The sequence below is a fragment of the Sparus aurata genome, chromosome 16, assembly GCF_900880675.1.
Source record: "Sparus aurata chromosome 16, fSpaAur1.1, whole genome shotgun sequence".
In the NCBI taxonomy this organism is placed as follows: Eukaryota; Metazoa; Chordata; class Actinopteri; order Spariformes; family Sparidae; genus Sparus; species Sparus aurata.
In genome coordinates this window covers 12087479-12155715 of record NC_044202.1, presented here as the reverse complement: position 1 = coordinate 12155715, position 68237 = coordinate 12087479, and the positions used below count along the sequence as shown (strand labels likewise).

The 68237-nt window shown below is 42.0% G+C and overlaps 3 protein-coding genes across 12 annotated transcripts; 2 read left to right on the top strand and 1 right to left on the bottom strand.

The window, feature by feature from the left end:
- The first annotated feature begins 18067 nt into the window (after positions 1-18067).
- On the top strand, positions 18068-26774 carry grhl3 (grainyhead-like transcription factor 3). Of its 2 annotated transcripts, none has more exons than XM_030443090.1 (15): positions 18068-18217; positions 19642-19816; positions 19932-19993; positions 20633-20909; positions 21014-21253; positions 21877-21988; positions 22124-22218; positions 22750-22908; positions 23005-23074; positions 23163-23287; positions 24003-24028; positions 24144-24229; positions 24325-24410; positions 24538-24602; positions 25761-26774. In XM_030443090.1, exons 1-15 carry the CDS (start codon positions 18201-18203, stop codon positions 25876-25878), a joined length of 1713 nt encoding a protein of 570 aa, XP_030298950.1. In that variant the 5' UTR covers positions 18068-18200; the 3' UTR covers positions 25879-26774. The 2 variants fall into 2 exon arrangements, with proteins under 2 accessions (XP_030298950.1, XP_030298951.1); XM_030443091.1 differs by lacking the exon at positions 18068-18217 and adding an exon at positions 19501-19518.
- A 1132-nt stretch (positions 26775-27906) lies between these two features.
- On the top strand, positions 27907-33582 carry cldn23l (claudin 23-like). Of its 7 annotated transcripts, XM_030443038.1 has the most exons (4): positions 27907-28278; positions 28395-28707; positions 30536-30622; positions 30735-33582. In XM_030443038.1, exon 4 carries the CDS (start codon positions 30962-30964, stop codon positions 31697-31699), a length of 738 nt encoding a protein of 245 aa, XP_030298898.1. In that variant the 5' UTR covers positions 27907-28278; positions 28395-28707; positions 30536-30622; positions 30735-30961; the 3' UTR covers positions 31700-33582. The 7 variants fall into 7 exon arrangements, with proteins under 7 accessions (XP_030298898.1, XP_030298902.1, XP_030298899.1 ...); XM_030443042.1 differs by lacking the exon at positions 28395-28707 and having other exon boundaries at positions 30573-30622; positions 30740-33582; XM_030443039.1 differs by lacking the exon at positions 28395-28707 and having other exon boundaries at positions 30573-30622.
- Positions 33583-34353: 771 nt separating this feature from the next.
- cnksr1 (connector enhancer of kinase suppressor of Ras 1) lies at positions 34354-61807 on the bottom strand. Of its 3 annotated transcripts, none has more exons than XM_030392224.1 (21): positions 61615-61807; positions 59632-59789; positions 56751-56953; positions 56288-56372; positions 47578-47619; positions 47344-47463; positions 45242-45301; positions 43691-43759; positions 43384-43509; positions 41633-41751; positions 40566-40711; positions 39452-39627; positions 39308-39341; positions 38836-39011; positions 38558-38631; positions 38051-38122; positions 37663-37733; positions 36803-36864; positions 36605-36695; positions 36137-36315; positions 34354-35461 (listed from the first exon to the last, which is right to left on the bottom strand). In XM_030392224.1, exons 1-21 carry the CDS (start codon positions 61664-61666, stop codon positions 35018-35020), a joined length of 2559 nt encoding a protein of 852 aa, XP_030248084.1. In that variant the 5' UTR covers positions 61667-61807; the 3' UTR covers positions 34354-35017. The 3 variants fall into 3 exon arrangements, with proteins under 3 accessions (XP_030248084.1, XP_030248087.1, XP_030248086.1); XM_030392227.1 differs by having other exon boundaries at positions 39464-39627; XM_030392226.1 differs by having other exon boundaries at positions 41633-41748.
- Between the last annotated feature and the right edge of the window lie 6430 nt (positions 61808-68237).

Below are 68237 nucleotides of genomic sequence, written 5' to 3'. Positions count from 1 at the left end.
AATGTCTCTTCAGTATCATTTTTAATGTTAATTATCAATAAAAAAACAGCTTATGATGGATTTAATCTAATGCATGCAATGATTTATGCTTATACACATCAAAAACCTCTTTCACGTCTTTTTAATACAATTGACAGACAAACATCTTCATAAAAACCTCACGAAATTACATTTAATATGATTTTATCGTCATTGAATATGCAAATGCTCAAGAAAGCATCTATTCTGAGTAATTATCATAGCCCCACACTGTTTCCATAACACAATTATGGCTTCTTCGTTGCGGCCTGTGATAGCATTAGTTGAATATTTATATATTTTTAAGTTTCAGGAGTTATCATCGTCTTGAGATCCTGGTGGTTAAGTAAGTTAAGGTGTGGCCTTTCCTGAGGACATCCGGTCATAGTGGACAGACCTGTTCAGTGCTATCTGTGTGTGCATGTGTGGGTGTGTGTGTGTGTGTGTGTATGTCTTATCAATTAATCTGCTAATTCAAATACATGTGTTACTTTGATTCATAGTGAAATATGCCTTTTATAATATCTCAGAGCCCAGCCAACATCTTGAGTCTGGTATAATCGTACAATAAATGACAAAGAAAAGCAGCAAATCCTCATAGTTGTAAAGCTGGAACGTGTAAATCCTTTGGCCTTTTTTTATGGAAAATTGCTTGAACAATAAATTGGCTGTCAGACAGCGCTGGAATGTAACTAAGTACATTTATTCAAATGTTATAATAAAGTACAATTTTCAGTACTCTATTAAATTTTTTTTTCCTAATTTATACTTCTACTCCACTGCATTTTGGAGGTAGGTATTGGACTTTTTACTTCCCTACATTTATCTGAAAATATAAGCTACTAGTTACTTTGCAGATTTCAGTCTGCATTAGAGCACATTTTGAATTTTTTAAAAAATTTTATATTGACAATTGGATAAAAAAAACCAAAAAAAAAAACACTGATTATAATAATCTGAAAAATGCTATATATAATATATATATATATATGTTTATATATATATATATATATAATGATATATAAAGCTAATATCTCATCTGGTAATCACCTAGGGACCCAGAGTATGCAGTATAAACAGTACATATTACTTTTGATACTTAAGTATGTTTAATACCAGATACTTTGAGACTTTTACTCAAGTACTATTTTAGCAAAATCATATTTTGACACAATATGTTATTTTACTCGAGTATGACTTTTATGCAACACTTCTGTCAGAATAACAGCTGATTCCTTTTTGTCAACTAAGTTACTGAACAAAGAAATGTTCGAGCCTCACCAATGACATTTGTATGTGTTTTCAATTCATGTGCATTAAGTTTTCTGTATATAGACTAACCATTCAATCATCCAAGCTCCGAGGACAGAGGTCAAAGACTTGATCTGACGACCTGTCCAAGGTGTGCCCTGCCACTCGCCCAGTGTCAGCTGGCAGGTGGTCACAGAGCGTGAATTGATAAATTGATGTTTTGATTGCACTGAACTTCTAAACCTCTGGTGCCAAGTTGAAGGGCCTGTGCTACCCACTAATTCACGAGAGACAAGGGCCTTTCTCTGACAATGCATCCAGTTTTTATATCCTGCCACTTTAAACTCCTTTGGTTGACCCACAAAAGCCACCTTTTCCACACCCTGATACGTTTTCTAATTACTATCTGTTAACTATCAACACAGTACGTCTGGTTCTCTCTTCTTCTGTCAGTTACTTGTGATGCGTGGGCGCCATCCGCCATCTCTAGAGGAATGCGCAAACGTTGGCATCAACCGTGGCAGTGTGTATTTAATAACTGCCAGGCCTGTTTTAAAAAACCAAACAGACCAGCATCCATTTGTAATGACTGAGGAATGCTCGTACGTTAGATCGGAGCAGGGAATGAAGGGGACGTATTCATTGGCATATGGCACCATGCAACAGGAAGTCATTGCAGCCATGAGGTGATACTCCATCTTGTGCAGGAATGTTAACACGTTACGAAGCTGTGGTGGAAGAGCAGGCTTTTCCTAAATCCACAGCAAGTCCAGGCTTGCCGGGAACACTTCTAGCAATGAGTCCCAAGTGACAATGACAACACTAGAAATAAATGCTGAGGTGAATATATTGAGCACAGCTTGTGACTGTGGGTGTTAATAAGAAATCATCTTACCATTGTTCTTCTTGGGCATCCCTCCAGATCGCTGGTTTCGGTGACTCTGCATGCGCTTTTTCATCAGCCGAACAGGATGAAGAAATAACTGTGACAAAAAACACACTCAGAGTCCGCTTTAGTCATATTAATGCCTTTCATTTATTTGTGTTAATTCCTATTCCTGTTTGATGCCGTGAGTGTCTGGGCTGGAAAGGAAATACCTTTTATTTATTCTTTTAATTTTACCAGAGGACTCAGATCTTTTATGTCTGAGATATTACTTATGTCAGTGAAACCTTTGATGAGCATCTCCAACACAAATGTAAAATTCAGAGTGCTTTAATTTCCCCTTATGCTACATATACCTCATTAAATACTATATATGTATATGCAACAATGTAATATCTCTATACTTATAATTCCCGTGTGTAGTTCTAATGGAAACACTTTGCAGTTAATTGAACTTTAATCAATAGTCATTGTACTGTTAACAATTGATGAAATGCTTCAGGAACCATTTGTTATGTAATTGTAAAGGTTTATAAAAATGAGTTGCAGCTTTATAATGGCCACCCAGATAATGACTTTAGATGACTGTACCAGTTTATCTACCATTTACAAAGTATCATAAACAGTCAAATTATCAGTTGCAACTTTGCGATACACATTTGCTCAAAAAATGGTTTATGAAGCAATCAAATAACTTTTAACTGAAGTTGAATTAACTGTAAATTTACCATTTGTTAATGGTTTTTATCATTAAATGTTGCCTTTTATAATTTCATATTATAACTGTTATGACATTAGCATATATTTGGAGTTAGTGCCAATACCATATGTCTCAATAAATATTTAATAATGTACTGATATATTCTTTACATATTGACAAATATACCAATAATGGCTGTTTCCAACAACTTGTTAAGAATAATCCATTTACTACAAAAACTGGTGATAAATGCAATATATATATATATATATATATATATATATATATATGTATATATTGCATTTATCACCAGTTTTTACATGTATTATCAATGCCCTATCAAATATATATTCCCTGTGTTTTGCCGTATATTCCAGAAACAAAATGACAATATATTGTCAAGTGGACTCCTTCCATTATTATTATTACCTATCCTTTATTAAAATTTATTTTTAATATATTACATTCAGACTAGAGTATATGTAACGGGATTACATAATCAGGATACAAAAAGAGGTAACTGTATTCCAGTAAATAGAATGTATGTTATTAAAATGTAATTAAAGTCATCTTATTAAGTTATTTCCTCTCGTTTTTATCTGGATTTGCTTAGTATTTAGGTAAGTCATAAGTAAAACAGATTACTCAAGTTACACATACAAGTTAACAGGTGTCAGGTGTAGTAACTGTGTCAGAATCCTTTTTTATAATAACCCTCACAAACCTGGTTTAATTATTATATTTTTTTATTAAACGTGAATATTTGCTTGTTCCATATGAGTTTCATTTAATAATCCTCTTCTGTACCATCCAACTGCCTTTTACAAGAGAGCAATCAATTCCCATCTTTGTTCAAATCCACAGCAGTCATTAGAGAATTAGCCCAACCTCTTTCAAAAGTACAGATGCATTCCTATCGAGATAATAATCAAAACAACACAACTGTGTCCATCTTACCTCCAGGTGGCCTTGTACATACCGGGCTCATTCAGAGCTTTGTTGTTCTGTGTGCCATACCTGGCCATTATGTGTGAGAGGAGAATTACAGTCCGCTAATCTCTGTAATTATGGATTTCTTATGCGTGAACGCAGATGAGAGGCTTTTAAAGGCTGTAAGTGACATTTCGGCCTCAAGTCCATTGAAGACTTTAGACAGGTGGGCATGTCAGAGGGTCATGAGGCTTTATGGTGTCATTAAAATCATGGTAAATGAGGAAAATGTCATTACTGATTAATTTAGGTACCATTTGAGATTTGGTTTGTATTATTTCAATTATAACAGTATTGTCGCTGCTTTAAGTATTTAAGTATGATTTCAATTTCATCATTTTCTCTCCGTTGTTGTCCTCATTACTCTGCAAAACTCTATTTGTCGTTATGGGATGAAAATAGAGGCATACAATTGACTGACAAGCTTAATAGTCACATCATCTATCACATCATAAATCACAAATCATCTGACACTACAAAACTCTCAGGTTGTATGAAGTGATATGCACTTCCTTCATCCAACATTATTTAAGTATTTCTGACAAAGCAAGGATTTACAACGTACTTATGTAATGATACTTGATTATGACTCAGGGCCTCAGTACATGTCATGGTACTGACAGTCTCACACCAGAGTCATCGTGTTTCAGGACACAATGACAAACGATTGAGCAACATTTCAACTGACATTTTACCCTAGATTCTAGATTTGGGTTCAGCACAAACTGTTCCATGTGACACAATGAAAAAAAATGTTACACGACTACTGTTTTTAATTCACGGGGTTTCGGTGTTAATTTTTCACACAAGTGATCAAAACCCTGGATGCCAAACTCTGTTACAGCGACATGAAGACTGAGATGTTGTGAGAGCCCACATTCAACACTTCCCAGGGTTTGTGGCCTGTACTTTTTCTCACCCGCAGTTATGAGAGGAGTAAGGTAACACTTTGTCTCAACTATTGACCCCGACACACTGTATACGTTACACATTTCAGGGGTGTCGCAGTTAGTTCGGTGTGTATAAGATGGGGTGGTGATTTCCCTTTATTTCCTTGTTGGTTCTCAACTGTACAGTGTGAAATGATATGGAAGCTCATGGAGGCGAATAGGAAAAGTAATCTGGTGATCAGTTTTCTTCGTCTAATCTAAATTGATAATCTAAATCTCCCGTGTTTCTGATGTAAGAACAGGTGATACGCTGTTTTGTTGGGATAATCTGTTTGCGTTTTCACTTTTCACATAAAAAGGGATCCTGTAAAGGTCAATTTAAAAGATAAACTGTGATTATTATTGGATTAATAACATTTTCTTGACATTTTTTGCAAGTGACCTCTAATAAAGCTTTGTGGAGAGCCAACTTTGGCCCACAGACCCGACTTTGGTGAGACTGTTCTTATCTGTTTGTGTAGCCTGTTTTGCTTTATTAGATAGATGAAAATAGTGGAACAACATTAAAATGCTACTTCATATAATGCTCAGCCATAATTATCTTGTTATATGATAATATAGCGATCTGAAAAGGTTTTTCACTGAAATCAGAATGTTTTTTAATGTTTTTTTACCTAAAACAAAAATAAACCCCATTCAGGTCACTACACCATCAACACAATTAGGGCGGCCACTGACAATTATTTTATTTTGATTGTTTCTCAGCTACAACAAGGAACTCCCCTTTTTGTGTTGATTCTGGTGTGCTCTGTGGAAAAAGATGACAAAGGTGAAACAAAGTAAACTTTGGTTTTGGTGCCGTACTTTACAACCAGACTAAGAAGCAGCTCCTTTCCTCAGGCTGTGACACCTGTCAATTCATCCTCAACACTGGGCAGTGAATAATATTCTTGATTTTATGACTTATCCAACCTGTTTAAGTCAGAATATGACTGGGTGACAAGCAAACGGAATACACATATGAATAAAGCAATAGTAGTTTCCTTATGTAGGCTACATTGAGGCCTCAGTATTAATAACCAGTTAAAAGTTCCTTGTAAAGGATCTAAATAACTCTTCTGCCAGTAAGCGAGTTGTGCACTGTGTCTCACAGGTTCTGTAACTATCTTTGTGTCTTGACTAATGAGTGAGTACTGTGCAAATGCATGAGGAGTGTTCAGAGTTGGACTAAGGATGTGCAGTTTGCAGGATTTAATGTGACTTTTAAGGATGTGTGTAGGATTGCTTAATAAGTATGACCTTACAGATGCTGTCTGCATGCTTCTTGGTACTGCGGTGTGGCCTGAGACATTATGCACAACTACTATCTCGTCTGCCACATCTCTTCCCAGTTTATGTGTGTGCGTGTGTGTGTGTGTCACAGAGAGAGAGAGAGACAGCTCTTGTCTGAAACCTGAGGAGAGAGAGCAGAGAGCATAGCGAACAAAAGCCTGTGTTTAATTTTCTTTTTTTTTCCTCTGTTGTCTTTGGTGGTTCCTTCATATTTTCAGCACCCTGCAATCACAGCATCTTGTTAGCTTTGGATTCAGGTTAAACTTGTTGCAAGAGACGACAACTCCCTCCCTCCCTCCCTCCCTCCCTCCCTCCCTTTCCTCACATCTTCTCCAGGCTTCCATTCACACTTCTGCCTTGATTTGCGTTCTCTTTTAAACGGGTGACAAGTAACATTTGTCTTGAAGGCATGACTGTCTCTCCCTGCCTCCTCTATTCTTTCTGTCGTTCCCCTTTTCTCTCTCTCCTCCTCCCACCCCCCGTCGCCCTGGCAGGTGAATTTCTTTTCAGGGGAGACTAAAGTCACAAAATAGCAGGTGCACGTGTGCCGGATGTGACTCAAAAAGTCTGTTAGATGGACTGATAAAACTATTGATTAAATAGTCTGATTAAAACTGTATCACATTTAAGATCCTTATTCCTGCACACAATGTTCCCTTTTACTTGTGTCTTTGATGAATGCACGCCGAAACATTCAGTAATGTGAGGCTGTTAGAGTTTTAATTCTGTATTCAGATAATATGGGACGCTCACACAACTTTTCTTTCTGCATCTAAACTTTATTTTAGATAATCTTTCCAAGGCCTTATTGGATTTTCAACTGGATTCAAGCTATCCAGAAAAATTTTATTTATGTGGCAACTTCATATGCAAATATTGCCTCAAATGTTCGAAAAACGCAATTAGTTAATGTAAAATATGTCAGTTGCTGCTGCAAAAAATGTTTTTGGGCAGATCCTAATTTTGGGGATTATTTCGCCTTTGTTCATTCATCGTTTCTGTAGTATTTGACCCAAATTGTCCTCAGTTTCATTGTACTCTCCTGTACAATGACAATAAAGATTATTCTCTATTCTATTCTATTATAACGGTCATTTCCTTCTTTGAAAACATGACACCTATCAGGAAGTAGTTGACCTGGTTTGCGGAATTAATTGCACAACAATTTCAGCAGATGAATAACATAAATGTTGAAGTCAAACAGATGGGGGGCCGTTGAAGAGGCAACGTTATTTGATTATTTGTTTGGTTTCGTAAAATGTCAAATGTTAAATCTGAACAGTATTGATTCAGTTTACTGTCATATAGGAGGAAATAAACCAGAAAACATTCGCATCTAAGAAGTTGAAAATCCAAATTTTCAAGTTTTTAAAACTTTTTTTTCTTTTTTTTTTTACTAAAACAGATTGTTTGATTATAAAAATATTTGGTGATTCATATATTATAATCAATTAGCTGTGATAGCTCTAAAAACAATACTGGTTTTACTTTACCCCACTACCTAAAGGCAGAAATAAACCCATGACAATGGCTTGACCTGGTGTTAGTGTCATTTTCTATCTCATGTTTTATTGGGTCAAACTAAATTATGGTTTGTTTAGAACAACTTTTTAAAACTCAAATACTATTTGTTATGTTTAATTTTTGCAGTTTTTTTTTTTTTTTATCTCTTATGCACATCCTTTTGTAACACTAACAACACATCTGGGACAGTCCTAAGGCAAAAGCTTGAGCTTATTGCTTCTGACACTGAATCAAATGAACCATATTTTAACAGTACCACAAAAGATAATACCATCACTGGGGTCAAAACAACCCATTGGTACTGGCTAATGTGCCGGTGCTATATAGCGTGCTGATTTTTTTGTGTGCAACGACTCAATGATGCAAAATAAATCTAAACTCCTCTCCTTAAATCTTTTGCGGCTGCAGCTATTTGAGTTAGACATTTAGAAATGAAATAAGTACATTTAGAGGAATACATTGAAAAGAGTCAAAAGAAACAATTTAAGACTCAATCATTATGACATGAAAAGGAATTTTCTTTGATAAATCTCTGCATCTTCCTTATTGTGAAACAATTTCACTACATAAACTAAATCTAAAAACAAACAAAAAAACATTCAGAAGGATTATTTAAAAAGACTAGCAGAAGAAAAAACAAATTCTGACTCAAAGGATGTGAACTTTTGCCCTTCATAGAAGATTTCTGTAGCAAATCCTCGCAGGATTAAATATCAGACAAGGAGATAGTTTATTGCGGTGAAAAACTGAGTAACTTGTCTCTATGGTGACAGACTTGTGGGCCAAGCCTAGAGGTCACAGTGATTGTGCATCGATAAGTACGTCAGCCTTCCTTGTTCCTGGGCCCGTGATGGGACGCGCCCTGCTGCGGCCCTTGAGCATGGCACGTTGTGATTGTTCCAGGCGATTGAGGAGAAAAGGAGTGCGTGGTTCCTCTAAACTTCCGACGAGCCGAGACATGTAGACTGAAACTGGGCGCGAGGGGAAGAAAGGAAAAGGGAGGGAGAGAGAGAGAAATAGATTATGGGGAGGTATCGCAGGTGAACATGGAAATTTTTTTTCTACCCTCTAATCAGAGTTGGCAGGTTGGAAGTCTATAAACGTTTTCTCAAGTTTATTTAGATTTTTTTTTCTATTTTGAGATTTAAAAAAATCATATAGAGGAAAAACTATTCAAGCAATGTTGATATTTAGACCCATATATTTAGTTTGGGCTGTAAATCTAATGCAGTATCAGATGGTGAAAGGGGGATAAACCAAAATCAAAACATAAAAAGACGCAGATGCAGGATGGAAGTGGAGAATGATGCCAGAAAAAGAGGGACTGTGTTTACTGGGACGGCATACCTGCAAAAAAAAAAAAAAAAAAAAAAAAGAAGAAGCAGTTTCTGTCTGAGGGTTTCATCACTGAACCCGAGGTGAGGTGGTCTGAACATGTTCCCTGCTTTTATTTGGGACGATGAAGCAACACTCCCTGGAAAGCTCTCCTCCTCCACTATCCCACGGGAATATCACCACTCATCCATAGAAAAAGAGGGACAGAGAGGGATGATGGGTGGATGAAGAAAAAAGAAGGGAGGAGGAGGAGGAGGAGGTGGAGAAGATGTGAAGAGAGAGAGAGTGAGAGAGATGTTTATCGTTAGAAATGGGAGAGGATGTGTAGAGGAGTGATCGAACGGTTCCCACAGACATATTCCCACCGCTGCCCTCATCTTCTTCAGTTTCCACTTGACTCTGACCCGCAAGTGAACATCCATGCCTGTATACACACTGATACTGCAGTGTAACACAAACACACACACACACACACACACCCAAAAAAATAGAAATAAATCCGCACCCACATTTGACTCATACAAACTACTAAAACGCCGGGAGAACATTGTGTCTTTTAATTGCCACGCCGTCCCGTTCTGCTGAAGAGAAAGCGCAGACTGTTGCATTGTTGTCTCTCTCTGCAGAGAATATGAGCTGCACTGTATCTCCTGTGAACCCACGCCGCCTGCGCGTAGTGTTACCACCTGCAGGACATTTTGACCAAAATATCAGTCTCAGCTTTTCTCCAGGGTGTTTGAGGGCCCGAGGCTACGGGGACAGAGTGAGCTCACCTGGCAGAGATTCACAGAAAATGCAAACGGCGCGATGTTTGGTGCTCGACTCTTTCTCGGCTGCCAAATTCAATTTTCAGTCACACTTTAGTGTGGCACGGGCTGGCAGGGATACAGACCTATATTTTGTTTTTGCCCTTAAAGATGCATTAGGTGACATTTTTTGTTTAAAGGCATTAAGAATGAACAAACATTGATAACATTATGTCAAAGTTAGCATGTTATCCCGGCCTGTCCTGTCTTGTAAAGACTTCAATCTCGTAATATTACATTTGGACAAAGTGTTGGAGGAGGATCCCCGTTCATTGGTATGAAACTGCTCAGTGGTGTTGTGAGGCCAAAAAAGCCTGACATCCCGGATTTGACAGTACCCAGATCTCACGTGTTGTGCGGCCTCTAGAGGTGTTTACATTGCAGTCTGTCAGATTTGTGTCAGCACAATAGCATCACAGCCTCGCAAGATGCTCTCACAAACTTTCATAGGTATGTTGTTGAGATCAAAACGAACACAGAGTTCCAAGATAGGTGTGGTCCAAACTAAAATGACTGAGTCTCATGTAATAAACTAGTTCAGTCAGACAACTCACGTTTGAAATGTTTATTGCAAGCGGAACGTAGTTAGAGTTTGGCGTCTAGGCTCTGACCTCATCACTCCCCTCAGTACCAACATAAGATATTGGGGAGTGATGATTAAATATATTCCCCCCTAGACGGAGCCTGCAGGTGGATGCTGGGGTGGTGGTGGGCTGAAAGAGCAGGCGATGATGCTTGTGCGGGGCAACAGCAGCATTGACGAGCCAGAGGAAGAGAAGGGAAATTCATGCAGTTTAAATAGCCCGCTCAATAGAGAGGGTGCGTTTGTGAGATGGTCTGGAGAGTGAAGCATGTCACGTGTGTATGTGGCAGTGCAGCTCGAGCTGACTGCCATAACTAGCTCGCAGGCGTTGCTTCATTAATGACAATTGCACGGTCATCGGTTGGAATGTCAACGTGTTGGCGGGCAACGCGGCTTAAGTTGACCAGATGTGATTCATGAGATTTTTCTCTAGTTAGGAATGTTTTGACACTGGAAATACAGAGAGAGTTAGACAAGCTCAGCAACATTAAATCTGCGGCTACGGCCACCAGCCAGTTAGCTTAGCTGAGCATTAAGACACAAAGAAACAATGGGAAATAGCTAGCTTGGTTATGCATAAAGGCAATCAGCACCTCAAAAAGCTCAACTTTAGATTTGCTATCTCTCTTGCTAATCCAGGTGTTTTAGCTATACACTGTATACACTGTTCAGACACTTTGCAGAGCCAGCCAACTGTTTCCCATTGTTTCCAGACTTGACGCTAAGCTGCAGCCAGTTGGCCTCATATTTAGACTACAGACATGGGGGGCGAGGGGCATCCGTGTTCTCATCCAACTCACGACAACAATGTGGTTAAGCAAATTTTTCGAAAATTGAAAACTGTTAAATCTTTTAACGGACTATGACTTTCAAAACCTCTGTATAGCCTTTTTTATTAAAAGACCAATGAGCTGCCCTAAACAACACTACTAGAGAGACAGCAGGTGAGACTATACGTGTTTCCCCGTAAAGCATTCTGGGAATGTCAGAGGGCAATTAGCTACAATTCTCTCTAATTGTTACTTGCTGCAGATAGGAGAGTCCTCCTCCTCGCTATATGAAGTGAAGATGCGCCCACCTTCAGCCCGAGGGGTCCAGAATGAAACCTAATATGTAGATAGGCCCAATACCTGCTCTCCACGTGGGTGGGGCCACACTCAGTGGCCTAACACCATAAAAGTATCTCTGTTTGTGTTGGTGTGTGCGTGTGTGTGTGTCACCTTTTCCTCTTTAATAATTTAACTTTACGACATCCTAAACTTCGCTTTTTTCTTTCCAGTTTGTAGGTCCGTTCATATTTGTGCAGTGTGTGTGAGTTTTTCACTCCAAACCCTGACAATGGCTGTCGGATCTCTCACGTCAACCTGCAGCGGTCTTCATTAAACATGTGAACACACTCACACAGCTCTAAGATTTCCATTTACCCGGTTGCGATTACTAAATCGTTATTCTATAACAGGTAATGTTTCTTCACTTTTCAACACTCCTTGGGTTTCTTGCCGTTGCTTCATTAGTTTGTCTGGCAGTAGATATGACAGATGATGCAGAGATGTGGCTCGTCTGACAGACGACATTATCACCCGTCTAAATCTACCACTTCATGTTTATGTATAAGAGAGCATAATTGAAGATGTACGTGTGTGTGTTTGTGTGTGCGTATGCCTACAGCATTCATCTGTCATTCCACAGGTGTTGTCGTTACCAGCTCTTTCACTTGTGTTCATACCAATCCTCCAAAAACAAAAGCAGAGTCTGAGGAGAGAAATGAAAGAGGTGTGACTCTCAACAAACACACACGAGGCTGAACACCAACAGACTTAAACACGAGGCTCTTCTCAGTATGCCTGGACCAAACTTACAATAGAATAAACACCATGAAAGGATTAATGAAAACACCCCACGTGAGTCACTCTGTTGAACTTGAAGTCAAATATTTTCTCAGAAGCTACTTTTTCGAAACTAAAATTGCAAGCATTTTTCAGGCTGAAGATCAAGGGTAATGCAAACTGAATGCTTTTGCTCATCGTAGGAAAAAGGTGAAGCCAAGTTTATTTTGGAGAAGTGAACGCCATTTTAATTAAGTTGCGGTCATTCAAAATCCATCCAAATTTTAGGATGAGGAATGTTTTTTTATATTCATCTAGTTACAGGCAGATAACCGATAGTTTTATCCCTAACACCTTAAACACTACTTCATTTCTGTCTCGGACTCATACAGTAATTGTTTTTCCATTTATGCAATCCTTTTCAGGTCAAACAAGGCGCGCATTTGTGTTTTATGATGTTTTATGACCCAATAGCAGGAAGTCGGTTCCTTTTTGCGTTGCCTGTAAAAATCCCCTTGGAGCTGCTCTGTCAACACGTATGCCCCGGAGCAGACCTCCAAGAAATGTATGCATTGAGCAATGCAACCATCATTTTCTCCTCTGCAGCTTGTCCTTGCCCCAGGCAACGTGCTGTCCTAATTCTAAAATAATTCAAAGTGCTGAAACTTGAAGAGCTCCTGTCAGATCCCTAATTTTCTCCTCTCAATCTCTGCAAACATTACTGTCAGTCTTCTGCTTTTACATATCCTTCCCGCCACCTCCTCACCCCTCAATTTCACCTTTTCTCCCCATGTTCTAAACACCCAAATCCTCCCTTCTCTCCTCCCCCCTGGCCCTGATCCCTAACTCGGGGCAATGTGGAGTTTCTGGGAGTGGCTGCTGCTGCCTGGTTGGGGTGGGGGTGGGGGGGTATTAAAAAAGGAGTGAGGCTGAGGTGGTGGTGGGGGTGTTATGGAGTCTTTCCAGACTCTTGGAGCCTCTCCAAGTCCAGGCCAAACAAAGTGACAGCGGGATTCTGCTAAAGAGGTCTCACCATTCACCGAAGTATCACAGCCTCGAGGAGGTCAGAGCACCTGGCAGAGGTCAACGAATCGCGCAAACACACACACTGATGAACTAATCGCGCGCTGTGTCCTGAAAACCGTGACATGATAAAACTACATGCATTACGTACATATGTAATTGAATATTGAGCAGAAAATGGTGGGTAAGGGTGGGACATTAAAGCAGTTAGAGAAGAAGTGGAGTTAGAGGAAAAAGGGGGGAAATGTGCCGTAGCCTTCCGGTAACAGGTGCAATACTTGCTGGCTTTTCCAATGTGAGGAGCAGATAGAGAGCAACACGCCCCGGGCTCCTTATATCTCTGTCAACCCTCTGCACACATTCCTCCATGACAAACCGGGCTTAAGAGAAGATGAAGAGATACAGGCAGAGAAAGATTTGTAAGATGTGTAGGAGTTGATGAGAAAGATCAGACGCAGAACAGAAGAACTGCCTTCCTTTTCCATTTCGTTTCCTCACCTCGCATGACTTAATTACCACAGCTCGAGAACCTGCACGGCCTTTACGTTCAAGGGTGATGAAATTGCTCTTAAGTAGTAAGAGCAGGGTTTGGTGGTTCAATTGTAAGGGAGAGCAGCAGGAGGGCAAAGAAGGTGAAAGGAGGAGCAAGTGGAAGACAGGAAAAAGTGAAAAAGAGGGATATGGTGGAAGGAGAAGGGTGATGAGAGAGCCCCTTTCTCGGCGGCAGTCTTGCGGAGAGCCTGAACTGATATCTATTTGTGTGCCACCATGCATGGCTGCATGCTCACACGAACACACACACACAAAACAGGCACACATTCAACAGACCAAAGCACCAGGACACTTCAGGTCTTGGTATCTTACTCCGTGGGTGAGTTTCAAGGCATGAAAGGAAGTCGTTTGAACATCTTGTGACATCTATCCGTCTTCCGTTTGCCCAGTCATTCCCACCCTGAAGGATTGAGCCACAGGTCTCCATGGGGGCCGTTAAGACTTTTACACAACATGAAAATTCAAAACATAAAACGGTGTTTAGATAAGTTTGACAGAACTTTAGGCAGGCAAGTGTTAAGTTGTGTTTCTCAGGGTGACATTTAAGGTTTACATTTAAAAAAATTTTTTTTATCTTGGATTAGTACAAACACACTAACATTTTTTATACATTCTCATTTTTTATTGTAGATGCGGGTTTGTGTGTTTTGCAAGCTGTATTGTTATAAGTTCATAACTTTAAAGAATAAAGTCTAAAGTCTTCGGATCATTTACTCACAAGTTTCCTGTAAACAAGCAAGTATCTTGGTACCAGTTATAAGGAAAACCATACCTTCTTCATAAAAACCCAAATAAATTCTAATTTAATACTCATTTAATTAATTGAATGATAAATCACTTTTTTTGTTTGTTTGATGTTTTGCATGTTATCTATGTTAAAATAGTTATTGAAAATGGACTGATTGAATGCTATGTCTGATTTCCCTTAAATCAGAACCAAATTACAGAAATGATTTTTTAAATTCAAAGGAAACTTTTCAGTAATTATACCCTAATTTCTAATGTTTCAAATGCCCACTAGGTCATAGAATATCTCAGGCATGATTACATTTCTGTTTCTTATCTATCATAACTTCTTAGGGTTATTGCATAACTCGACATATATTTAGAACTTGCTGCTAGTATTAACAGTAAAATACCAAATTGCTTATAGTGCAATGTGCAATACATGTAGTTGTATTATGAGTTTTATTTACAGTGTGTGCTGCTTTGTTTTATGTTATTTTGCTATTGTCACCACTGTGGAGGCAGCTATATGTGCACAGGATGTGAGTCCAAGATTTCTCTACAGTTAAATGAAAGCACTGATGGTACAACCATGTTAAAAAAAAAACATGATCCTGAAAAAAAAAAGGATATATTTTTATATCGTATTATACGTGCACATTTTGTAAATCGCGGATCGTTCATCTCCATGGCCATCAGACTGTTTAACTCTAGCAGTACTTGAGCATTCACTTCCACTCACTCTGTTTTTTGTAAATCTCTTTTTTTTTTCAATTTATTTTCTATTTAACCTTATGCATATTTGTTTGACTTTTTTTTTCCTATACTTGTTGCGAATTTCCCCATTGTGGAATAAATAATGTCCATCTTATCTAATCGGATCAATTCTGTAGGAGTTTATTTTTTGATTTATGAAAGTTTCCCTCGTTGAAGCATTGATCCGTTTCAGAGGCTGCTCTTGTTTGGATGTGTGCGCCCGGGCCTTATGGGATTCTCCTGTACTTGAAGTGCAAGGAGAGAGAAACAGGGAGTGGGAATAAAAGAGTTTTGACACTTTGATGTGTTGTTTTCGCAGCACTAATGAGGGACAGATAGAGAAAATACAAGAAAGAACTAGTGTGAGAGAGAGAAAGAAACCCCAGACATGAGAGAGAGAGTGTTCACACCCTGAACGAGCTGACGAAAGTGATCCTTCCATCCTTCATTCACTTTTGCCTCTTTTACAACTATTGATTCTAGGGGTTTGTGTCTGAATCAGATGTTTGGTTTAACACAAAAGTACAAACTATTGTAAGTTTTCAGTCTAGCCACATTTGTAGTAGAGGGTGAAATTAAACTAGGATGGAGCGTCTACTGGAACTTCTTTAATTAATTTTAATTAACGTGCAACGCATATTGAAGGTGTGTCGTACACAGAAAAGTCTTCCTTATTTCTCTTTCTCTCCTGACTCTGTGCCAACTCACCCTTGGGCCTCTGTGTATATGTGTGTGTTTGTGTGTGTGTGTGTTATTGTACAAGGGTGTGTATGAGTGTGTGGGCAAGCTGCACAGCACGCACCCTTGTGTGTTACCACGCCAGATTCCCTCAGGTGTCAGCTGCAAGAGGTGCTCACACACGCACACGCACACACACACACGTATGAAGAGATACACAACCATATGTAATTATACTCAAGCACATCTGTGTGTGTGTGTGTGTGTGTGTGTGTGTGTTTGTGTGTGTGTGTGTGTTTGTGTAAGGGTACACCTCTGTGTGGGTGGAAGATGATATCCCTGACTGACACGAAGACTTTACGAGCCTCACTGCTTTTCGGTTCCTGGTAGCACGAGTTGTGAGTTTAGCTTTATTTGTCAGGAAGTGTGTGTGTGTGTGCGTGTGTGTGTTTTACCGTGAAGTCAATGTGAAAGTGAACATTTCATCCTATAGTGTAGTCTACACTAAAAACAGTCTGCGCTCCACCTTCCCAGGGTTTGTGTTCCACCTCTACATGAAAACTCATAAATGCATCACTGAATTACCCGTCAATCAGATCCAAGAAAAAAAAAAAAAAAAACAGTTCAAATGTCTTGGCAGAAACAGGTACATAATTTAGTTTGCCATGGGACGAGCAAATTTATTTTATTGTCATGTCATTATTAGGAAATTGCAATGGTGAAAGTAAGTTAAGTACAAACTCTCATGGAATGTATTTGGATAAATCTATTATTGTTTTGTTTAACTGCTATTTTTATCTACAGCTATCTTTTCAGACCAAACATCAGTTCTATAAAATCTGATTTTTTGTTGTGGATCAACATATGCAACATTATATTAAGTAAAGTGAATTCAATTTACACAGTTTGACTGGTTAAATAAGGCTGAGTAATAATTTGCACTAAAATATAACATGTTTCAATTATTACATTATTTATTTAAAATATATTTGTTTGTGCTCTTTTCTGTTTTGTGTATTAATCAGTGTTGTAAAAAGTACCTTAAAGTCATACTTGAGTAAAAGCACTGATACTGTGTTAAAATATCACTTTGGTAAAAGTGAAAGTCAACCATACAAATAATACTGGACTCAAAGTCATAAAGCATCTTACATCAAACATCCTTAAGTATCAAAAGTACAAATAAAAGTCAATGATACATATATTTAAATGTGTATGCTTTGAATCAACCGGTTATCAGCCTTTTACATCTGATTGTGATCAAATGTATTAATTAAAAAAATGCTCTATGGCTCCAGTGCAGCATGCATCCTGCAGAGTAACTAGTAACAAAAGTTATAAAATAAATATAGTGAAGTGAAAAGTACAATAATTGCCTCCAAAATAGTATTTAATAGTAGCTGAGTGGAAGTATAAAGTATCAAAAAATGGAAACAATCACCTAAAGTACACATTTTTTAAATTGTACTTCAGTAAATGTACTTAGTTACATTCCATCAGTGGTATTAAAACATTTATATTGGAATAAGAGATTAAAGTCTGTGTGTGTATGTTCAGAGTTCTGCTGCATTTTTGTGTGAATTCTAAAGTATTCACTAAAAAGCAAAACTTTACCAGACATTTGAATTTTGTTCTTAATCGAAGGCATACCTTCATATTGTTTCTTGTTTTCCTGTTTCTATCCTAAATATACACATGTTTAAAATCTCCTAACTTTTCCACTTTAATTTAAAACCTTAATTTGTACATGAGATTCCTTTAAGCCCACCTCCCCTCAGGAGTTTTGACCACAACACTAAAGCCCCCATGCTTCCATGTGTAATTCCCCAGAAAATAAAGAAACCAAAACCTGTGTATGACATTGGAGGCAGAGGTGGAAAATGATACTGAAGAACTATTAACATCTTAAAGCCCAGTTCCAGGTCATTACCAAACCTTTCACACCTCTGGCCCTCCGATCTCACCCTTTTATCCGGCACCATAATGAGATTCGAAACCCTCCTGCATGGGATTGTCTTGCAAAGTGTGCGCACACTCATACACATGCGAGCCAGTTTCTCTCCAGCCTGGGAAGGGTTAACAATTCTACACCTGTCCTATCAGACACCTGTCTCAGTCCTCTCAGCCAATCAGAGAAGAGAGGGAATCTTGGCTGCAATGAAATAAATCTGGGCCCCGTTCAAGAGAGAATCACAACACTTGACTCATCTGTGTGTCACTGCTCTCCCCTGCTCGACTGACACACACACACAGAAGGAAACACATACAAACAGGAGAAGAAGTTAACATTAAAGGAACTATTCCTGCTGACTTGGATTAGAGACATGACCAAAGAGACTGAGTAAGTTTGGGAACTTTGTTTTTTTCAATTTGGGCTTTGCATATGTGGATTTTTTTCCCCTCCAAAGTGTGCTTTTGTCCACAAGACACACACATTTTGGTTTAAACTTTGTGTGATTCGGTAAAAAGTTGATGTTAGATTCCAGTCTTGGGGACAGAAACCTCCCTTCTTCCTACTTGCAATGAGACCCCCATGTGAAATCTCCCTGTTTTAAGAAAGGGGTGTTTTGCAGAGGAAATTGATATGGATAGTTTTTACACACACACTCATTTTGGGTCTGTGGGTCTGTTTCGGCTTGTGTTGTCACTAACCTAGGGGGCCACCGAGCACAAAAGGAGACTGGGAAATGAGAATCTCCTCTTGAGGTGTTGGACAGGGACAGAGGGCAAAGACGGCATGTAATGTATTGAATTACATGATGGGGAAACCCTAGACACGAGCCCCCCCTTTGTGTTTGTGTAAAAAAAAAAACGTCTGCACCCGGCTGGTTTTAGGGGGGAGTTGGAGAGTAACTAATGGGTGGTGTTTGCTGAGGCTGCTGCGTATGACAGGCAGAGACAGGTGCATCTCTGAGCAGGTGTATAAGTTTGGTTTGAGTTTATTTAAGTTAGCTAAATGTCAAGTAAACAGGCTGTAATCTTGCGTCAAAATAAAAGTTAAAACTTACAGAACTCCATGCTCAAAAACAGCATATTATGGCTTTCCAGGCGCTGTGTGGGAATGCAATGTTCTCTCATTAATCCCTGCGAGAAATCACTTCATTTGGCCGTAAGCTTTGGTTCTGCTGTGGTTGTGAACACATGTGATCTTTCTCCTCCTGTCAGCACATTCAATTAGCTGTTTAACCACAGTAAACTGCCGCTATTTGTTCATTAGCCTTTCACGGACAAACTCCAAAGGGGGCTTATCCTGGTAGGCGGGATATTTACAGTCACTGCGAGTCTCTCCAAACAGATCCAATCCTCAGAATCCCCAGCTTTATTTCTTTTTTTCACAAGTGATACGGACACTGTTGACAGATGGTTGCGGGTTTTTCTTGTAATCTCTTCGGAGATCTGTACAAATAAGAGTTTATACAGCATTGAAGATGCCAGGGAAGTTGTGTTTGTGTGTGTGTGTGTGTGTTGGGGGGTGTATTAGTGGGTGGCCCTTGGCTTTTTAAACCTTTTTGACACTGCTGCTTCTGAGGGTTATTAGTCAGCTCTGTGGTTTTGCAATCGAAACCCTTCATGCTCTGGGGCAAGTATGTGCAGTGTCCCAAGGCTCAGGTACAGCTGTTAATCTCACTCTTGTTGAACCCGGTGCGTCAAAAAAGCGAGTTTACATTTTAGTTCACTTTTGGTCCACGGCACATTTTTTCCTTTTTAGTGTACGTTTTCATCTAATCTAATCAGTCACTGTCAACTCTTTGCTCCCTCCTGTAGGACTCTGGGACTGGTCTTTCAGAGCGAGAACTTCAACTATAACCGTTACACTAACCACATCATGGACTCTTGGTCCTACCTGGAGAGCAGCGTACCCGAGCAGAACCACTCCAAAGCCAGACTCCACCCAGGAGACGACCTGGCAGCCATAACCATGCTTTATGAGCAGTGCAAGGTAGATAACCGGCGATAAACAAGACACGAACTCCAGGATTAATTCTAACTTTCTCAATCTGACAACGATTTTTACAGTTTGTTTGAATTTTTTTTTTTTTTTTTTTTTTTTGCAGAATCAGAAAGAGCAGAAGATTTCTGCATGCAGCCGCGCGGGAATCATGTGCAAAACAGAGAGGTAAGCAGTCTCCTCGAAAGTGTCGAAATGAATTCCCGTTTGTATTAACAATTTTGAGGGGTTGCATGATTAAGACACTAAATACTGTGACAGAGAGAGTGTGAACACAAAAAGAGAAAGGCAGGGGTCATAAACAGGTGAGTGGGTAATCCTCAAGTCAAACATAGTCGGAGGGATTTATTGTCTACTCCTCCAGACCTTCCATCTATCTATCCTCTCTCCGTCATCATCTCTGCCTTGCTTAAAAAGTTTCCCAACAGGCAGAGACCTCACCCTCTGTCCTCGCTGGAGGTGAGAAATGGCCATTGTTGGGGCGCAGTTTGTCCCCTCAAACATTTTCAACAGAGAAACTCAAACACAGAGAAGAAAAAAAGCTGGATTAAGAGACAAATAGTTCCCGCCCACACTCAAACCGTGTCTTTCTGCGGGTTCACCTTGCGGTAGCTGTGTGTGCTTAGACACGAGAAGTGCTTTTGCTCGGTGTTTGCACAGGCTGCCTGCAGGCTTCTGTAGGACACAATACAGTTAGTCACTTAAAGCTTGTTTGTTTCCTGGATCTCTTTGTACCGAGTCATGCTGACCTGAAAGAAGTAGCTTTCCTGTTGTAATTAATCAGCTACTTCCTCCCTTCTCCTCAAGGAATCCAACTGGCACCAGTGACTTTGCGTCGCTGGAGACGTCCGCCAACGTCATGAAGATCCTCTCTGAGAGTGTTCCCTTGAACCATCCCCAAGACGTTTTGGGATCCAAGCACAACACCTCCCTGCCAATCTCTGTCCCCACCACCTCCGACACCTACGCCACCCTTACCAGCGTCGTAGCCGACACTTACGACAAGCAGGAGCTCAACATCATCTTTGACTCCCTGCTGCAGAAGTGGCCAGAGCCCGGCACTTTCCCCGATCCCAACACTGAGGTTGGTGTACCTGAAAGCTGAGCCGCGGCTCCTCATATATTTTACATGTCCGTCCTATACATCTTCCTTTATTGACAAATGTCCATTTGTGTTTTTCCTTTCAGACTCTCTCCTACAGCGATCACTTCCCCGAGGACCACTCCAGCCCGGTCTACTCCGGCTCCTACGCCAGCTCCCCGCCAGAGAGACTCAGGAACGAGTTCCAGTTCTCCCTGGGAGCTCCCCTGGCTTCTCCTTACAAGTCCAATGAGCTTCCCATGGTCTACCTGAACAAGGGACAGTTTTACCCCATCACTCTCCATGGAGTGGACAGCAACGCATGCATAAGTGCCACCAAAGTCAAGGTGAGTCATGATAGACATTATCATGATAGCTCTTGTTTTGTTTTTGTTTGTGTGTGTGTGTGTGGGATAGTAAAAAATTATGACTATTGTTCCAAACGCCATCCTTCCCATCCTTCCCTTCATGCATCACAGCGTCATGAATACATAAATTCCCTTCGTGCCACCAAGCCAACCCTTCCCAAATATCTGTCCCTCCCTTGGAGCCAGCTCCTTGGTGACTAATTCCCCACTGACACCCTGCACACTGGGCCGCTGCCATTAAAATGACAGTGTCCTGCCCTGCATAACTTATTCCTATGGTGGTTTAATGAGGCCAGAGTGCAGCTCAGCTTCGTTTGTCTCATCATACACGCGAAGGGTGGGGGGGGAGGGTAAGAAAGAAAAAAGAGGAAAGGATCAGGAGGGTGTGTGGTGTGGTTTTAAAATGTATATGACAACCCTTCTCTTTGTGTGTTTTCTTCCCCTGATTTACTTGACAAACACACACCCGCTCATGGCAAATAACTGGTGACAAGGTGGATTTGGAGTGATTAATGAAACCCGATGGCTCTTAGCAGCATTCAGCTTGAGAAACGTCCCTAAATCTCTGCTTTTCTTTCTCTTGGCCTTCTGCTCCGCTCCAGACCGTGGTGATGGCCGTGTTTGAGAATGACAAGAGCCCAGAAATGCAGCTTCGCTTCTGGAATCACTGGCACGCACGCCAGCCAACCATCAAGCAGAGGGTCATTGACATCGGTACGTTCTTCACAAATGAAAAATACACATGCGTGGTTCGTGTGCACCTGCACCCCCACAACAAAGGAATGGTGGAGAAGGATTTTATTTCATTCAGCAAGAAGCTTAAAAATGTTTCTTTCCTTCCTTTCACAGCTGACTACAAAGAAGTGTTCAGCGGGATAAGTGACATCGAGGAAGTGGCCTTCAACGCGCTCTCTTTTGTGTGGAACCCCAGCGAAGAGGCCAAGGTAAACACGCGTTCTTATGAAACGAAAATCATATTTTTATGTAACGTGTCTCTGTAAGGCCCGCTCTCCGAAGAGGGAAGGAGGAGAACAGGTGGAAGATTTAGAAGAAAAGAGAGGAGAGGTAGAGATGTGTGGGTGAAGAGGGAGAAGGAGTGGCTGAGGAGGGAGGGGAGGAATCCCAGAAATGTGTTTGGCCCTGAGGCTCCTGTCACCAGAGCGGGCGAGAGATCCGCGGCGGCTTATTCGAGGCGCTCTGTGGCCCGGAGGCGCCGAGGTAGGGCCGCCAAACCTGCTGCAGGTGGAGTGAAGCAGGAAGAAGGGAGATTGTGATCGGAAAATGTGAGGACAGAGAGGTTAAAACAGAAAGAAACACAGACTCTCTTTTTCACAACTTTTAAGGGTTAAACATGCGATCACGGCGTGAATGCCTCCAACTTCTCCTTCTGATTCTCAGACCTCATAATATCACATGTACAAAAACATGATGCCCGCAGGATTGATTTTAAAATCCCTGCTCCTGTTCCTCTACAGGTGTACATTGGCATCAACTCCCTGAGCACAGACTTCTCCTCTCAGAAGGGAGTGAAAGGCCTTCCTCTTAACATCCAGATCGACACTTACGACTTCAGCTCGGGAACCAACCAGCTCATACACAGAGCTGCGTGCCAGGTCAAGATTTTCTGCGATAAGGTATGTCTCACCTCATTCCCACACAGAAACAATAAAAAATCTGATGTTTGTGGAGTTTCGAGTCGTGACCGTAACCCTGCAAACTTGTGTCCCCAGGGTGCAGAGAGGAAGATGCGCGATGAGGAGAGGAAGAGAAGCAAAAGGAGGGGAAAGAACGATGCTGGAGGTGAGTGTCGCCTTGAAGATTTTCATCCTCTGCTCGGCATCACCGTCTCCAAAGTGTGTGTTCTGACATTCCTGCTTTTTGTTTCCAGCCAACAAGTCCCTGGTGAGCAGCTCCATGGGCAGCGACTCCACCTTCTTCCAAACCCTGGACGACCACATCACCCAGCCAGTTCTCTTCATCCCAGAAACGCACCTCTCCAGCTTGCAGCGCATTGTAAGCCCCTCTTTTAATTATATTTTGTTCCTCACCTCTGGTCGAGTGAATCATCTTCCCGACCCCTGAGTCCCCGCAGGCACGAGACGGGCAGGGGAAGGAAAAAAAAAAGACTGTGGGAAAGTATGTAGTGGGATGGGGGGGCGGGGGATATGGTGTCAGCGAAAATTGAGGCGAAAGATCAGATGAGCTAATTTTGAGTCGAAACCAGGCACAGGTACAAGCTGCTGCGGATTAAGCTATGGGGGATCACGAGAAAAAACACACTCACACATACACATACACACCTGGTGCAACAGATGTGCCACCCTCATCTTCTCCTTTGCTCGCACACACTTGCAAAAAACAGTGCGAGCGAGAGTGCTGTTCAGACAGGCAGGCTTTCCCACACCGCCGAGTCTAGGTAGACATGTTTGAGAGGAAAAGCTTCTCCACAACTTCCACGACTTCTATATTGCAGAATGACTTAATGACGCAACGCCTCACGGTCTGCTCAGAAAAACATCTGCGATTGGCCCGGCACGATAAAGCCTATCAGCGTCTGGCCATCAGCGTCCACGCTGACTTGGCTCTTGTTAGAGGTTATGGGAAACGCAGTCTCAAAGTGATGATAACATTCATTCTTGGAGGTATTGCGCAGACAGGCGATGATGGGAAGGGGGGACAACGAGCAACGGAGTTGTGTCTAATCAGATTTCTCTGTTTCTCTCTCCAGGTCACTCCCATGGACGACAGTGACAGGTAAGCGTAGATAATAAACACAACATTTAAAGCCGTCACAATTTGGTTTTTTTCTGAATAATCACATAGAGGTTGCTTTATTCTAATGTGAATTTGTGTTTTTTTGCTTTCTTAGGAGTTGTATGAAGAGATCCTTTCAAGACAGAGACCAGAGCAGCTCTCCGCCCAGCAAGCAAGCCCGCAAAGAAGACCCGCAAAGAGGTACAACCCAACTCTAACCCTGTGATCCCTCTGATCCAATGAGCTCCTCTAACTTTCATGCCTGACGTTTTTATTCTTTTCTCACCTTCTAATAGTTCTGCTTTATGTGAGGACTGCCGCTGAAGAGGTGTTTGATGCACTCATGCTCAGCACGCCGACGGTGTCAGGCCTACGAGAAGCTGTAAGTAACACACTCGGCTATCTGACCTCGGCTCGCATAGCGTTAACTTCACTGTGCCTTATCTCTCAAGCATATCGCCTTTCTTTCGCCGCGCTAACCGTCGTGTCATACGCCTCTCCTCCCTCAGGTTTCAGAAAAGTATGGCATGCAAAAAGACACCATCGGGAAAATCTACAAAAAATGCAAGAGAGGGTAAGTATCTTTTGTCCCTCTGGTATGCCTAATGCACTGCTACTATAAAAAACAACTTGGTTGGATTGAAAGAGTTCATTTGACGCACAACACACGCATAAATTCAGGGCTTAGCTTGTGTTTTTTTTTTTTAATCTTTAAGGAAACTCATGTTGACGGACTGGGTAGGTAGGTTAGTTGGCTCTGTCTGCTGGAATGTGTTAATTGCAGCTCCTCCAAAAGAAAGACAGGTGACTGAGCGAGGATGAAAAGATTTCGAAAGTCCTTGCCGATGCGTCATGCGCCGCATTGTTGTGCGCTCGATGTTTCATAACCACATCGCATCGGAACACCGGGAAGTTTTTTTTCCGTAGTGGAAAAGATACCTGGTTTGATAAAGGCTAAAGGGTCGAAGGTTGTCCAGCAGGTTTGGCATCTTTGTTTGAGCCATCCGAGGTTACGTTTCTATCGGCAAAACATTGGTCAGGTCAGCTGAGTTCGTAGGAAGTACCCTGCCTTTTTTTAGAGAAGAATCAGTGTTTCATTTCCTCAAAGACATGAGAGAAAAAAAGGTTGTACGCGAGTTGAAGAGTCCTTTCTTGATGATACAGAAACATCACATTTTGCATCGACTGTATCTTACACAGTCAAACTCCTTATAATCTGAGTAGCTTTCAGAGGAGATATGACAGCAGGCGTTATTAAGACCTCTTTACAGAGACTCACGATCACCTTTGGGGTTTTCTGCTGCTTGCCTGCAGCCGTCACCTCAGGGGGAGCAGCTAAGCTAACAGGTTGGGTTGCATTCTCTCCGCAGTTCCCTCCCGCCTCTTTTGCGCTTGTCTTCAATCAGCCCTGTCCCTGCAGGCAGAATGCATGAGCGTGGTGGTTAGTTCAGTCATTAAAAAGCCTTAAAGACTTAAAGGTTAGTGTCGGTGTCGCGGAGGAAGAGGAGGAGGGTGACCTGATTTACTACCCCTCCTGATGCGAGAGATACACTTTGCGTTTGAACCGCTTATGTCACACATGAGTGAAAAAGCAGAACACCTTTAAGAGCCGATTAGTGCATCCTAGTTTTGAAGATTAATCAGTTACTTTTATTCCAAAATATTATTTGGCCCAAATTCAGTTCTGATCACTGGGGTTAACCATACGTTTTTCGCCCGTGTGTTTCTGCAGGATTTTCGTCAACATGGACGACAACATCATCGAACACTACACCAACCAGTCGGCCTTCCTCATCGAGATGTCCGAGGTCGCCGGCGGTCAGTTCCAGGTCACTCTCGTTGAAGTATGAGGGCCGGCTTCCACTTGAAGGATGTAATAAGAAGTTACAGCTGCCGGTTTTAACCATCTCTCGAAGCACTGCCCAATCCCTGATAATATAAGCTGTGGACTGCTGACACCAGTAAGAGAACCGGACTGAAGAGACCTTCGGAAAAGTCAAACCGTTTCTCTATGTTTTTTTTTGTAAATATCACTCCCCCCTGTTATGATTTTTGTTATTTGAATTTAATATTAAGGGCAATTATGAACAGCCTGCGTGTAAATATATATAATGTAAATAGATTTTAATATGACAGTGTTTTATAAACTAACCACGTGCATGTCGCGACCCATTTTTTTCACGAATTGCTGTGTATTTCAATAGTTTTTTTTTACAGAGCTCTGTGCATGATGTGTGTGCAGTTTATTTTTCAGCATTTTCAGAGGTTGCTATTCTCGCTGCTTTCAAATGTACTCATCATTTCTTCCATAAGACTCAATGTTGCGTTCATTCACCCACAACCTACTCATTTTCATTGCCATAAGTATCTTCTTTTAGGTGCCTTTTTAGTTTCATGACTAAAATGGCCCAACGCTGGGTTCAGTTCACAACCGAAAAAAAAAAAAAAAAGTCAGACATTTCCACCCGTAAAACCACACAAGAGTTAGTATTGGCCGTCATTTAGCCCAAAGCTGTGGACATTTCCTGACTGTATTTAACCCCCTAAAGCCATAGTATGCATGTGTATGTGTTTGTGTGTTTTTGAAAAGTTGTAGGATTCTTTTCTCTTATATCAGTACGCATCATTTCAAAGCAAACATGTATCCCTGTAATATTTCATTATTATACCATGGCAATTCTGGTTGGTTTGTATTAGCATATCTTGCCTCTTTTGTATAGAAAAAAAATAAAGAAAATGCATAATATGTTCTGTCTCTTTGTTTATTTGGGGTTTTTTTCCCGCACCTACAGATTGAAAAGAGGGCCATTCACAGCTCTGCCAGTATCAATTATCACTGGGACAAACAAAAGATGAGCATCCTTCATTTGTGTGTGCGTGATCGCAATTAGTCCTTTGACATGAAGTGCTTATTGGGGGGGGGAAAACAATCTTCTCTGTGTGCAGCTCGAACAAAAGTATGAATCACATCTGCATGAGAGAGCTTTGGACTAATTGTTTGTAGTTCTGGTGCTTATGGAACAATGTACGTGTGTGTGTTAAAGGTGAAGATGGACAAATCTTTAATTTGATAATAAAAAAGCATAATAGGTCATAAGTAAAGGCACGAATCATGTGCAAAATGTACTTAAAGTGTCAAACTTAGCTGTTACATCTGATGTTTATGGATTATTTCACCACTGCGCTCATGTTAAATTTAATTTATATTGCGCAGATGCTTGTTTTTACTAGTTTATATACTGCTGACTGGTTTAATCTACAGCAGTGAATCATATTGTACAAGATCATCATATGTTGGTAGCATCACTGTCCTGCGAGAGCCACATATCTCTAAAAGGTCGACTTTATGTGCTACATTATGTAGCTTTTTTTAGTTTTGTTTGTAGCTAGCTACGACATTACATCTGACAGATTGTTACAAACCTGGGATTTATGTTTCAAGCAGTGGTGTTGCACTCAAGAACTGTGGGGGGCACCAAATCACACAAAATAGCAATTTCTACACAATGTCGCTTGAAGAAGTGGGATAATGTTTTCAACACATGAAGGAAAACTTGATCAGGTTTACTTTATCAGAGAGAAATATCACAATCAACACAGTGGACTGGACAGAAAGGGAATTCAAATTTTAAATCGGAAATTTTGCTAACCTCAGCTGTCGGAAAAATGCAGTGTGGTAAAACAGTACAATATTTTTTTTTCCTGAGAAGTAGTACAAGTACCTCAAATACCTTCTTAAGTGCAGCCCTAGAGTAAATGTACTCAGTTACAGTCCATCACCGGTTAAAGGACAAAAACAAATCACACTGTTTTTCCTCCTTGTGCTCTTAAATAGAAAGCACACACTTGTTTGACATATACAGAAAAGCTCACTGCCTTCCCCTATTTGGTGACACTGACAGAGAAAAGCAGGGGGGCACTCCGTCCTCGATATAACACAGACATCCTTCAGCAAGTCAAAGAGAGGCACACACACAGAGGGGAGGCACCGAGGCAGCCAGACAAAAGAGAAGGGGACAGACACAAGGACAGACTGAGACGTGAAGACGTGGAAAAAATTAAGAGGCAGAGACAGGTGGGGAGCTGCTGCTGCTGCAGCGAGGACAGGCGAGAGGGATAAGTGAGGAGGAAGAATGAACGGGTGGTTGCACCATCTGCTGCCAGAGAGTGAAACATGTTGTCGCCATTCAGATGAGAGCTGGGAGGCAGCCAGCGATCCGCAGTGAGATACCCACCACCCCTCCTGAATGGTAAGTGACTCTGTGTGTGTGTGAAGGAGTGTTTTTATCAATATTAATAACCTACAGTATGTTCATCATTTTTTCAATTCACGATCAGCCTCTTCAACCGTTGTGCCTCTCTGCAGATGTGCCTCTTCTTGGCATCCCCACATCAAAACAAAACAAGCATCTGGAGATCACTGCATTTCAATCACCGAGGTAGCAGACAGTGATAAAAGGACGTGACAGGTGCATGTTTGGCTATGATGATTGCCCAACAGGAACCAGTAATACCCGTGTTCCACTACATAGGCTACCGAAGCGCCTTCAGTCCTGCAGCTTTCTTTCTCTTTGCATGTCAACAAAGTCAAAACATTCTGGTTGCAGCAGGAAACACTGTCGTATTGCTGATGACAATGCTGGCAGATAATTTAAGTCACCGGTGACACTTGACGACAGGTATGCATTTATGAAAACGCACACCAATTACTTGGATCTCCAATTTCTAGTACATTTAATCCTTGAAACTGTAGCCTAGTCTGGTGTATTTCATTCATATTCATTCCAGTATTTTCCAGTAAATCCCTCTGGCCATTCTTCGACTGACAGCTGCTGATTGATTGTATTTGATCCTTTCAAAATTATATTTCCAACTACCCTCATAGAGGCAATTGCTCCGTCCTCTCAAAGTAAATGTCACCAACCCTCCGTTGACATTTCCAGAGGTGAAATATCTTACATTTAATTAAGTACAATTACTGCAAACATAAATTTTATAATAGACAATGCATCAATATTTAGGCGTGTGTGAAGCAACTGCAGCAGGCAGTGACCACTTCTTTATCATGCATTTAAATAGATTTAAAGATACAGGGTTCTCAATTTTAAGCTTGGCCTGCAGATCATTACAGGACCAAGGACCATGGTATCAGAATCAGAATCCGAAATTCCTCTATTAGTCCTGCAAACGGGGACATTTGTGCGTCACAGCACCCAAAGGACAGTTCAATATGACAAGAAACAATAATAATAAAAAGAGATAGAACGAGCCAATGATCAGACAGATGGTACTTCAAACTGAGGCAATTTTATGTCACCTGAGACTGTTTTGCTATGAGAAAAACTAAGTAGGAGATTTTCCTAAAATAATCTTGTGGATTGAGCTGCTTCTGTTGCCAAAATATATTTGTTAATTGTGTGTCTTTCCAATATGTGACCAATATGTTTGTGTCAGATTAAGTCTTGTATTCAGATCTCAGTGACCAAATACAGCACAGTCCAGTGTTCAACATGTTTAGAATGTTTTGGTTTATTTGATAAGAACAGGGCACATTAATGGGTGCCATTATACAAAAATCCAAGAGGAAGAAGAAGGTGAAGCCATTTCTCGATGGTCACATTTTTGGTCATAGAGAAATGACATAAGTACTCAGCCATTTCATTTTCAAAATAAAAGTTGAGGTTAGAAGAAAGAAATTGTACTGAGAAGTGTGTACACGATTGAAGTCATAACATCTGTGAGAAAATGGAGCACGGTGGATTTTCCACATTAAGGAAGTCATCACATCATCACCAGCCCCATGTGTGTTTGTTTAACAGAGATGTAGCCAACACTGACTGCGGCTGGCTGTGTTTGTGTGCATGAGTCACACACACGTCTTCAAGTTGTCTTGTCTCCGTCCCAGAGGGCACTCTTTCTCCCCTCCTCTGCGGGTGCTGAGACGCTGTAGATGGACTCGCTCTGCATTCAGACGCTGCCGGCCTGACATAATTACTAACTCGACTGAATTCTTCCAAGGTCGTAGCCGGCCATCAATCGTCGGCCGAAAACAACAGCCAAAACAAGCACACACACATGCACATGCACACACACACACATATACACACAAACACACACACACACAAACAAACAAAAGGACGCAGATGAACTCGGGTGTGCCAAGGTAATCAGGACTTATAATATAAAGGGGAGTCTAACTAAGTCTTGTGATAAATAAAGCCACACACACACACACACACACACACACACACACACACAAACCCAAGCGCACACCCTGACACACTGAGACTGGCCAAGTTATTGTATCCTAGCAACAGAGAGAGGCATCGACCGTTCAGTCTTCGCCTGTCCAGCGCTGGAGCAGTGAAGCCAGACCCTCCTTCTGCTCTCTCCAGCTGCTGGAGCTCTTGTCTCCCCTTCACACCTCTGTTGTCTCTCATATCTTTACCTCCATCTCTCTCTCTCTCTCTCTCTCTCTCCATCACCTCCACCTGACGTGCATCAAAGCTGCTGCTCTCTAACTGAAGCTGTCTCCTCCACTCAGACAGTCATGAAGTGTCTGCAGGTAGAAGAGAGAAGAGTTACGGCGAAGAGGTAATGCAATATCTTGTGTTTATTGAGCCGTTGAACTTTGATTGTTCGGATCATTGCACTGACTTTCTTTACCCTTTGCTGACAACTGAATTATACGTCCGGATTGTTTCAGAATAGATCCGCTCTGCTCTGAGGGGTCCCACTACACCGACATATGATAAAAAACAAGCAGCATCCCCACCTGGAGGAGCAGCAGCAGCAGCCACCGTTGTCTTTCTTTTGGAAAAGACTCTCATTGTGGACAGGTACCGTGAAGCTGGTATGTTTTATTTTTGCAGAAAACTAGATCCTTGCATGTCTTGAGAGCTGAGAAAGAATCAGGTTCTTGCACCACTTACGATGCACACTCCAGCAACCATGGTGATGGGGATCGTCTTTGCGCCCTTGGGATTGGTCCTGGTCTTCACTGCCGCCATCACCCCTCAGTGGAGAGAGGGACGTGCCCACCTGGGCATGTCAGGGCCGGGGTCACTTCTTCGGTCTGGAGCCAGAGGTCAGGGGTCGGTGGAGGCTCTGCTCCTGCTGCGCTCGGACGGACTCTGGGAAAGCTGCCTGCAGGTGGAGCACTCAGAGCTGAAGCAGTGCTGGCCCGTGGCAGGTCCGTACCAGAGAGACCCGAGGGTTCGTCTGGCACAAGGTTTGATTCTGACCTCTTTGTTCCTGTGCGGCACCGGCATTGTTCTGGCGTGTATCGGGGTCCGCTGTTGGACAGATATACCTCTGAGAGGTGTGACAGCTACAGGTGGACTCCTGGTGGTGATATCTGGGCTGCTAAGCTTGACTGCACTTAGCGTGTACACCCACAACCTTGGAAGACTGGGGATGGCTGACCCAAGTCAAGGGACCAACAACAGCAGGTTCCCCCACCTCAGCCTCCATCCGGCCGGCTCCCTCTACTTCGGATGGTTGGGTTCGTGTTTACAGGTGCTGGGGGGCGGCGCTCTACTCTTTAGCTTCAAACGACCAAGGTGCCCCACCTGCCCCACCTGCCCAGATCTCCCAGCCTGCCCCGCGTGTAGTTCATGTCCAGAGATAACCAACAAGCCAGAGACGGGCGTTTATGAAGTCAGCTGTTAGAATGTGAAACGTACAAGACTTAAAGGAACAGCTCACCTAAAAATGAATTGTTGTCATTATCTGCCCACCCCAATGCCGATGGGGAGTTGGGTGAAGTCTCTTGGTGCACAAAACATATTTGGAGCTTCGCAGCAAAACAGCGTTGAAACATTTTCCTGAACAACTGAGTAAGATGGAGACTTGTTATAAAAACTTCAAAAACTTCAAAAAGGAAAAGGTAAAATGTATTGATACAGCTAGTTCCGGCAAAAGACGAGTCCATGGAAGCCAAGAGATCCCAAATTGATTTGAAAAAGATTTTATTTATACCCTTAACACTTGGCCAAGGTCACGCACTCACTTCAGACAGTGTGTGGGCTAATGTTTTTTCAGCTCAGCAGCTACATTTCTGCCTTAAAAAAGGGTGTAAAAATCATCTCTTCTAATCAGTTTGGGATCTGAAGGCTTCTGGAGACTGTAAGGAGTCATTTCATATGTCTTTATGTTGTTTTTTTTGCTTTTTATAGGGACGATATGTCAAAATTGATTTGAAAATCTTCCAAAAATTTACTTAAATGATGAATCTGAACAAAAAGCAGTTTTGACATTATGATTTCTGTGTATTGTGTTGCAGATATAGCTACTGAGGCATGCCAAACAGGTCCAAAGCTCCTGTGTTTGTGGTGTAAACACTAGCTGCTCCCAGTCCGAACCGCTAGCTGCACGGCTAACTGAGCTTGCGGCAGCTACGGTTAGCGGTTATACTGGTGATATGCTGCTCCCTCCCTGTTATGGGTATGAATTTAACAGATGATCAGTTCTTACATTTTAACAAAATGTTTAAAAAAGTCCCCATCTTCTTCAGTTGTTTAGGAGAATGCTGCAGAGCTGTATTGCTGGGAAGCTCAAGAAATGTTTTGTGGGCTACAGAGCTGAACTGTTCCTGTGAAGTCAGACATGCACTTCTTAAAAGTCACCTCCAGCTCATCGGCTAATCAATCTGCCAACCAGTGAAATGAGTCAAATCATAAATGAATGTGAACCACGGGACACTGCCACAACCTGATTAATGGACTTTAATGTCAGGTTTGAGCCTGATGGATGTGATTTCCACTTGACGCCAACCGAAGCGTTAATGCCAGGGTTGTAGAACACACGTTGATGAATCATCAGAGCTAATAGGTTGTTAGAGATGCATTCAGATCGTCGTGGTTGAAAAGAGCTCAAGTTCCCGCTGCCTTTAACTGCAACATGTAGTGAAACATGACTCCGTCTGTGCCGCCTTTCACATCGTAGCCATGCCTTTGTACTGTTAGCAAGAAATGTCTTTTTCGTGTGTAAGTCCGAACAAAACTGTGAAATGTATTATATTTGTGATAAAAATTAGGGGTTTAAATGTGGTCGGTCGAGCTTGTTTTAAATGGTGTAAAATCTGGATTTCAGCGGTATTTTCTAATTCTACTTTCACGCAAACAAGAGAAAGTAATACAAATTCTTGTTTTTTTCCTAGCAAAGGTTGTTTTTTGGAATGGAGAAAACAATGCCGATTAATTCCCTCTACAATATTTCCAATCTGATTTAAATATCGTGTTTCAGTCACTGTAAGCAGTGAAAAATGGAAGAGGTCAGTTTACTTTTAACACAAATAATGTGACAGTTTCTGAGCTCGTCAGGGTAAATCTGTGTGTCTCGCCTTCACCTGAGAGCCTTCATCTAATGAATGTGATAATCGTGACCTGAGAACAGGAACAGTGAGGAGGAAACCGCTGTTTGAGAAGGAGGATGTGCAACAGGGTGTTGTTTGTTCTTTGTTCCTTGTAAATTATTTCCTGGCGTTGACTTGTTATGGTGTGTTCGTATATTGTGGTGCATTCTGCATTGAATAAAACATGTCATCAATCTATTCACAGTCTTCCGCGTCCTCGTTCTGCTGTTTTAAATGAAGGTATAGGCTACATGTCAACTTAAGCAACACTATTGCACCTTGTGCACAGACACGAATGAAAAGGCTTCTTTATGATTCATCCTGCATTGTGACTATTTAAAGAGCTCGTTCAAATGTTGCTACGGTAATTCAAATTCATTGTCTCCGCACAAAGCCGTGAGGGCGAGGGATCATCTCAGCCAACGCACAGCAGACAAGGTCACTGCAGAGAAACTGAGCGAACCGGCGGGGAGAGAGCGGTTACGTGAACAGATCACGATCTGATGAGTGAACGGGCAATTCAGTTCTTTCAATTAGCGTTTAACGGCTGTCATCAACAGTAAGTGACGTCCAGAGAAGAGAGCAGGTGCTCAGTGCAGTGAACCTGGCACAAGTCTGAGTCACTAGTGAGCCACTGCTGAGGAAAGGAAAGTCTGGAAAAATGTTTTGACTCGTTTGCCAGTTAACCTGAAATTTAAAAAGAAGTTGGGACACTGTGGCTCCTCTCAGATCATATCATAATAAGTTTACCTTTACAAATAACCACAAATGTTTAGTTTGAACATTATATTTTTGTCTGAAAGTTTCACGCCGCATTCTTTTGGGAATCGGCGGCTATACTGCATAAACAAACACACAAATAAGTAGGCTAACAAACATGCTGGATAAAATATCAGCCTTCTTCAAGTTTAGTCAGTCATCACTCACTCAGTCACTCCGACCTTTATCTCGACAGGAACGTCACAACACGTTTCAGCGATCATCACGCTCCCTTTTTATTAAAACCGATTAATAATACAGTGAAAAAAGGAGTAGGGCCGACATCACAGCGCTTTGAGGGCGTCATCTCTTGTCTCGCTGCGTCCGTGCCAGACTTGGGCAATAAAGGAACACTGAACCAGAACCCTGTCACACAGCTCTACTGCACTAACAAGTCCGTGTTCTCCACAGGGGGCCAGAAGGATAAAAAAAAAAAAAAAAAAAAAAAAAAAATCAACAAGTGTTTCTGACGCAAATTATGTGCAAAATGTCTCACATGTATACCTTTATTAAGGTAACGTCCATTATCAAATACATACAGTATTTATAGTGAAACTGTATTTACATATCACATTAGAAGAGGCATGACTTATATTACACTGAATTCTAAGAAAAGTTCTACTTTTGATCATCAGAAGAACGAGACGGCCTCAGAATCCTCATAAATACACACTGAACTCAGGCTGACACTTGGCAAATTGTTCTTGTCTCTGTTGTAAACTCGTCATGTTATTATTATGTCGCTGGGGCTTGAATTTGCAAGTCAGGTCTTTCACTCGATTAAAGTGCTGATTTAATGGCAATTTTAGCTAATCCTTTCAAATGAATGTCTCTCGCACTGTTGCCACGTGACGTGACTCTTCCGGGACGTGGCCTCAAATGTAGAAGTAGCCCTCAGAAACTTCTCCGCTCTCCACCATTTCACTCAGCTGCTTGTTTATCGACTCCTGCAGGGAGCCCAGGGACAGTTCTAACACCGGACTCGACTCGGCGCTCTGAGAACCCTGCGGGATCTCCAGGAGAACATCAGACGGTTCCGCGTCCACTAACTGCTCCCCGTCGCTGAGGCTCAGTCTGTATGCGCCCTCCGCCTCTGCGGTGGCTGTTTCCTTAGCGACAGTTTCCCTGGCAACCTCCTCTGCGGGCGTGTTCTGCGCTGATGCTTCGTCCAGTCCTTCTTTGGTAGCCTTGAGCGCGGCCGCTCTGTCGATCTCTTGAACCAGCTCCTCGTGGTGCTCCTTCCACTGACGGTACTTTGAGGCCGTCAGATCAGAGTCCTCCAAGATCTTGTTGATCTGCAGCAGCTCCGCCTCTTTGGCCTGGAGAGGAAAAAAGCCTTTCAGTAACCATGAAGATGCTCTCAAATATGAATCTGACTGCCTGAGAACAACAACCCCTTTGGCTCAGCACCATGAAGAGCATTTTCTCTTAGCTCTATAATTTATATGTCATCAAACTGGATATGTAGGCTGCGCATTGATGCAACATTACTGTAGGAGTATGTGTTTTTCTCCTTAAACACAGTGACGTCCACTGAACCATTATAAGTTACAATGAACAGAACGGAGGCACCTTGATATCTATGAACCCTCTAATTGGAAATTCAACACCCTTTACAACACTCGTGCTGGATCGAACCACCGGAACAAATCGAACAACTTCCTTGTGCTCTATGTAGGTTTGTTCCAACCCTCGGAAAATCTGCCTTTTTGCTTTCGTGCACCAAACACATGAATCAATCTACATAACATTGTGTAGATTTACAGGACGGTGAGCTCAAAATGTTTCACCTCTCAGTGTGCAGATCAGAGATTTTCACTGTCCTTTTGATTCAACTTCTTCTGGACAGATTTTGTTTGTGGCCAATAGGCCTACTAAATCATCTGTATATGTCTATTAATCCCAAAAACTAGACTGAACATGTTTGATCTGTTCCATCATCACATGGCTTGTGTTTGGACCGATCCGCGTGCTGGAGGACCCCCCCTGCTCACCTTCAGAGTGCTCTGCAGGGCCCGCAGCGTGTGTATCTTCTCGTTGATGACGGGGTTCTTGTTGCGTCGGATGAACGACTTCCTGAAGTGGTCGTGCGTAAACGGCTGCTCGTGGCCTATCAGAGAAACCCCTCCTTCCTTTATGCTGTTCAGCATCGTGCTCATCTCGTCTTCCGGGCCTCCTCGTGATGATGGGGACGGTGGCACAGACAGAAAGAGCAGTGGGGTTTGACTGACAGCATCAAAACACATGAGGCTGGTGACAGCTGATTGGGCAACACATTCACAGGGTTGAGGGCGAAGGAAACAACATGACATGACGGAGATGGCTTTTCCTCTCGCACATTATTAAAACATCTATCAGACCGACTCCAAATTAAAGATATTATTCACTGAGAGAGAAAACAGGAACTCAGCGTGGGAAACGAGAACAGAGAGTTGAGCCAGAGTTACTCAGGACATACATACCTGTTCCTTTGCTGCCCCCTGTTGAAGGACTCGATAACGCCGCCCTGGACGTCTTCCCCTTTGGGCGAGGTAGAGTGTGGGACTGCACTTTCTGAGGCACAGAACGACACAACACACACACACACAGTAATCTGAATGGTGCTCCAAAAGGCACATGTGTCCATGTTAATAAATTTATAAACTTCCAACCGTGCTGACCTTGTGTCGTCTGCGGGGCGAAGGCGATCTCTCGCTTTCAGATTCGGTCTCGCTGTAACATTCTGTTCACCAGCAAACACAAGTGGTAAAAGTGGTTACCACGACATGATCATTTTTAACTGACCAACATGACTTAATCAAAATCTCCTGTCGCCAGTAAACTTAGTCCAGTAAATGGATGACTCTTGTGGGAGGAGACCCTATAATCCTGTCCATTTTTGTGTGACACCTCATCATTCATTATTGGTTATTTAGCTGATAAAATATCATCTCTGAACTGTCAATTAAAGGGAATATTACTTAAGAAGTGGGGAGAAGGTTTGTAACATACTCCTACCGCAAATTAGATAAGCAACAACTCAAGACCCATTTTATGATCCTTTTTAACATCACTATTTTCATTTATTTCTACTGATGTCTTGCTTTTATCTTAAGATCGTTACAGTGTTTCGATTATCTGTTTCTGTATCATTCTATGTTACTATTCTACTTTATATAAGGAACATGCCATATAAACTGAAGATTTTGGATTCAATTTAATCGTCATGATGCAACACGAGACTGTCTTATGAAATTCATGTTGTAATTCCCTGATGATAATCAAGTCAAAAAAAGAACCTATTTATGGTGAAGGGTTGGGATGAGCTCAAGGTAAAGTTTCTTCTTCTTCTTCATCATCTTCTTCTTATTGTCATTAGTATGAAACCCAAAATTGCAAGTCCGTAAAATAGATACAAGAAATAAGGATATAAGCACCAATGATGATGCAAGACATTGTGAGTGATTGAGACAACTAAACACACATTCAACTGCATTCTTTTTTAGTACATATTTAAGGCAAAAATGTAAAGTCTCCTCACCTTCTTCATTATCTGGGCCTTGCTGGAACTTCTTATGCCTATGTATGGCTGGGATCAGACAGTTTATCCACCTGGAGGGAAAAATATGACACGTTGCTGTATGTCAACATGAATAAGGCGAATAATATGATTTCTGGAATCTGAAAAAAGCCGACTGTAGGGGGCAGCGCAGATCAACAGCTGTAAGAGTCTCATTTGTGTAACACCTCTTGTGTGCTCCAAAAAACATGAATGAATGAATACATTATATTTTGTACTGATGCACTTTTGTCTACCAGCTTTATTAAACCACATTAGCTTGTCAGTTCAGGTTCTGGAGAAAACAAAGAAAGAAAAGAGAAGATAGGCAGCCCGACCAAGGCTTTAGTCTGCAATCAATCCGACTCACTTGCTCATGTCACTGACATTGTCAGCAGCGAAGAAGAAGTTCTGAAACCGTTGGTGACGCATTTGAAACACGCTTGTGGGGAGAGAGAGGGGGGGGGGGGGAGACAAAAACATCACTCTCGGGCCACCAGAAACTAATTACAGAGAAATTAAAACTCATAAATCATGCACACATGCAAAATAACTCCTTTGTCAGTCGAGATGAGTTTCCGCGAATTCGCAAGACACAGCAACTGCTTTCTCATTAACAGTTATTCTGAAAAAAATAGACAGTAAAACAGCTTGTTTTCACAGTTTCCTGCATCACGTACGGCGATATCGCATAACACCAGATCATCTGACGGATCATCTACTGACACAGACAATAAACCTTCTGTCTCATGTAAGACCAAAATACTTTTTTTTCTATCTCTTTGTTAGTATCCGCATATTACCAAAGCTCACATATTCCTCGACCAAAATGTTAAAAAAGCCTGTTCATATGATCGATCAAGGAGCTCGTTCTTACTATTTTCTCTTGTGCTCTCCAGCGCTCTCTATGTTGTAGCTGGCGATATTGATGAAACCCTCTGCCTTCTCATCCTGCAGGGAAAAAAAATACAAAACACAAGATTCATTGGAGATAAGTCTGGTTCAAGAGCAAACTAATATAGGAATATTACTGACTCTGACTCAAACTAAAGTTATAATACAGCAAAATAAAAAATAAAAAGTTTTTAAATCATCTTTGAGACTATATTACATAAGATGCATGTGAAATGAGGCTTAACATCCCCACAGTTTTACCTGTTGGCTGGTGTACCAATAAAGAGCAGGCCCCTTGAGGACGAACCAGAAGCGCTGCCACTTCTGGGTGAGGAAGACGCTGCTCTCCTTCCTCTTCTTCCACAGCCAGCCGTCACAATCGGGGCGAACCAGCTCACGGCAGGACACACGACGCCGACTTAGAGCCGTCGTCATTCCTGGGCGACACAAAGGTCTGGGTTTTCAACAAACACTGGCATAGGGAGATTCTTTTGGACCTTTGGACATTTTTCTTACTTATTCCTGCCCATCTAAACATCTTCAGTGGATAAAGGCTTGTGCAATTTCCTCTACTTTTTGATATTTGCTTAATTAGTGCTTAATTTGCCTTTGTCTTAAATTAGTCTAAACCTCTATGGACTAGCTGTTGTTGAGGTCTAAGGTGACCTCAACAACAGCTTTACAGTGGAGTATTTTCTTTACATTCACACGGTATTACAGCATAAGCTTTTACCTTTTGTCGAGCTCTTCTCTCTGTCTTTATTCCCCTGAGGAGAGAAGAAAAATGACATAGTCAGTGTTTAAAATGCTGGTTTCAAAGTGTCCACCATGACTGTAAGAAAATGTTTTCTTGCGTGTATTTCTTTCGTGCTCTCACCATGTGACCCACCATTTCAGGGCAGGAACTTATGCTAGCTGTTTCCTGGTTGACTCCCTGAGGTGAAGAACTTCTGAATGACTCGAATATTAAGGGAGACGGACTTCTGGGCGACGGCGACCGTTCTTGTCTCAGTCCAGGCGAGAGCCTCGAACTCTCAAAACTCGCAAAATCCCCTGAGGAACACATGTATGTGATCATCCTTCGAAAACTATCCACAGATTCATGAATTTGAGTCAGCAGTCAAAGATCAACGTTTAATAAACCTTAGGCAATAAATTACTATGTCCAGGCGACATATCTCATTGGTGTGCATTCTGGTATATGCTTATTTTCCGGATAATTATTTTATTTTGGGTTACTACTAGAATAGGTTTATTTTCTTTAATGCTCATAAAACACATTTTCTCATACTGCCCAGTGCTGCAGCTCTGTCTTCCCCCTCTGTCTGAAATGCTCTGTTTTCACCCCTGTTTCTTTAAGGCCCTGCCTTCTGAATTCCCAGTCTGCTCTGATTGGTCAGCTCACACACGCCTGAGCCGGCACCGCTAACAACATCAAAGGAGGTGTGCTAGATAACTTTCACGGCAGGCATAAATAATGCAAAAATGTGCGACATGGTGACATAGTGTGACGTCACAAAGATTACTGATGAGGCGTTTCAAGAGCAGTGTGGGAGAGAGGAGCTTTTGTTGGTGTGTACCTCGACCTTTTCTGACTTTCAAGAGCTTGTATATAAAACACTAAACGTCAGGAAAAAAGCATAATAGGTCTATTTTAATAAGTGATTAAAGAAGAAGATCACGCACATAATCTGAGGCTCCAACGCTGAAAGTTAATTTTACAACAAGATGATTCATGCGGACTCACTCAAAACAAAAGATCTCTTACATTATTTAGCATTTTAACATATTTTCCTCTTGATATATTCAAAGGGCTGTATTGGTAGTTATTGTTTTATATCTCTTTAACAAAGACCACCTGTCTGCAAAACCCTCTCTGCTTTTTAACAACTGAAACAAAATTCTCTCTAAAAAAAGAAATTGCAGCATACAGTTCTGAGGGAAGAAAACATCACACCAAAGGCCCAGTTTTCCCTTTGTGTTTTTCTTACCTGAGGCTGACAGCGGTGACAGCCCCCCCTGTTGGTTCTGGTATGACGTGAGCGTCAGACTCCCCTCCGGGTCCTTGTCAGAGGGCAACTCCGATTCCTCCTGTCCCATAGGCTGCTGCTGTACCTCTGGCCCGTGAACAGCTCTCCTAGAACGAAAAAAAACCAAACACATTTATGCTGCAATCAGGTGCTCTGGAAAGATTTAGCTGCAAACAAAATGTAGCTGGCGAAAAGAGTTCCCGGCCGAGACCACAACACTATGTGACGTCTTCTTTGAATAAAAGATGAACTGCTATAAAGTTCAACACCGTAAAAAACCTCTATTGCCTTTTAAAGAGGTGAAACATGACTCTAAATGGCAGGCGTCTAAAGTTTCTACTTGTTTTTTTCCCTCTTAAGACTGGAGGTGTAGTGAATCAGGATGTGACAGGATTATTTACAACCTTAATGCACCATCCCCGCCCACTCCCTTCCATTTGTCTGAGAATGCCTGCCTTCCATCAGCTCTCACTTTATTCTCTTGCCTCTCCATCACTCTTCTCCCATTTTTTCCCCCCCTCGCCTTGTTCTTTGTGTCTTTCTTCATCCCTCTCAAACTCGATCATCAATCCGTCTCATCCCTCCTGTTCTCTCATTTCCAGTCAGCCGTGGGTTGTGGGTGCGCATACTGAGAATTTATGGCATTTAGCTTGAGTGACCTCATCGAAAAAAACCTACCAGGTCCGGGCAGATTAACAAGGTCAAAGGGGTTCGTGGGAGGTTCAGACTATTGAGTAAATCCTCGTTTGCTTAGTGAAGCAAATGTACGTTGCAACCTGCTCTGAGGGGAGTTATGTAGTGAAGTTCCCACGAATCAGACACTTTTTTCATTGGGTGATACGGGAAATTAAAACATTTACTTGTCATGTTCAAGATGGAATATACTTGAGATTAGAGACATGATTACCAATAAAAAAAAATTTAAAAAACAGGAAAAAATCATCATATTGATGCAAAAACCATGTTAAGATCCACTAATACACACAATAATCTAATACACCTCAGATAGGGCTGATTCATGCTCTCACCTGAAGGACAGGGACCTGACGGAAGCTGCTACCCTCTCAAATATGGAGTGCCTCGGATTCTCCTCCTCTTCCTCTTCCTCTTCCTCCTCTGACCTCTCTTCTTTCTTCTCTTCCTCCTTCTGAGACAGCAGAAACGCAAGCGTTTGAGTGTGCACGCTAAACTGTGTGTGTGTGTGTGTGTGTGTGTGTGTGTGTGTGTGTGTGTGTGTGTGTGTGTGTGTGTGTATGTGTGTGCTTAGGGGTTAGCGGAGGGCTAAAGAGGCGGATGTCATGTGGATGGAACTGGCAGCTTGGTTTCCTCAGGTCTCCTCTGTGGCTTTAGAAGTAGGAAAACACACACACACACACACACACACACACACACAGTAACACAGTCTATGAAACTCTTTCTAAAAATGGGGCATCCGGTGAAAGCAATGAAGCAACAGCTGATTCACATCTCCTTCTGTATTTTGTCTCACCCTATGGCGGCGATGGGATCTGAGATGGTAATGGTCACAAGGGGGAATGTGAAATGCACTGCAGTGTGTAATTAGGTGTGCAGCTCAAAGACAAACAACAGTTGGCATAGTGACTACTGACAGAGTGTTAGTGTTTATGGAAACGGATCCCGAGTGATGGGAAACGGAAATCGAAGAGGGGATTCCCATGAAGAGGGAAGGTTACGGTTCCCCTGACATAAACCGTGTTAACAGAACACGCTGTGATTATCCTAAACTAAAATTAACCGGTTGAAAATTAAAATTACATGCGTGCAACTGTAACAGTGTGGGCTCAGTGTTCCCCTTAATGACTTCACAAAGACAACTGATGAATTAAGTTTTTTTTTTTTTTCGAGCCCACAAGCTTCCGAGGGAAATTATGGGAGAAAAAGGCAACAAGAAGAGTGTAATTCCTGAGAACTGTCCCTGTGCGGGGCCCATTGTGAGTAATTCACTGGTATGTGATGACATGCACACTTTTTCCAATGTTCTGTCAAACTGGGGTGGTTTGAGGAGATACTGTGTGTGACACATGGATGAGAACGCAAACAATGTCTACTGTTCATTAAATATCAAGACATCATCAATCTTTGAGACGGGCCTCACAGTGGTTTTCGGCTCTTCTTTCGACTTACACGTGGCTGTTAAAGTCAAAACTATCATGTGTTTTAAAAAATGCTGTTTGGAATAAATATTTTTCTCAGGACGTAAGCTTGTTGAGTGTCCAAAATGGGAAGTGACTGTTCATCTTCTTTTTTTATATATGCTTCTATTTTATTGGAAATCTAGCCCTTTTGTTTTTAATGACATCTCATCAAGTGTTAGCCAGAGGGAAACGAATGACAATCATTATAATCGCCATCCTCCGGGAACCATAAGTGGATCCAACCCAAATCCCTGGGTAGTACAACTGATCACTTGACTGGGAAGCGGATGAATGTGCGAGGCTTTTATTTGCACTGGCAGATATGTTTGGCCCATTCCCGCTCAGACAGATTTCCCTCTTTCCTGGACTGGGTGGTTAATCAAAACCTTTTATCTGATATGGGGCAGGTTTGATACAGTCTATGGTTTGTTATGACATTCTGTGAGCCAGCGGGGTTTGAGCATGAGCAGTAGGGTTTTGCTGAAAGAAGGAGGCTAGAATGTGTCTCTGGCAAGAAATAAGCAAACAGTACATTCCAACATTTCATTCTGCTACATTGAGAAGCTGACTGAGTTGATTCGAGTGATGAGGTAAGTGGAGGAAGACGCGAATGATCTCCTGACCTGTGTGGAGGAGAGCTGGAGCGGGTGTCTGCGTCGCACCGACGCAGGAATCTTCTTCAGGACCAGAGTCACTCCGCTGGGATTCTCCCGCAGCTTCTTCACGAGGTTCGCTCTGCTCCAGCCCACCTTATGCAGCACAACAGAGGATTATTTCGGGTCGGAGGTGACTGTCTCACTTCACAGGAACAGCAAATGTACAGAGGCCTTCCTCAGTTACTGTGGAGCTTCGATAATTCACAGCTGATATGAAGCCTCAGACTGAGAGGACAACAGGCGTACACGTGCTGTACATGTTGTTAACACTCACCACTATCTGGTCGTTGACTTGAATCACTTCATCGCCAGCCAAGATCTTCACATAGACATCAGACGAAGGCTGCAAAAGGAGAGATAAAAAAAAGAAAAAACAAAGCAAATAAGAACTAATAATTAATAAAACCCTGCGAGAAATTGTTCAGCGTAACTTTTGGTGGTTTTCTTTACGTTTCACGGACAAATGACACATCACAGTAATAACCAAAGCTGATTTTAGAATTGTAAGGGTGCTTTCTCAGTCCATGGATCACGTATATTGGCTGTACACTGTGTGTGTGTGTGTATGTGTGTGTGTGTGTGTGTGTGTTCCTGGCCAGTGGTCACGTCTCTTATTAGCAGGGATGTAGCGGCAGTAGCAGGGGAGTCGAGGGTGTTTTGTTGTTGACATCATGGAAAAATAACAACTCCATCTTTCTGTCCCACAGGAGAGCTACCCTCGCACTCATTTCACAATCCCTCCTCACAGAGCTCGATAAACACTCCCCCGTCCATCCTTGCCTCCATTACTCCTGAGTTTAGTTCACAGGCCCCTTGAACTGATCTTTTCAACTTTTCTCAGATCTTTTCTCTGCCTAGGGATGATTTTCACATTCACTGAGAGGCCGAAATAATTAAATGAAAACAAATTAAGATATACGCGGGCAATTCACCACTTTTACTTTCATGAATCCAGTGTGGGAAATTTCCCTGTGGTTCCACACGTTCCAATAATCAGCTATTATCAGATTATTCAGACATAACTAGTCTGTTATGATCTATAAGAAAAGGGGAAAAAAAGTCTACCAATGCAGTGTTTACCTCCAATTTACAGACAAATATAAAATAAGCTGTGTCATATACTGATAAACAGTACGTATGGTTTGTGGTCTGCAGCCTCGGGGAGATATTAATAAGTACAAAGTATTTGCACTTCGAGGGATCAGATTGGTTTCAATTTCAAGCCAGCAACTAAAAATAAAGTGTCACACAAAAGTACTTCCAAGGGGATTTCTGCCTGGTCCGGAGCTCATGCTTCCATAATAAATTAGTCCAAATTAAAATGCTATACTTCAACTGCACAGAGCTGAATTCATAGTAGAAAAAGGGCATCATTGTCTTCTCCTGCCACCAAAAACATCCGCCAAATGATTTGTTTTTGTCACAAGTAGAAAAAATGTTTTATTTTGGTGCCTCACAACCAAATAAATACTCCCACTACTTTAGGGAACATCTGTGCAACATCTGTGTTTAGCAGATCAAATCTTCTAATAGGAGACGTGTAAACGGGTGTTATCTCCTGCAATACGCGACAGACCCGGGCCACAGAGTCACAGCTTGTTACCTGTTCCACTCTGACACGGGGCACTTTGGGTGTCTCTTCATGAGGCTCCAGCAGAAAGACAAACTGTAACTGAAGTTAACCTTTCGCTCTGGAGTTGGAGAGGAGCAGAGGCGTGAGTCACGCCGCTCCACAGAGGATTGGTTAAGAGCGCTGAGATGGCAGCTGTGGTTAACTCTGTGTGGCTGAGTCAACAGTGAAAGCAAGAAAATAAATGAGTCTGACCTCAGCTGCAGTTCCGGTCACGTAGTGGTTACTGGAGCCGGTGGACGATATCTCGATCCCCTAAGAGGGCGGAGGGGAACAGAGAGATGTTACATTTCAGGCTGATGAGCATTCAACTTTGCAACGCGCTACTTCAGAATGATTCATCATGATGGGCTCATAAACATTGCTCTATCTTCCTACTGTCATCACCGAGATATTGACGTCTGTCTCCAAGTGTATTGATGGCTCGGCCTGTAATTACCCATCAGCTCGCCTTGATTGATTCTTTTAAGTCATAGTGGACATGGGGGAGGGCCAACTAATCACACTACAGAAATCAATGCGTGCCACATGACGACAGAAACGTGAATGAGTTTAAACTTTGAACTGAAGAGAGCAAAAGACTAAAAGGCTAAAAGAACTTGCTCATAAATAGAGAATATAATTATCATTCCCTGAATCATGAAGTTGGACGGAGGTGAAAGTGAAAATACTAGAACAGATTTTTTTTAGGTAACTGAGACAAATTTTTTATTTCACTTCCCACACTTTGCCACAAATACCTTGTTTGCGACTCCTTACATTTTTTTAAACGGGCTCATTAGTTTAGTTTAAATGCATTTGAGGGGAATCATCAAAAACCCACACGTGACTGTCACGCACATGCTCGAGGGGGCGGAGATGTGTAAGTTCTGACTTTTAAAAGCAGCAACTCCTCTCTTTTAAAAAAATCTTCAGAAAACCCGCGGGGCCGTCGTCGTGATTCTGCAGCCACAGACTCTTAAAAGCTTTCACGCCGCCACGAAAACATGAAAAACCATCACTTCCTGTGCATTAAACAAAGACAGACACCGGCAGTGCAAATCACAATGCACAAGGCTCAAAAAACGATTTCTCACTTCTCCTACGTGTCTGGAATTCATTTAAATTTGAGGGGAAATGAAACAGGGAAAAAAGCTAGCTTTATTTTGACATTCAGTTATTTTATAAACTGAGCAGGTGTGCGTCACGTTTTTGTACGTTCACTGTGTGTGTGGGCATCACAATCCATCCTGCCTCTCACTTCCCTTTCTTTCTGCTTCTAGTTCCCATTACTTGTGATCACTCAGAAAGGCAGACCTCGTTACCGCCGACGCGCTCCAAGCGTTTTTCTAGTTTTGCTTGCTAGATATCGAGCACGTTTGTATGAAAAGTAAAAGAAAAAAGATCCTGTCCACACTTCAGAACCACTGCGAAGAATTACCCACATCAGTTCAGATAGAGCCCGCTTCCCTTTAAGCCACCCAGAAACAGTTTTGCATCCACGGACACAAATATAAACCAAAAAGCAAGTCTACGGCGTCTGAGGTGATGAAGGGAAGCCAGAAAAAAGAGCATATTTGCTTTTAAGATGCTAAACTTGGAGATCATTAGAAGGGCGAGTAGAGCGAGTGAGCGAGCACAAGGCAATGGGTCTGCCATTATCATCTAACATGAGAGATTTTTACCTAATGGTCTGAGTACACAAAGGGGAAGGAAATTTAAAAAAAACAAAAAAAACAAAAACATATTGCTCAAAATTGCTTCATAGAAATAAAAGGACACTAGATGATGCACATAAAAGGCGCAGAGGAGAGCTGTAATTGTTGTTACCCAATGTACAGACTGAAGGCTAAGGCTTTAAGAGGAGAGGACAAAAAAAAATGTTTACGAACAACCAGACGAGACAGGGGGTTTAGGAGGGAGTTAAAAAGGAGTAGTCCTGAAAAGAACCTTGAGTCGGCTGAAAGAGGAGACGAGCAGAACCAAATGATGGCAAAACTCCAGGCGAGATTGAAGGCAGGAAATGAATACTGAAAATGACAGAGAGAGAGAGAGAAAGAGTAAGATGCAGGATAAGAGCGTTAAGAAACTGGTGAAGCGATAAAATGGGGAGAGGATGTTTTAAAGTTATGAACGGATCATAACAAGAGGACTATTGAAAAAGAGATTGAACGAGATGAATAAACAGAGCTGATGGACTTAAGAGTACATTTTTCATGCAAATGTTGTGTATTTGGCAAATTTACTGTATATGCTATGCAGTAAAAGCATTTTTCCTCAGATGATGAAGGCACCTATATTTCAAAATTAGGCTTTACCAGCTGATCCCCGGGCGCGACGGGCACCAGGTCCACGCTCTCGAGCTGAGCGGTGTGGGTAAGAAGTGACTCGGAGCTGGAGCTCAGGATCTCATCGCACACTGCCACGAGCTGACGGCACTGGAGGGGTGAAACAAAACGCCATGTACCGTCAATAACATCTCATACAATCCTTAACAGAATAAGAGAGGAAACAACTGCCAGCAAAGTGGGTATAAATCTCGAAACACTCACCACAGAGATGATGTCCTTCTCCTTGTCATAGACAGTGATATCCTGTTGGATGAGTGCAACGACATGACATGAGTTACATCCAAACAAAGCAAGAGTGCCAAAATGACACCGAGGCAGCCTATAATGATCATATTGATTTGTGAAAATGGGACATTCTGACTCAAAACTCGTGTCCCATTTCCTCTTCACAGCGTGAGTCAGGAAGTGAAAAGGCCAGTTGTATCTAGAGGCGAGACAGACATCACTCCAGGGTTAGCTGGCTGGCTTTTATCATAGCAGTGCTTTCGTATGAATAGAACAAAAAAAAAAAAAAAGACAACATATAACGCATATTACATCAAATTTGCAGTCAAGGAAGTGGGAAATCCCATTAGCGGTGCGTGATGTCTACCTAATCCATTGCTTTACACTAATCCCTGTAGGGACACATGCGTATTATGTAATGTACAGGCACAGGAAGTGGTCACAGTTACTGTTCCAGAATCAGTGGGACTTAACTACTTAATCTTAGGTTGGGATTGATAATGATCCTATACAGGCGTTAGTATGAGGGGGAGGCTTTGAATGAAGGAGGTTAAAAGAAAAGAGGGTAAGACGTCTTTACGCCATATCCACTGAAAAGACGTATGCCACATACTGTACCATTGCTGCCTGAGCTAATTCTCCATGTCTTACAGTGCGCTGATGGTTAACGATTGTAAAGGGAAGCTAATCCCTGTGAAATGTAACAAGGGCTCAACGGTGAACGCGGCTGGATTTCTGTGCTAATTAAAGGCTGTGACACAAGGCCCCGGGGGGGAGGGGTACGACTAGGAGCGGTTTCGGTCGCGATCACTGGTCAGATCAACCTGTATGCTCTGCGTTTGTATGCTGTGCGCGGTACCCATGTGTCACCATTCACCTCAAGCGTTTTGAGTGCGGATTATTGAGTTGCGGCAGGATCTGCGACCATAACAAACCACTAAAGGTTGTGTATAAACACCCAAAGATGCTCAGATCTTTATCTTGATCCCTACTCCAGCAAAGTAGCCTTGTCATGGCACTTGAATGCTACAGGGATTAATGTGAAGTAGTTAAGGCTTCAGTCACCACAGTATCAGTGTAAAGAAAAAAAACACACGTTGAATTAAGGACAGCTATTTAAACCAGAAGTTAAACAAGCAACTCAAAAATAGTTCCAGAAGGGCCGACGCTGTAACCTTCCAGCCAGAAGAGCCAGCTGCTAAAGTTACCAACAACATATTATTAGTGCAAACAGACGTAGGTGAATGCATCTGAAAATAGATTTAGGGTTACTTTTAGCCACGGAGAGGAGTCTGAGCCACATGATAATACCACAGGAAACTTAAGGCAATAATAAGAAAACAAGAGTCTAAAGCCGTCTGTGAGGCCGATGAGTCACAGTGATGATGGAGCTAAACGTTCACAGTGACAGTGCCAGCGCTCTGATGTTCAGCAGATATAATGTTGCATGCTAACATTTGCCAAATAGCAACTAATGCAATGCACAGTTGAGGCATTGTGGTTATAAACAAAAGTAGCTTATTGTCCAAACTAAAAATGTGACCAAAGTTATTACAAGCCCCCCCACCCCCCACTGTCCGGGTCCAGGATTATCCATCTGCATCACACAGAGTCCCTTCCCCGTCCATTGTTTTGGGGAATAATTAATAGCTAAATAATGAATTGGCAATTACTCACTGTGTGCATTTCTCTTTGTAATTTACAGTGTGAATTTTGCACTGCTCCTTTATTGGCCTTTCGTTGCCTTTTTGACTTTGGGAGAAACACACAGGAATCCCAGTGTACCTGTCCAGTCCTGTGCCCATGCAGGTAGCAATGAATCTAAATCTAATCTAACAATCTATCCTGAGGGGAGAGTACTTGGCTGTACCAATTTTTCTAAGCAATTCATCTCATCGTTGTTGACACATTTAAGTTTATTTCATGTTACAATAACCATATCAGAATATACCACGGTTCAACAGTATATAGGGTATTACATAAATATCATATTTATCTTTATCAGTCAGAATTATCCATAATGGAGTGAATAAAGTAAATGAGTTACCTGACAGACAAAAACTTGATGTACACATATTATTTTTTAATAAAGTCCATTTAATAGAATTCATTACCCTAGATTTGCATAGGTACGTGATAATCAAATTCCAATTTTGCATACCACAGCCACCTTGCCACCTGAGGTCTGCCATGGCCAGCTTGGCCCAAAAATGCGCTGAAGTGGCCGACACAAAAATGTTAATCTGAATGTTATATAACTACCATAAACTCGGGCAAGACTTCAAGGTTGAACTAAATGCAGACACGATGAACATTAGTAAGTGTAACAAATGCTCAGACGATGGTTTAAACCCGGGACATTAACTCTTTTATATTGGCTGGATCCATGTTGCATGTAAGTGTGATTTACTAGCGGTAGAAGCTGGGGTTCAAATCTTATTCCGTCATATATCATCACTTCTACCTGGCTTAATTTGTAACACCCCTTCGTGCATCTCACCGCTGCGTAATATTAATAAGAAACACCATCAAGCCCCTCAACTTACTTCACCACCACAGTGCAGCCTGTTTTTTTCTCACCCTACAAGAAGAGGAAACAAGACATTGATGTGTGTGTGTGGGGGGGCGACAGGTAGGCTACACTTCTGCCTTGAAACTCATGTAACATCAGGAGGGTGCGGTGGCAAAACAGAGTCACAGTTCTTGCTGGTTCCTCAGTGAGGATGACTTCGAGACATAAAGAGACACTGTATCCGTGTGTAATATACAACCAGAAATTCATGCACACAAAATCACTGCTTAAATGAATTACGCAGAAGAAGTCAAAAATCCCCAACAGCCTCCAGCATGTACCCTGTCCACTTGGCATGCCTCTCCACTGATTCCTCTCTCAATATGATATCCACTTAAGTGCTGCAACACAAGATTTATAGACCATCATATCAGACAGTACAGTTACTGTAGGGTTGAACCACTTTCAGTTCTCTATTAACCTAAGCAGAACAAGAGGTCTAAGGGCAGCTCCGGTCTTTCAGTGACCTAAATAAGACTATAGGTGTGGCAACTAAATAGGCCACTCACATACGCAGATTCCTTCAAGAAAAAAACAATAACTTCATTATATGGATCTTTTACGGGGCAGCTCCGTACCCAAACAAGAGCACAAAAGTTCAAGCCAAACTGACATTCAGGATTGACCTTAAATTCCACCTTTTTGTTGCTACAGTAGTTACATATTAGCCATAATTGTCCTGTGGACTGTCAATAAATGGTGGAGAATATGACATTATTCACATGGCGGCCATTTTCCTCTGAAAATTCATGGTGGGAAGTTTAAACGTCAAACTGCTATTGTCCAGGTCCATAAATGCAGCTTAAATAATAATCATTTCTCTGCTTCCTCATTGTTCAGCAACTGAAAAGACATTGAATGATAAAAATCTGGAGGGGAATCCGGCAATATTTCATGGTAAAATACCATATTTGCTAACCCATTAGTAGCCAATGTAATTATCATTTTACCACCTTCTAGCCAACATTACTGCTTGGTAGTGTCAGACAATAAACAAGCATAGAAAAACAAAATAAATCATCAGGGCACATCCCAGCATTCAAGCTTCCCTCCCTCGTGACATCAGAGAAAAATGGCCGCCGTAAGAATAAGATCTACTCCATTCCATGCAGAATAAAGAAAAACGAAGGGGGAAAAAAGAGGCATAGACGCTTGGAATTGTCATGAATGGTGGAAAGAATTAATTAATTTGTCTTCTCCTGCCCTGTAAATGTCCTTACATCGACGTCACTCAGCAAGAATAAGATTCATGTTTTGTGCTGTGCTGTGTTGTGTTGTGTTGTGCTGTGTTGTGTTGTGCTGTGTTGTGTTGTGTTGTGAAGCATGGTGTGTGGCTGGGTCAGGTGGTGAGCTAACTTTGCAGCAGAGCTCTGTGCCTGAAAGCTGTTCTCTCAATAGTCGTCTTGGAAACAAAGACGTGCCATTATGCGGGCGCAACATTCATGGAAGAAGAAGGGGGGGAAAAGCGCTGGACAGCAAGAATGAACACAGGCATGCATGGACACACATATACAAAAAAGGCTGAAACTGTCACACCGATATGCAGGGGCACATGAATGAACCTGCGCAGGCAAACACAGAGCGTTAATTACACGCAATTAAATAGACGTTTGCCTTTGCCCTTCTTATCGTTGTCGTCTGCAACTTTATATAGGACATATCAAAGACTTACGACTGAAACGCCTTGTTGAGTCGGGTACCGTCATGTTCTGTCTGTCTCTGCGTGTCTGTTTACACACTTACACCTGATATTTTCTATTTGCCACCAGGTCACTGGCTTGCTATAAAATGGCTGGGAGATATCACTGTGTGAGATCTGTGTTACACCTGTTCCTCACCTTTCCATCCAAATTTTGCCTTTTACAACTCGTCTCTGCATCGGATCTCATTCGCTCTCTCTTTTGCAGCACCATAAATCACAGGTTATTACATTCCAGCCTCTTAATTCCCTCATCCTGAGCTTTAAATAAGTCCTCCAAAGGCAGAGAGACTTTATCTAGTAACAACAGAGCAGTTTTTTTAGAATGTTGTTCTCTCTCATTATATCTTTCCGGTCAGACAAATGCATTACAAAACCAAAAACGCCTCCTTTTAAACAAAGAAACATTCAGTTGTCTCAGGAGCTACTGGCTCTTCAGATATTCATGTGGTATTGATATTAAAAACCATTTAGCATTTAACTGCTGTGGACCAGATCCATGAACGCAGCGTAAATAATAATACTTTCTCTGCTTCCTCGTTGTTCAGCAACTGATAAGACATTAAATAGTAAAAATCTGGAAGGAAATCTAGCAATATTTCAATGTAAAACACCATTTTTGATAACCCATTAGCAGCTAATGTAATAAGCATTTTATCATATTTACATTTATCATTAAAATTTACGAAACTGTGTTTTCAAGCGATGGTGCATGTGCCAAGAATGTTTCAAAAGTTAGATATTGCGACAAAAATGCCCTCCTTCACTCATTTTGAAATCCCCATTAAACTGACATACCTTAATGTAATGCTCAGCATTTAATTTTTCCTCTCATAGCCAAGCTCACAGTTCACAGAGGCATCTTTTTCCCTCTCTCTCTCTTCTGATGGACCTGGATGGCTCGCTGCTCGGCTCGTTCGAAGCAGACTGAGCAAAAACGGAGACTTGGCAACATTAAGTGTGGGATCCCAACAAACACCAGCTGACTGCTGACCTTGATCGGCCTCAGGGTGCGAGGAGAAACACACAAGCACTCGAACGTACTCTGGCAAACAGGAAATAAGAGTCCTTTCTTTGGCATGAGGGATGTGGTGGCGCTTCTGTGAAAACACTTCTCCAGAAAAGGACATCATGTCACGATGAAGCCGCGGCTTCATGACAGCATGTCAGACGAGTTATACTGGGGATGACGCAGGCATCGATTGGCTGGGAGCAAATCTTGGTAATGGTGCAGGGACATATACGCATGAGAGGGTGTAATGTGAAGTCGGTTGTACAGCACAAGCTACACGTGTGTGTGTGAGTTCAAATCCTGTGTCTGTAGGTTTATAATGCTATGATGACAGTTTAAGTAACAGATGGAGCCTGAACCCACGTCTGTGAGATTTTTCATTTTCTCCTGTCTGTTAAACAGGTGTGGGGGCTTCTCAGCTGGTCACAACTGACCTTTTAGCTCACCCGCAAAGGCACCAACAAAAACAGGTACTGTTCAGGTTTCATATATACAAAATGAATCTCTCCAATTCTTATGATATTATGCGAATCAGAAGCAATCAAAGCTGTCAAAAGCTGTCAGACACTTAATATGTGCTTTGTCTGACCTTTTCAGGATAAATTTAATTATTTTTTAAACAGAGAATCTTTATCCTATTTAAGCATTGCAGGTACTTAAAAGGGTTAGTAATAAATAAGTGGTGCCATGTAGGTTCTACGTAGGAATATGCAGTGGGGCATAATAAAGGTTAATGAAGTTCGATTAAAAGTTTGCGGCATTAAAGACCTCACAAATTCAAATCAAAGACTACTGAAGGCCTGAAATTCATAACATTGAATTCAAGATACTTTATAAGGGCCTGTCATTCTGTGCAGTTATTTACAATGTGGTTATTCTAAAGCATTATTATGTAGAAATTGGCATGTTGTGCGATCCCACAGTTTCTGAGTGCACCACCAGTGGTGTAAATACAAATACAGGGTCTGCGGGAATTTGTCTGACATAATGTAGGCGCTGACTACAAAACAAAAGTAACCACATCATAACAATGTTGTGTGGTAAAACTTGTTTCTTGACGTAAACATGTGTGTAACGCTGCGATCCGACCTGCTCACTGAAGTTACATAGTGCTGATACAAGTGATAGGAGGGCAGAGTGGCTGAGACAGAAACATCATTCACCTTGTTACAAGACATTGTACCGTCAAAAGGATTTTTCAGCATAATGTCGCTTTAAACTGTTTAAACTGTCAAGTAAAAACTAATTGACATGAATCTGAAATTGATAAAATGCTCTCGGTACATAAAGACTTCTTCACTGACAATGATTCCTACCTCGAAAACACCTGCGAGCACAAACGAACAAGAGCGCACAAAGTTCAACAACAGGAATCGAGCAAACAATAGCCAGACATTTCCAAACGATGATCAACCCTCTGAGAGGGACCGGCAACCAAAAACAGCAAAGGTTTTTAACTGCTAATCAGTGTCATGCCTCCGTGTGTGCAGAGCCGACAATGAATGAAAACAACAGGCCTAAATCTGAATCACTGCGCGGCGGCAGACAACATCCTTTTCAGAGTCAACAAGCTCAGTAACACTCTGAAATCTACACTTACTTCCTTCCCCTCTGGTCCATTAGAATAATGATACTGCCACTGTACACCAACGTAGCGACCGAAACTCTGATTTCTCGCTTGAAAGCCCTGTGGTCCTGTTCTAACTGTTGTACAACTGCTAAATCTGGTTCGGACCACGGTTGTTATAGGACTAAAAGTGACCTAATTTTCAACCCTAACCCTAAATCAAAATCTACGAAGAATGATTTTCTGAAGAGTGATGTTTTTAAACGTTGAATTAAAGCCAACAAACAAAAAACAGTTTCAGTCATGTGTATAAGATTCCTGTTGAGCAACCAAGCAAGGTGCAAAAGCAGCAAATCACCTTTAGAGGGGAATTATCCAATCAAAGAGGCGAGGACTCTACCTGTCGTGCTGGGCAGATGTCCAGAGCCGGCTATAGAGGGCTAAATATAAACTCCTCTGAACACTTGAGCGTCCTCTTTCACCCACAGCGTCTCTGCTCCACTGACTGCCTCTACCTGATTATCTCTTACTCTGCCGCTGTGTCTGCAGCTCTATCTTCCTTCTCTCTTCTTCACTTCTGTCAGGCTTTCTATCTGAAACGTCACCACAGCGTCCCTTTCAGAGTTAATAGTCTCTCTCTGGGCCTGTTGCTCTTTCCTGTTCATTCAGCGCCATGCACTCCCCCAGCAGAGCAAAAGTCATTAAACAGTCGCAGTGCAATCCCTTCCTCGCATGCTCCTCCTTCTCTCTCTCTGCCTTCCCCCTCTGCCTCCCTCCCTCCCTCCCTCCCCCAGGCACTACGACATATCCAGGCCTGTCCCTTCTACTACCTGTAAACACCTTTTCGCCCGCTTCACATTCATCCGGTTATAAATATTCCTCCTCCTGTTCCTGTTTCTTTCAGACGTTTAATACTAGCACACCAACAAATTCCAGACCACATTTCTGCCAGTGCCTTCAGCCTAAGCTTCTTCAAGGTACAGCCGCCTCCAAATATGCCAGGAATGTAAAGATAAAGAATACATTACTCAAGCTTAGCCAAGGAACAGGGTGTGCGTGTTCGTGGGGCTCTGATTTCCCCTGCTGCATTTTAGAGGTTGATTTCAAAAAAGGAAAAAAGCCAGCCACACAACAGGTTGTAGTTCCTCTCTGGAAGTTTAGCGTGCATGAACTGCACCACTAGAAACGTGTTTTATACACGTGTGGTTCCTCTTAAGGTAAAACACCTTGTTTTCATGAACATGCGTGCACTAAAGTCGACTGAACTGGCCCATCAGATTGCTCATTTTCAGGTTCATAATTTTGCTTGGGGATTACCAGAATGTGTTTATATACTTCAGTGTTCCACACATCTCACACATCATCTTTCTCTGTCTGAACGCTCTGTTTTAGCCCCTGTCTCTTTAAGGCCCCCTTCCTGCCCCCTCTTCTGATTGGTCAGCTCAAACACGTCTGACCCAGCACCACTAACAGCAACAGAGCAGCTTAGTGGGAGGGTGCTTAATCAATTTTTGGTATAATCCTAATATGTGACATGATGACGTAGTGTGATGTCACAAAATCACAGAATTAAAGGCGGGACTGCTGACGAGGCTTTCAGGAGCAGAATTTTCTGTGGGAGAAAGGAGCTTCTGTCGGTGTGGACTTTGACCTTTTTTAAATTGACCTTTTTAACTAAGATCTTTTACATGCACAAGAACCTATATAATACACTGTAGGAAAGTGGAAAAAAAAGAAAAAAACGTAAAAGGTCCTCTTTAAAAGAAAAAGCAATTCGATTTTCTGATTTTTAAGAGTTTCCTGCTTTTAACTGCTTCAAGCCATAAATAGACCAACCTTGTGGACAATGTCTCCCAGCTCTCTGCAGTAGTCAAATATGTTCTTGGCGCTGGTAAATCCACTAAGCTGGAAAAACTGATACCTGGAAAAGACAGGGATTATATTTCAAATAAGTCTGGATAGAGACTTCAACCTACTGCAAGCAAGCAGCACAGTTATTTAACTGCGCACTTGTAAATTGAAAAGGAACACAGACAAATGAAGTGTCTTAGAAAGTCACAAAGAGAAGAGATTAAACAGAGAAGAGATCAGCTTTCTTAATAAAGGGCAACATGTAAACAGCAACCTCTAAATGACAGCCATCCTTTTTTACACAATGCCTGCAGTACCAAAATCTGCAGCCACAACTATTTTTATAAGACAGGGCAGAGAACATTTTCCGAGTAGAAAATAACCACAGAACAAAATAGAACTTTGAGTACTGTATATATAACGGTTAGATAACTCCCTCTAAACAGACCTGTTGAGCAAAGAGAAGAGTCCTTTGGCAGAGGTGATGAGCTCCACTACAACCTGCAGAACTCCAGCAGGCAGCTTGGTGGTGCTGCGTCCATCGTAGCTGTTGAGGCGCCAGCGGCCCTGGATGCCCATCTGGAGGGTGTGGGAAATGGCGCGCAGCTTCTCTGTCAGGCCACGTAGGTTCTCTCCACCTATGCCATATGTCTGGAGAGCACACACACACACACACACACACACACACACACCGGTTAAAAGTCTATTCCAGTCCTGAAAAACTCTTGTGCTCTAATACATAATCAGTCTTTGATGTTTAAAGCATTACTTCCCCCGACTCCTCATTACGGCTCCTCAACACTTCACACAACGACGGGCCTTGTGTTTGAGATGTATTTTGATTTACTGTGATATCATATTATTGGTACTTTTGGTACTATCAAATGCAGATACAGCATAGTTGTATACATTGTAGCAATACAAGTATCAATGTACTGATACTTCTGACAACTGTAATCATCATATCAATATGTGATGTTACCTGCTTTTTTTTTTTTTACAAATCCAGCAAATATCTGATTCATCAATGCAGTAAAGTCATATAAAAAATATAATATTGCCATTATCAGAATTGCCTTAAACATAATGTACATTAAACAGCAAATACAACACATTATAAACTGTACACAAACCCTATCATGTCATCATAATGTAGATTTTTTTTAGCTCAGTATACAAAAACAGTAAGAAAAAGTAATTTATCAGAGCTATTTTTTTTTTTTTAGAAATAATAAAAAACTGTAACGGCAATGATGAAGTACTCATTTATTTTCCTGTTAGCTACACCTAGGTGCCACTTTCTTAGGTACAGCCTGCTAAAAACCAATGCAGTCTAACACAAATAGGTGATTTAGAAAATTTGCATCCAGTTGCTTGACCAAAATCAGTAATATTGTATCGAATTGTATTACATCAATTAATTTAGTTTTGTATCCTGTTGTGTCGTATCATATCGTATCATATTATATTGTATAATTTCATATTATGGTATTATGATATTATGGTATGGTATGGTATGGTATCGTATCGTACGGCAGTCCTGCAATAAACCCTATAAAATAGTAATCCAAGAAATCATCCCGAAAATGTCTTTGTGTCTTTGATAGTCTTTGTGGTGACTGTTTTAGCGATGTGTAAATTCAACTTAATAATTTTTTAATCAATTAGGTCATTTCTCCAGCAGGTTTCAGCTACTTGATTATAAGTATTTGTTGCTTTACTTTGGGTAGTGATTATGAAAATAATTGTTAGTTGAAGCCCAAATTTGGCAGCTGCAGTTTTGCCGTGCTACAGTAAGAGGCGGCTTTAACATTTTGTCCACCAAATTCATCTTTACTGATTAAGAGAAACACCTCTCAATGTGACACAATACAAATCAACCAAAACGACCACATCAAACGTGGAGGACAATCATTCCTCCCATATGAAGACAGAGCTCCTCTCTCATACGCCTGTCGTCACAGCTTCCTGCCTAGCTGTATGAGACGTGACCCCTCACAACCACTGCAGAGGGAACAGGTTATTGTCGTGGCCCACTCGTCGGTGGTCAAGAGGTCCGGTCTTGTCAAGCTTTGTTTTTTATTCTTCAACCAGCCGGAACAATTTCCGTCAACAAGTGGCCATGAATTTTTCATGCTCTCGTCCACACTGTAGCTGTTAATTATGTAACCGTGTACTTGAACGTGTTTGGTCCACTCCATGTGAGCGTCTGATGGTTGCTTTTTATGAATGAGCTCAGTGTTAGCGCTTCACAGAGCATCAAGTCGGAGAGGGGAGAGAGGCAGACAAAACACACACACACACACACACACACTGTATTCAAGGTATAAGTCAACACGGTATATCTGTGTATGGATCCTTATCTCATCTTCCTTTCAACAATTTCACACAAATGTTCTTATGTGAAGCTTTTACTACAGGGAGACTTTAGTCACACACTCAGTTGCATGGACTTGGATTAAACCCCTCAGTGACTATTTCCATCAGTGTTACGTTCATTTTGACAAGTAGACAACAAGCGGTTTAAGCAGGCTGAGCTTTCAGCCTTATGTTCACAGACTGTTGCACCACCAGAGAGCTGGAACCCGGCCTGGTACCTTCCTACTCAATTAGTCCTTCCAATTAAACAAAGGCCGTTCTGGAGAAACAAAAACACCCCCGCACACACCGACGCGGCTATTTAAGTGTCCCAAAACTCCCTCTCAGAATCGGACTGGAAGGGAAATTAATTAGGCAGGAGGGGGAAAAAAGGGATAACGCATCAAAGGGGAGGCAGAAGTCTGTTTTATTAAGCCGACTACAAACTTTCCCAGAATTTGCATGTAAAGTATCAGGCGCACGGTTTTGTATTCTAAATCTGCTTTGGTTGCAGTTGAAGTATGACTATCCCCCTTTGATGTTAGCTACAGAAGTAAAGCCACTATTTTACTGCATTATGCTTGACTACAGGGGGTTTCGATATGAAAGTGGAGGGCAAAGTGAGGCAATGCACTCGAACTTGCTGCATGTTGCCGAAGGCTCTGAGTGCACTTGAGTGAAACAGGACTTGTATGGCAATAAGGGCAGTTGTGTATTCTGGCTGGATTTGTCCGACGGCTGCTTGTTCCACTGTACAAACAAGGGCAGGCTCTAAAAACAGTGCGATGGTGGAATAAATGCAACTCCCTACTCTGATATCAGAACATTGAACAACGCCACAGCCAGACAAGAAGAAGATGACTGCTCAGTAAATATCCAGATCTCCTCAGCACACGGCCTCTTGGATACACAGAGCACTGCTATGGACACATACTGTACACAAACACACGTGATCCAGCCTCCTCCCTCACCAGAGAGCAGAGTTTCTCCACAGCCTCCAGTATGAGCTCCTGGTGTCCGATCTTATGCACTCCCAACTTTTCCAGGTCCTGCGAGGTCAACTGGAGCAGATCCAGACCCGATAAACGCCACTCTGACACCTGGTAGTGATGCAGGGGGGCATCCAGACCTGGCAGCAAGACGCAAAAAAAAGCACACTTACTTACCACATAGGATTTAACCACAAGCAGCACACGAGTAAAAAAGGAAAGCCCACATAGCCAGAAAGTCACAGGTATGTACAGGCAGAGACATGCAGAGGAAGCATGGACTTTGAGAAAAAGAGGAGCAGCAGGGCTGCAGGCATGAAAAAAAAAAAAACGAACAAAGCCACAGTACATGTTGGGAGATGAGGTGGGAAAAAGTAAACATGTATCTGTGAAACAACTGACTTCTATGATTTACCCACAATACAATTAAGTGTTTGTATTACGATTTCTTTCTGCTCCTATATACTTCCACCCCACTACAATTTGGAGTACTTTAACTCTGAAAAATTTAATGACTAGTTACGAGTCGTCAGTAGTGCGTTGTGAAATCAGAATATTTATCAGCAATTATAAAAAAAACGAAAAGGAAAATGAAACAGATTCCAATCTGAAACAATCTGAAAAATGCAATCAAATAATCGCTCAAACTGCACAAATCAGATGAATAAAGGAAGAAACGACTTGTACATTGGAAATTTACATACCAAAAAATTACTTTTGTTACTTAAGGTCACTTAATATCAGATACTTTAAGACTTTTACACAAGCAATATTTGTGTTGTTGACTTTCACTTTGACTCAAGTCATATCTTTTACACCAGTGGCAGACTTAAGAGATCTGAGGGGATGGGGCAGAAAATGTCAAATGGCACCAGCTGTAGGCAGTGGGGCACCAGCAGGCAGAAAGTCATAATATTCATAGTGAGGAGAGGTCCCTTCACACTTTGTCCACCCTAGGGGGCATTTTATCATGCTTTATCTTCCATAAGTGTATCAAAGAGGGCCCTTTCCTGCATTATTTTTTCATTCTCTGTAGTTTAACACAATATCTTTACTTTTACCAAAGTATGTTTTTTGGGTACTGTTAACAACACTGAATAAAAGAACAAATCAGCTTAATACACTATCGTAAATAATCTATTACATGGAATGGCCAGTATTCAAATAATTTACTTAAGCAGAAGGACCAATACCACAATATATGAATACACCTTGTTAAGAACAAATCCTGGATTAAACATTTGACTTATTTAAAAAAATCAAAATCAGTTATATATTAATACATCATTGGACCATTACTCAGCACTCATTAATAAGTATGTTGTGCTTCAGTGTTGTAGTTGGCCCATGTGGAACTAATCTTGACTATTACTATTTCATACATGTTGGATACTTTAATCTGTGATAGTGCTTCATATTTTATACACTGTTTTTTTGTAGGTAAAATCTGAACCTGCATATAATTATAGCTGTAGAAAAATGTATGAGAAGTTCATTATTTTACTCTGAAATGTAATCTAATAAAACAAATACAAGTATTGCCAGCTAAATACACTTAGTCACTCTCCAGCACTTGCAATAGCTCACCTGTGCTGTAGGCCAATAGGTCTTAGTACTACACTTTCCCTTTAAAACAACATAGGAGTGCATTAATCCATGCACTTTCTCCATTATGACTATATAAATCGATCGGGACAGTGAACGCGACATGTCCTCGAAACACAAAGCAGACGTTTTAGACTGCGCTGTTTGATTTTTACAGCTGCTGACACTGATCCGAACAGGACTGCTGTGGCTCCTCTCGCTCAGCCACAGGCCACTTCCTCATTCCACCTCCACCTTTTCACGTCCAAGGGGGATTTATGCGGCGCTTCTATTTCTGACCTGTCCCGTCCGAGCCAAAGTACCTGTGAGGCGATCAAGGGGCACAAGAAGAGCGAAGAAGCGCAACATGTTCCTCCTCACCTTGGAGCCACTCGCCGACTCTCTCCTCGCTCCAAGACGTGATAGGCTCCATGCTCGGAGTCCTGCTGCAGTCGCTGCTTCACTTCCCAGCCGTGCTGGCCGACTTCTACCTCTCCGGGCTGCTGGAAGAAGAAGGAAAAGTTGATCCTGATTTGGAGTCGGACGATGACGAGTGGCACTCCTTCCCACAGGTACAGGTAAGAAGAGTCCCCCCTGCTGTCAGCCAATGGCGCGCAGCTGTCAGGCTCGGCCGGGAGCGAAGACCCCTCCCTCCGACACCCCCACCTTTACCCCCACCCCCTCCTTACCTGGAGGGAATAGTGTGTGTGTGTGTGTGTGTGTGTGTGTGTGTGTGAAAGGTGCCGCAGCTGTAATGCTTCATAACTTGCCTCTCGTGCGCAGTCGCGTCATCCGCGCGGAGAACGCGCAGGGCCTTTTGGTATTACACAGCAACATGTGGAAGACAGGGGTGGACACAATAACAGAAACACCTGTACAGTAGAATCCGGTGCATCGATAACGCTGCTTCTGTGACAGTGTGGACAGAAAAAGGTCCAGGTTAACACTGAGTGTTGCATTTAATTGCCTTAAAGGTGCATTATGTAGTTTTGGGGATACATTTTAATCAGAAGAGAGAGATCTTCATTGGCTGTGTTCTTATGCCTACACAAGTTTTAAATAAATAAACCCTCTATGTTTTTAATGTGTTATATTTTATGACTGAATAAACAAGCTGACCTTAAGGGACAACACAATTTTAGTCTGTTTAACTTGGTTCATTTGTGGCGGACCCTGCCACCTCTCTAGCTGCAGACAGTGTTCTGGGGACCTGATTTTCCTCCGAGAACAGCTTGTTTATCCAGTCATGGGAAAAAACTCAATATACCTGAGCTTGTATTGCTGCCTTGTTCTAATTGTAAATATTGAAATTCAGTGTTTATATTCTCTTCTCCGAGCTTACACAGCGCCCCTTTAGACTTCATAAATTGTCACAAGACCTGAAGGGAGGGATAACTTGTTCTCCCTGTACACACCAGCAGACCTAATCCTCTTTTCCAAGTCCCCTGGTTACAGGCTGCTCTCGGAGGAATTCTCCGGAAACGTTGCCTATTTTATCCCCTTGAACCGTGATGACTTCTGAGCGCTGGTATTTGAAGGGAAAGGGCACCATAACTTTATTAATATTTTATTAATGTCCAATGTTTCTACAGAATGAGAGCATGTCTGCTCACTGAATTATTTACAGCGTCAATGATTACATCAGAACGCTGCTGGAGGAGTTTCTTCATGAATAATCGATCGGCACAGAACAGATACAGCTTTTTTGACCAAAGATGAGGACACACAGATGCTATTAATGTACAGCACAGTGTTATTTGCAGTGAGGCGTACATCCTGTTATGGAATTTAAAGCCCCGGACAGCTTAACTCTTGTGATTTACTCTCCATAAGCACCGCAGAATCAGTCGGGCTTTGGGGTTCAAAGTTCCTTTTAATGTTGAATGATTACCTCCATCAAATTCAGTCCTAACAACGCATCCTTTTCACACAATCAAAACGCTGCTTCTCAACATCTTTGAAGCCACACCATCACGCGTAGCACCTTGAGGGATTCTTGGAATTAATCCGTGGGCCTCACCAGCAGGAGAATCATTGTCGGTGTCACAATTTCCCATCAAATCTGCTGCTGAATGTTTCCCCCGAGAAAAATAAAGGCCAACGCCTGATGTAAAAAGTGTATGGTCTTAAAATAGCTGCCCTGTGATATCTGGCACCCCCTGCTGTTATTTTCTTTGAACCGAGTGAAAGGGGACAGTGGAGGGGGTGAGAAGTATAGTTTATATGTCAGCAGGCGAAATGGCACAGTGTCCCCCACTTGTGCGTGGAATTTATGCATTATGCCAATATTTTCAAATATTTAGAGGAAAGCTGTCCGGCTGCATGCAAAAATCTAGTCCTGTGATTCGGCCTTGCGTACAAATGGTTCAAGTGAGGCAGCCTCCGAGTTTATAATTGCTTACAGGGGCACTCTGTAGATAAAGAAATTCAATATCAATGAAGTAATAATAGGAGCATGACCATGAAGGGATTTGTGAATAGGTTTTAGATTGCAGAAGCTTATAAAGCTGTCTATATGCCTACAAGTGATGCCATCTCTCGTGTTTTACTTGTGTTGATTTTAGCATTGGTTTTATCATTGATAACAGCCTCACAGGCTTATGAGCAGGAAGTAATGCAGTGTAAGATGTGAGAATATCATGGCATGCATGTAGAGCTGGGTTTGTGTTAGCTTTTAAATGTTCTAGCAGCACTGAAACATAATGTTTTTTATTCATCCAGATCTGCAATTTGTTTTCATTCAGAGTGTTTAATGTGTTTGTGGTATCTGTATTCAGTGTGTGCAATATAGTAAATTATGTTTAAGAGCATTTCTTCATTAAAATGTCTGAATGGCAGCTAAGTGAGCCTTGGGTCTTCTTCAGATCGCTATGGTGGAAAATTTCTCGATCATTCCGAACACTGGCTGAATCACTGTTGGTGTTTGGTTGAGTCAAGATGTTCTCTGCTCAGAGTAAGAGGAAAATAACCGTGCTTAAATGTCAAGCCGCTCGTCTGACAAATCAAAGCTGATCCTGGATAATAGAAAAACCAGTGGATTGCAAATTTTCCTGCCCATTCTTGCTTGGAGTCTCCATGACTACCTTGTGCGCTGCAGTAGTGATAGCAGCAATAATTGTTGAGGTCATAGTGCCCCTATTCCCCTTGCTGGAACAACAACGCAGTCAGCTCAGGTGCTTACTGACTTTTAACTTTCCACTACTTCGCAATGGCTTGATCCGTCTCACAGTGAAACTCGCCGTGGCAGACATGTGTTACAGTTAGAATGCTTGTGCTCAACTTGCTCGGCCCGCCCTTATTGCCCTGCCCGAATACCAGAGACAAAAGTCCAAGTCTCAACATGCTGTATTGGCTTGACAGTCATGAGATTATGGAGGCAGCAGACTGTGTTATGCAGCTGTTGCTGCGAAACAAAGTGTTGACGACAAAAGGGAACAAGATCGTATTGAACGACCAACAAAGAAGCTAAAGCCACTCTCCTTTGGTCTTCCTTTGCTCTCTTTATTTTCTATTAGCGATCAATACTCCCCTCCAAGTCCATCTGCAACCATGCCGACAGTCATTTCTGTGACAAATGACGACTCCAATGATGTTTGAAATACTTTTTGTTCATCAGAGGGGATCTCGATTCCTTGCAATGATATCTCTTCCTGCTGCTGACAGTCCGGGGAGATTGGATAATTACCCTTGCTCCTCTACTGAGCTGCTGATTAATTTGTTTCATGCTGCAGACGCCGTTGATCATCGGACTGCAGAAGTGTGCTCATTGAGCTCAGCTAAACAGGCATTATCATCAAAGGACCCCAAGTACTCTTGTTGAAACCTGACACACCCAGTGTTAAATTTAGAAATCAAATGAGGAATCGTGAATATAGCATGTATGTAAGTGAATATACGCGTCCATTAGGTAATGTATGCTGCGTTTATCCGCGCTAAAGATGGAGTAGTGTGTTGTTTTCATGCTCGGATGCTCTTGTCTTTAAGTGGAGTCAATTCCTGGTGCCTGTGTTGCAACAACAAATTAATCCCTTGGATTAACTGGACGCTTTGCTTAACACATAAACTCTATTTTAATCTGCTTTAGATGCAGTTCAGGTTTACTCATCCTTATAACAGTGGGTTGGAAAGGGAGAGTAACCAGGATGTATACCAGCACGTATTGTTAAGGATTTCTTTTGTTGCTCTATGTACGGACACACACATAAGGGTAAAATGTGCTGCCTCAGGGAACTTTAGAAAATGGGAAAAAGAAAATAAAGGTGCCATACATCATCTGATTCGGGAGATCCTGAAGTTTCAGTCTAGGTCATATAAAGTCCAAATTTAGCATAGTGTGTCTGAAAATTGATGAGTTTTTTTAAAATGTGAACTTAGACAGAACCTCCGAAAGTTTTGTTTTGTTATTTAAAAGGTGTACTTAGACTTCCCTATGAATTTACCCAAAATGCAACTAAGCCACTGAGTGCATCACTGTAGGCAATTTATCAGATTACATGCAGCTTCCTCTGGAGCGACAAAATGCTTTATGCTGCTCTTTTCCACACGTGCAGTTGCACTCCCCAAGACATGTAAACACACTTGAATGTGTAAAATTGGAGTTCCTACTATAACTCAGCAACTAGCAAGAAGAAAATACAGACAAATAAAGAAATTAGATTTAAACATATACACACAGATGGAAATGTGACTGAATAAATTGCAGGAAAAGAAACAACAAAATCAGGGCAAAGCAGCGGTGATAAATCACCAAATGAATTCTGAGTATCTGTTTCAGAACCGGCTACCTCTTCACAATTGGAGTGTGCATGTATTTGCATTTTAACAGCACAGTTTACCGCCGAGTGTGTGTGTGCGTGTGTGTTTAGAGAGGAGGGAACTACATGCTGTGTGATTCATTGTTTCTCCTTCTCCTGCGTCCTCGACATCACTCTCCCTCTCCTCCCTCCTCTCACCTCTGTGCTTTTCAAACTCAAACGGAAAACAAAGTTAGACGACGGCGTTGTCTTTGTGTAGCGCCATCTCGTTCGCTGCCTGTCACTCTGGGAGCTAATCTACTTTGACACAGCCAGTGTCTTCGGCTCCACAGCAAACACACTACACCCTTGTGCCAGCTACGCCAGCAAGTCAGGGCTGGGTCTTGCTCCGTCGCACATGCATGACAAGCGGGACTGAGTCACATTACCCATGATGCTTCTCGTCTAGCTCAAGGTGGGGGTAGGGAATCCCTGGAGTGCCTGTCACTGGACGGGAGACACCTCTGAGTCATCGCTGTCACCTGTGACGTCACTGGAGCACCATGCATAGAAGAGATCCCCTGCAGTCAGGCAGCCGCAGCATCAACATGTCAGTCAATATCAACGGAAATTATGATAGTAAATCTTACAATGTATTGAATTTTGTAAAGGATCACTGCTCAAACGAGCTTTCCCCCCTATATCCAGGCCTCATTACATGACTTTTTCATCCCTTCTGGATCATCGTCTATCAAATCCTCCCCATAGATTGTCTTTATCACCCCTTTTCTTTCATCACGGGATCAAACCGGACATATAGAATCCATCACATCACACGGGAGGAGCTTTAAACTGCGAGAAATCTCCAGCACCAGAGCAGCTGTTGTCCTGTTCATAAAGGACAAGGGGGGAAAAAATGAGATGAAGGAGGACAAGAGATGAAAAGGAGGGGAAAAAAATCGAGCGGCGGTCCGTCGCGTGGCTCCATTAAACACCAGTCCTGCATCATGAGGTGCTGTTAGCGTTCCCACAGCAACTGCTTATCCATCATGAAGACGAATCGATGGGTTAATGTGAGCTATGGGAAGGCGCTGACTTTGAATATCACATACAATGAGAGTGTGATGGATAACCCTCGGACCACCCTTTGGGGTTGCTGGAGCGGATTTGGCAGGGAACGAATGAGCATGTACATCAAACTTAATTAAGTGAGAGTGTTCTCCTCTCTCCTTCCCTGGTGTGTGAGGGAAAGGGGTGCCAACAAGCAGCCATTCATGTACATCTGTTGTGTCCATTTGCACAGCTTGAAAAAATGATGTAAGCATGTCCCATGCACAGAGATGCTGGCAGATCATCACCAAGAAGAAAAAAAACAATGCATGAACAGGGTCTTCAGATTGCCAGTTAACCGCTTGGAAACAAAGATGTGTCGAGATACATGAGTCAGAAATGTTTCAGATCGGTTTGTGTAACCTGTCACAAAGCTCAGCATGTTGAATGCAGGTTGGGGGCATCAGTAATAGGCCTTATCAATGCAACAGCAGCAGCAGCGGCAATGACATTTTTGCATGTCCAGTGTAGACAACACATGCATCACAAAGACATCCACCATATCCCTGGGGCTCCATTTATCTTTGCAATTAATCCCTCATTTTTTTTTTTTTTTTGTTCCTATGAAATGCCACCTTCATCTCAATTCGAGTCAAAAAAAAAATTGATCTGATCCGTCCGCGGCGAGGCATGTTTTTTGATGCACTCCAGTTGCCAATAGTAACCACCCAACAGCCAGCCAAGAGCGAGATCCACTCAGGCAGTGAATGAAGCAGAGAAGTGTTGAGGAAGTGGAAAAGGGGTGTATTATTATATCACTGAAGATTACAAGGGCCGTTACAAGAGCCGCTGTCAATGAAAAGGGAGCGGTGGGCGTCAGAGTCCTAAAAGAAATCAGCCGGTCACGACCCCAAACATTCTATTTCCTTTCTATCCTTTACATTGTGTTTATTGTGTAATCTGTGTTATGTAATTTTCTTGCAACAGAGTGTGTTGTTTCTAGAGCGGGAGGAAGTGGCGGTGTGGCCCTAAAGGGAGCGTGCGCCACAAATATGTCAACGCTCAAGGTTTTTTGTATTTCAGCAGTTTTTGTGAAAATCAGTACAGACACCGTGGATCAGACTCTGCATCACCCTGATACAGTGTTAGATGATTTTACAGTCACCACATATTCCCTTTTTTTTATTAACTGACTGACTGGACGCGGAGGATGCTGCACCT

Excerpts from the sequence above, each read along its gene's own strand:
- grhl3 (XM_030443090.1), top strand. Across the intron at positions 19,817-19,931 it reads TGCTTTATGAGCAGTGCAAG|AATCAGAAAGAGCAGAAGAT; the intron begins GTAGATAACCGG and ends TTTTTTTTGCAG. Across the intron at positions 24,230-24,324 it reads CAAAGAAGACCCGCAAAGAG|TTCTGCTTTATGTGAGGACT; the intron begins GTACAACCCAAC and ends ACCTTCTAATAG.
- cldn23l (XM_030443042.1), top strand. The coding sequence starts at position 30,962 with ATGCACACTCCAGCAACCATGGTGATGGGGATCGTCTTTGCGCCCTTG.
- cnksr1 (XM_030392224.1), bottom strand. The coding sequence starts at position 61,666 with ATGGAGCCTATCACGTCTTGGAGCGAGGAGAGAGTCGGCGAGTGGCTC. Across the intron at positions 59,790-61,614 it reads AGTCGGCGAGTGGCTCCAAG|GTCTGGATGCCCCCCTGCAT; the intron begins GTGAGGAGGAAC and ends TCTTGCTGCCAG. Across the intron at positions 35,462-36,136 it reads CCCTGCAGAGCACTCTGAAG|GCCAAAGAGGCGGAGCTGCT; the intron begins GTGAGCAGGGGG and ends TTTCCTCTCCAG.